The sequence below is a fragment of the Ylistrum balloti genome, unplaced genomic scaffold (assembly GCF_031769215.1).
Source record: "Ylistrum balloti isolate Yb309-2 unplaced genomic scaffold, AGI_CSIRO_Ybal_v1 Utg371418, whole genome shotgun sequence".
NCBI lineage: Eukaryota > Metazoa > Mollusca > Bivalvia > Pectinida > Pectinidae > Ylistrum > Ylistrum balloti.
The window spans coordinates 99,740-171,828 of record NW_026782745.1 but is presented as its reverse complement, the minus strand read 5'-3'; the positions used below and the strand labels follow the sequence as shown (position 1 = coordinate 171,828).

The 72,089-nt window shown below is 35.7% G+C and overlaps 1 protein-coding gene across 1 annotated transcript; it reads left to right on the top strand.

The window, feature by feature from the left end:
- The first annotated feature begins 12,063 nt into the window (after window positions 1-12,063).
- LOC132562448 (WASH complex subunit 3-like) lies at window positions 12,064-21,063 on the top strand. Its single transcript, XM_060227190.1, has 6 exons — window positions 12,064-12,172; window positions 14,734-14,898; window positions 16,184-16,324; window positions 16,921-17,022; window positions 17,146-17,210; window positions 18,018-21,063. Exons 1-6 carry the CDS (start codon window positions 12,122-12,124, stop codon window positions 18,115-18,117), a joined length of 624 nt encoding a protein of 207 aa, XP_060083173.1. The 5' UTR covers window positions 12,064-12,121; the 3' UTR covers window positions 18,118-21,063.
- Window positions 21,064-72,089: the final 51,026 nt, after the last annotated feature.

Sequence of the window (72,089 nt, the reverse complement as noted above, 5' to 3'; positions counted from 1 at the left end):
TATCATTGTACAAGGTACATCACAGTTAAATTAAACACTGTGAATTTGGTACTATCATTGTACAATACAACACAGTAAAATTAAACACTGTGAATTTGTTACTATCATTGTACTATACAACACAGTAAAATTAAACACTGTGAATTTGGTTCTATCATTGTACAATACAACACAGTAAAATTAAACACTGTGAATTTGGTTCTATCATTGTACAAGGTACATCACAGTAAAGACTGAATTTTATCCTACCTTTGTACAAGTTCTATTGTGGCATCTTTCCAGGTTGCCATTTGTAGCGCCAGGTCTGCTAAGGCAAGGCTAAGCTGAAGCAGATATACAAGTTATTTATAGTGTGCAAGTCGAAATTCTTCAACAGACTTGTTCCTAAATGGAGGACATTCTGGGATAATGAAATATAATGTTATGGATAAATGATAATGAACATGAAAGAAACTTTACCTGACAATGTATACACTCAAACTGTCAGTATTTCAGTCCTGAACACATACTTTCAGTATTCTCATGCACAAAAAAGGTCACCTGCTCATGTGACAGTGTGATTTGTCCAACTATGAATTAAATCTCAATGTGATTTATGCAGATCCAGAGAAATAGGAACAGAGACCGGATTAATTGGTAGTAATTAGGAAATCTATAAATATTCACCAAATTATTACGCCCCCATCCAACCCCTCAGCCCTATTTCTCTGAACTCCAGGCATCTACATATTTATCAAGGTAAGTAATTCACAGTTCAAGTTTTATTATAGCCAACTGCAATAAAGCATATAGGTACAAGTACATTGTATAATTATGTGTTATGTGATGAAATACTGTAAGTATGACGTTACTACAGGTATACAAGTATATTTGCCATCATGAAATAATGACAACAACATAGAAACAATACATAAAAAACACTGTGACATATCAATAAAGTATTATTTAACGAGTTATTGACAGATATTAAATAACTGTTATTATACATTTATACGTATAACTCAATTAATCCCTTCAAATGAAATTCCAATATAATGCTTACTCAGAGAGATTTTTTTAGCAGTAGCATACAACAAATATTTACCCAGTCTGTTTTAAGATTTAACACTTTTACAGGTAAATAATTCTATTATTAAAAACACTTGGACGTCTATCATAGTACTTTTTAGTGCACGTTTTTCTTAAATCAGAATATGCTGGACAAAGTAGTAGAAAATATACTTCGTCTTCAATGTCAATTTTATTACACAGTGTACATACTCTATGCCGTCTTGTATGTTATCACAGCGCCCAGATTCTATGGTAAGATTGTGTTCTTGCATGCGAAATTGACTCAATTTTTTTAATTAAAAATTAAGGGCTTTGTCAGATAGAACTGGGTACAAATGGTATCAACAATCACCATTTGAAAGACCATCAGTAAGACAATGGTTGTGTATATCACTCACTTTTGTGATAATAGTGCACCTATGTGACAATAATTGCTTGTGTACATAACTCACCTGTGTGACAATAATTGCCTGTGTGTCTCCAGATATTTTTCCGGCATGCTCCAGTAAAGAATCTTTTAAATACTATTAAAATAAAGAGAATATTGCTTATAAACAATGCTGATGGAAACTCCATCTTGAGCATCCTTGCTAAACATGGAAAATGACACCAACATAGGGGTACCTGATGATAAAGTGATATAGAAACATCTTCAATTGAAATTTCAAAATGCACTATCTGCAGAACATTAGCCTTTATATAAATATGAAAAGAAGTCTATATTTAGATATAACAAAAGCATCTAAAACAATACAAATAGGGTTGTCCCAGTTACTCACCCCGTGGGAATCCGCAGGCAGCTCATGGAAGGAATACTGAATCTGAAAGTAAAATAACGTAAAACAAATAATGCCCAGCCACTTTTTTTTCTGTCCTGGACTTGGCTTCCCCCTTTGGACTAACCATAATCTGAGAGTCTACTATATCTCTGAGAAATGGGACTCATTAAATCTTTGGAGATGATATCATGCACCATGCACAAGAAATCTCCCCCCACCCCCCCCAAAAAAAAGACTGAATAATTGATTACAAAACTATGTAACAGCATAAAAGGCCTCACCTTAGTTCTCATGGTCTGTGCAGCAAAATAACAAGATTCCAGTGTATGTTGTTGTCTTAGTAACTGGTCTGAAATCTGCCAAGCACATACCTGCAACAAACAATTTTTTTGCACTATTGTGAAAAGGAGCAGGTTGTGGTTTTGTACATGTATTTACTGTTAAATGTTGTCTCTGTTGCTCAGCTGGTGGAACATGCTTATTTAGCTCACCAGGTAGAGCTGTGAATTATTACAATGAGGACCCTGGTTTGATTCTTGGCAAGAAATCAACAAGAATGTGTTTTTCTCTGTTCTTTCACATTGATGCCAAACCAAATCCCACAGGTTGTGGTATCTGGAATCTCGGGTTACAGGGTGTAGCGTAAAAGAAGTCGGTCAGTATGACTTATAGACAATGATGAATATGTTTTTTTTTTCACTCAACTAACCGGATGTGCTTCTTTGACTCAATTGGTAGAGGCATGGGTTATTACATTATACTCTGAGATACTGGTTTGATTCCTGTTGGGGAACTAGAAAGAAATGTGCTCTTAGTCTTTAACACTAGATATAACTACTGTTACATATCATTACAGTACTAAAATTGTAGTAAATCTCTGTGTATTGAAGGAATCATTTATTGTACTTAATCTTTTGGTATAAGAGAGAATTTTGTAGTTTTCAAGTTGTGATATTTTGAAGACAAGATATCTGCTGTTGTGTTATTTGCAGGAACTCTGTGTAGAATTTTGTGACCAATGGTGTCCTTGTGTCTACACAGAGGACAGTGTCAGCCCAGTTTCTGTGACATATTATTACCACCACTGGATGAGTAGTTATACCTGACTGACCTATAATCAAAAGGGCATACAGCATCAAACTTTTTTTCTATTTAAATGTCACTTTTTATGTAGATGTGAAATCAAATAAGTATTTACTATATTTAACTTAATGTCACACAAACAATTTTTTATTCATATGTAGGGATTTGGGGTCAGTGCAATCATTCATAGATCTGTCAAACAACATCTGTGCCATGTGAAGTTTTAGAAACAACTGTAAGGCAACATAACTATAACAAAGTGTTCAACATTTTCAAATATAAAAGATCAATCGACAAAGTCAATTTCTGAAATCATCTCCTTGATCTCATCATTTTTAACAGACAGAAGTAAAAAAAGAAAAACAGTGAATGCAGAGGATTAAGAATATGTTAAATTGCAACTTCAGGCATCCCAGTCCTAAGACCAAAACTATTCAATACATTCATAGATTACCTGCAATACTTTGTTAAATCAGACATGTAACTCTTTGCAGATATGAAGAACTTCAAAACAGTACAAAACAGAAACCATTGTAGTATAAATTTCATGACTACCTAAACACAATGGACAACTAGATGATGCATGGCTACTCAGATAAATAAATGTAAGTATATCAGAACAGGAAGTGAATGTCATAACCCTGACATTTGTTGGTGAGACAATGCCTTCAGATAGGATGAATCACACAGATGGAAAATCTGTAACCGACCAACAAACTAATAAGGAAAGTATTAAAGGATACAGATCACTTTCCAAACAATCCTGTATATAATCTTATTCAGGAAAAGTCAGACAATGCTACATACAATCAGAGACGTATATATCACATATATGTGTTATATATGTCTCTGATACAATTTTATTATGGAAAAATATTCAAACAATGTCATCAACTAGTTTTTAAGGAACAACAGTCATCTGACTATAAAGGCCTATATATAAAAGAGGCAAAATAGGAATACAATAAATTGCTCGACTACACTACAGCTTACGAAGAAGACAATGTTGGTTCATCAAGACATTTTTTACAAACTTAATGATCACTGTCTCTGGACTTAGTAGGCATTGCAAAAGATGAAACAAAGGTATCAAATAATGTATCATATAATCAGGAGTCAGGTGGGAATCTGGAGGTATACATGTTCTGTGTCTCAAAAGTATATTTAATAATAGGATTTAATAGGATAATAGTGAACGCAGGCATTTCTGCCTCTGTATTCACATCAATACAATGTATTATTAATATAAACATAATATTAGACTAGATATAAGATGCTGTATGATTGTACCTCAGTTCAAGATCTTTCCAGAAATCGTCTAGGCGTTTTTCAAAATCATGAACGTTAAGTGATGAAATTACCCATTGAGGGAGACTATTCCAAGTATCAATTATTCTTTGAGTAAAATAATAATTTCTGACATTCAAATGACAATATTTTTTAAATAATCTTTTATTATGTCCACTAGTTTTTCCTTGCGCTGCAGGGTCGAACATTCCCTCCACCAGCTTTGGATCAAATATCCCATTCATGAACTTAAACACGTTTATCATATTTCCATGTAGACGCCTGTATATCAAGGTTGGGAGATTCAAACGGCGTAACCTCTCATTGTAGCTTAAAGTTTTAAATCCTGGTAGTAGTTTTGTCGATCTCCTCTGGATGTTTTCTATCCGTTCGATGGCCGTAATTCTGTGTGGGGACCAAACACTTGCCGCGTACTCTAGGTGCGGTCGTACTAGAGCTTTAAACAAATTCCTGAACATATTTTCGTCCAAATAAACAAATGATCTTCTTATGACACCTATCATTCTATTAGCTTTATTTATTGCTTGTTGGATATGTGTTGTAAAACTTAAATCTTGATCTACCACAACTCCCAGGTCTTTTCCCAATGCAATGGTTTCCAATGTTATGATTATACCTTCATTGTTTGTTATATGATATTGCAATTCTCTTTTTTTATGTTTTGTTGACACAGTCATAACTTGATAGCTTAACATTGATAAAGTAAAACTTAGTAAGTATAACTGGATTAAATAAATGAAAAGTAGTGTAACATATCTTTAAAAAAAAATATGCAAGACATGTTAGACATTGTTTCTAAGGTGACTCAGGGGCAGCAGACGTGCAAACATACACCAGTCAATGTTAGTGAGACAGATGAAGACAGGATGTGTTTGGTAATATATTGTATATAGGAGTCATGCCGTCAAAAACAAGAGCAGGGGAGGGGTGTTGTAGCTGTTTGATATGGAGGGTATAGCCAGCTTTGAAATCATTCATAGTTGTCTGCATTAGTCAGAGGGGAGGGTAAGTTATTCCAGTCCGTGATGGCCTTGGCATGTAAGAGAAATTGAAAAAGTCTTTGGATGTCTGAATTAGACTAAAGCGGTATTACCCATGAGATTGAGAAGTTCAAAATATGCATCTTCTTGCTAGGTTTTAGGCAGTAGATTTTTCCTATTATTGTATTTAATATATGCTTTCCATGTTATATATATATGCTTTGGAGACTGGATTAGAGGACTTTAACTTGTCCTGCACCACATATAAATTTTAAAATCCACATGTTCTACGACCAGAACTTTTCATAAACTTACCGATCGCTGGAGTTCTCCAAGCCAGACCGAAGCTTGCTCTTTACCAGCTTTGTCTGGATTATTATAGAGAGCCTGTAATGCTTGTAAGACGGTTTCAATAGGCGGTTCGCTTTCCATTTTGTATAAATTATCACTTTTGCAGATCTGAATCACTCAGCTTCGCCAGCCGGGTTGTACCGGAAGTGGTCTTATTTCTTTTTTAGAGTTGCGCAGTAAATAGCAAAGTTTTATCGTAAATAAAAAATAATATTAATAAACTTCTACAAATGTAAACTGCCTTACATTTACTTATATAAAGTTCAAATATAAAGAGTATTGTTTTCTTATTCTTTAAGCAACATTCAAGTTATAAAATATTTGGTCAAGGAGTTGATGATAAATTTTAGGCGCGTTCGTACGGAACATCTGTTTGTGTAACACATACGACACAAGCACCGGCTTGGGTAAGTTACTTACATCAGGCATAAATCCTTGCGCGCCTGCAAATATTGATCAATACCTCATGCGACTCATAACTCATCTGAAAGCTTAAATTAAAAAAAAAAAAACAGAAGAGGCGTGCAAAATGCATGGCCCACATGTTCCAATAACGTCATCTCAAAACTCGAAGCCAGAGTTAAACCGCTGTAGAACAATCTAACCGACAACTCAAACTAGGAACTCCAGTCATATCCCTCTCTCCCGACCAACAGTCCCAAACACGACAACATTCATCAAAATCATAGAAATGTACAGAGATCGTGGAGGCCGACTACAGACACTAGGATTTGGACAGCTTATATTATGCCTGATGAAACTCCAAACACTTCAAGCCTTTCCCGAGGCTATAATGCTACTTTCCCATCTTCTCTCGCAGTTTATACGGCTGTATCAATGACAAATCACAACAACACTGAAAGCAACAAGAAAATGCAAACATGTCAACAAAATTATAATACAAACCTAAGTTCAATAAAACTAAGTCAAAATATGAATAAAAAGAAAGATTTACACACAGATTCCTGAAAATGTACAAGGAGAAAAACACAAAGTGTTCCGAAAGAGAAAGCGTATTCTGCTTCATATCATCGACGACACCCGCCATGTTAACTTTAGTGAGTCCAAGTAAGCGATGTCACGTTCTAAACTGAGAAAAACGTATAAAAAATGGAACAACAGGCAAAATAACGAACATAAAACATGTCCAGCTTTATATCGTACAACGGAACCAACAGGCAAACTAACGAGCATCAAACACGTCCAGCTTGATATCGTACAACGGAACCAACAGGCAAACTAACGATTATCAAACACGTCTAGCTTCATATCGTGCAACGGAACCAACAGACAAACTAACGAGCATCAAACACGTCTAGCTTCATATCGTACAACGGAACCAACAGGCAAGCTAACGAGCATCAAACACGTCCAGCTTGATATCGTACAACGGAACCAACAGGCAAGCTAACGAGCATCAAACACGTCTAGCTTCATATCGTGCAACGGAACCAACAGGCAAAATAACGAGCATCAAACACGCCCAGCTTTTTATCGTACAACGGAACCAACAGGCATATGAGCATCAAACACGTCCAGCTTGATATCGTACAACGGAACCAACAGGCAAACTAACGAGCATCAGACACGTCCAGCTTCATATCGTACAACGGAATCAACAGGCAAACTAACGAACATCAAACACGTCCAGCTTCATATCGTACAACGGAACCAACAGGCAAACTAACGAGCATCAAATACGTCCAGCTTCATATCGTACAACGGAACCAACAGGCAAGCTAACGAGCATCAAACACGTCCAACTTCATATCATGAAAGAAATATGATATTTCTCAATGATATCACTTTGGCCACTATAAAACTTGATCTTCTGACCCGTGTCACGAGTTTGTCAGTTGACGACATCTTGCATGAAGTCACTGATCACGGACTTTTTGTTTGAAAATTAAGAACATGGATTGGCGTTTCAACAACCAGGCAAATGGATTACAAGATAGAATTATTGGCTGATATTTATTAATGTAACTCATAGATCTTAATCAGAAAGAACATGTATACGAGTTCAAGGAATTCGATATCTATATATATATATAACCCATATGTGTGTGTGTGTGTGTGTGCGTGCGTGCGTGCGTGCGTGTGTGTGTGTGTGTGTGTGCGTGCGTGCGTGCGTGTGTGCGTGTGTTTGTGTAAAAGCATTGCCACAGCAGAGAAAAAATCAATTTCTAATCACTGCCCTTCTTTTCATTAGTGTTATAGATACCGTGCGATGCGAATCCTAGATCAAGAGTTTTCAGTTGTTAATCTTTAAATAACAGATCATACGCATTCATATAAAAAGATGTGATGGTTTTATTTAACAGACATTGTTGCACTGAACTGTAACACTCTGATTTTTATAATAATCATTGAAGCTGGTTATTTTTTGTTTGCGATTTTGAACAAGGATATTTATGCTACTGCGGAATAAAATTCGAAACAAGTCCGATATGTTATGAGCCGAACAATTACGGACTTGTGACCACTAATCTAAGCTTAGTTGGTTGACGGGTTTTCCGCCTCTACGACTTCTTCCGTGTCCGGTATAATCGTCTCCACGACTCCTTCCGTGTCCGGTATAATCGTGTTCAGGACTCCTTCCGTGTCCTGTATAATTGTCTCCACGACCCTTCCGTGTCCTGTATAATCGTCTCCACGACTCCTTCCATGTCCGTTTTAATCTTCTCCATTGTCTCCACGACTCCTTCCGTGTCTGGTATAATCGTCTCCACGACTCCTTCCGTGTCCTGTATAATCGTCTCTACGGCTTCTTCCGTGTCCGGTATAATTGTCTCAACGACTCCTTCCGTGTCCGGTATAACCGCCTTTACGACTCCTTCCGTATCCGGTATAAACGTCTCCACGATTCCTTCCGTGTCCTTTATAATCGTCTCCACGACTCCTTCCGTGTCTGGTATAAACGTCTCCACGACTCCTTCCGTGTCCAGTATAACGTCTCCACGACTTCTTCGTGTCAGGTATACTCGTCTCCACGACTCCTTCCGTGTCCGGTATACTCGTCTCCACGACTCCTTCCGTGTCCGGTATACTCGTCTCCACGACTCCTTCCGTGTCCGGTATACTCGTCTCCACGACTCCTTCCGTGTCAGGTATACTCGTCTCCACGACTCTTTCCGTGTCCAGTATAATTGTCTCCACGACTCCTTCCGTATCCGGTATAAACGTCTCCACGACTCCTTCCGTGTCCTGTATAATCGTCTCCACGACTCCTTCCGTGTCAGGTATAATCGTCTCCACGACTTCTTCCGTGTTCGGTATAATCGTCTCCACGACTCCTTCCGTGTCTGGTATAAACGTCTCCACAACTCCTTCCGTGTCCGGTGTAATCGTCTCCACGACTCCTTCCGTGTCAGGTATACTCGTCTCCACGACTCTTTCCGTGTCCGGTATAATTGTCTCCACGACTCCTTCCGTGTCCGGTATACTCGTCTCCACGACTCCTTCCGTGTCCGGTATACTCGTCTCCACGACTCCTTCCGTGTCCGGTATACTCGTCTCCACGACTCCTTCCCTGTCCGGTGTAATCGTCTCGCCGATGAACGTCTGTGTCCTGGCGTCGTCAATGTTAATTTGTAGTAAAGACTTCAACAGATACCAAGGCTGCATTCGCCACGGCTGAAACGCATCAGTTGGTCGGGAATTATTCCACTGTGTAACGCCTGCATTAGATAAAGTCAGCTAGATGCGCTTCTATTCAAGATCACTTTTTCTATTTGAAAGGTAGTTTTTAAATCAATGTAGTAATTTATCATGAATTCCCACTGACGAAAGTTTACATACAAGACCACCTTGGCACACGCAATCTAACGCGTTACTCTTCACCATTGTGAATGGCTTTGCCGGTATCGTGGGTATACTTAGCAACCGAATGACGTCAGCAACAAAACCGGAGTGGTGATTGTAATAATATGGTTAGTATTCAGAAAATTGGGAATTTATTTAAAGACGCAGCTTTACATCTATTTGCCAGTTTTACGATCATTCTTGTAATGTTTTAATTATAGCTGTTGTGAACAGGAGTGACAATATCTCTTTCCCACTGCCGAGGAAAAGTGCCCGTAGACAGAGATTTGTTGCTTAGAGATCATGTTTCGAACCGTTTATGAACCAGAATGAACGTGTAAACATCGTGATGAACCAGCATGATAGTGTAAAAATCGTGATGAACCAGCATGAACGTGCAAAAAACGTGATGAACCAGCATGAACGTGTAAAAACGTGATGAACTAGCATAAACGTGTAAAACACGTGATGAACCAGCATGAACGTTTAGAAAACGTAAGGAACCAGCATGAACGTGTAAAAAACGTGATGAACCAGCATGAACGTTTAAAACACGTGAACCAGCATGAACGTGCAAAAAACGTGATGAACCAGCATGAACGTGTAAAAAAACGTGATAAACCAGCATAAACGTGTAAAACACGTGATGAACCAGCATGAACGTGTAAAAAAACGTGATGAACCAATATGAACGTTTAAAACACGTGATGAACCAGCATGAACGTGTAAAAAACGTGATGACACAGCATGAACGTGTAAAAGATTGTGATGAACCAGCATGAACGTGTAAAAAAAACGTGATGAACCAACATGAACGTGTAAAAACGTAATGACATAGCATGAACGTGTAAAAATCGTGATTAACCAGCATGAGCGTGTAAAAAAACGTGATGAACCAACATGAACGTGTAAAAATGTGATGACATAGCATGAACGTGTAAAAAATTGCGATGAACCAGCATAAACATGTAAAAAACGTAGCAATACAATAACAATTGACAACTCGAAAGCAAACAAAGATGGTGTAAAAAGAAAATAAATACGTGTCCTGCATGTAATAACATAAATCACTAAAACTACTGGGAGTTGTGACTAAATAAAGGGATTGGTAGGGATGAATACAGGGAGGGGGAGGGGTTAAGTGGGCTATATGTATATACAGAGTGGGGAGAGCGGTAAATTGGGTTAAATATATGTTGAAATAATCATCAAATTAACAAAGGCTTGTCTGAAAACACTCAAGCTGTTCGTCACGATGTTCCAACTCTTAACCAATCAGATAGAAAATAGATAAGTAGGCCGATACTATTTTCAGATAACTTTATTATCCAAAATGATGGAGGTCTGAAACATACAAAAAGTAACATTGTAAATAAAATCAACTATCTGTTGGTAAGACATAAGTAATAGACTAACAAGTAAATACATAATCCTCTATCCCTCCCCGAGTCATTTATAAGTATTTTAAATGACTGATTTAATGTTTTTGTCCTTGTGGGAAGTATGGATGGAATAAGTCTATTACTGTTCATTGTCACTGAAAATGTGATATGCCTCAACACTGTTATTACATTGTGAGATCAAATTATGTATCAATTAACAGTAAATGTAACATACAAAGAAAATGAAATTAAAATGATAAGGTACTATTTGTACATTAATTAAAAAGTAGAAAAGTAGAATTGTCATTGGGCAGACTACCCTCCAGTTCGGGGATTATTCTGCCCCATTTAATGCTCATAATCACTAAGCCATTTTGGCTCTTGTCGTTGTCGATTAGGACGTCTTGGGGGTAAGGTCAACGGATAGTTGCTCTGGTCTGTTTGTCACGATCCTCCTGGGTGTGACTGGTGTTGCAGGTGGTTAGGCGGGAAAAGGACAAATTGATTGACAGGTTGTCCGTCTCCGTGCACGAGACCACCCCGTGTGGGTATCTTCTCAACGACGAACACCTCCATCATAGATAAGTAGGCCGATACTATTTTCAGATAACTTTATTATCCAAAATGATGGAGGTCTGAAACATACAAAAAGTAACATTGTAAATAAAATCAACTATCTGTTGGTAAGACATAAGTAATAGACTAACAAGTAAATACATAATCCTCTAGAAAAGTCAGTTGAAGAGACATTGCTGTGAACATTATCACACCATCGCCAGCATTGAAAACAATTGAATATTGCTGAAGTTTGCAATAAAAGATAAGAATGAAATAAACACCTCCAATCGATACATTATCAGAGAAGATGACTTTTATTTCAGTTGGGATTTTTTCACCAATTTTACAACAGATCGGACAGCCTCATGAAATTCACGTATAACTGCGATTGAGTCGCCCATATTAATTTTTCGCGTCTCCGATACTATTTGGACACGTGGCTTCCGGACACTAATTTTGGAACGTGACATTACTTCCCGAGATTGGTCATAATTTACATTGCGAGTGTCGTGATAAAGCAGAAGACGCTTACTCTTTTGGAACATTTGGTCTTAGTTTCCGTGTACTTTTTTCAGAAATTTCTCTGTAAATCTTCCCAACCTTCATTTTAAGGCCTCTACCCAAACCGCAAACCATAATTTGGGGCCGTTTCAATTTTGAAATGTTCCTCGTTAAAAAAGTTGGAGCATTCTGAAGGGGAGGTAACTCGCGCAGTGTTTCTGTAGTGACTATAATCGAACGCACCAGAAAATCCTCCCATTACGAATCGAAACTCATGATGTGAGAGGTTCTGTCCTTAAAGAAGACCAGGGTTTTATAAAGCGACATGGATGCAGACGGCCTGCCTCTCGTAGGTCCCGGGGTGGACTACACTAAGGTAGTCATTAACCAGACATTTTAAATCTATACCTTACATCATATTGACAGATTCAGCAGTAAGATTAATTGATCATCCAACAGCAATCTGGGTGTACTAAATGGTATATAGCTTCAGGTTTTAGGTTGATCCTACAAAAAATAACAGGAATCGTATATGAAAAATGATGTGTCTTTGAAGTAGGGTACATTTATATACCCTGTACAACCCAATACTACCGAATACCAGCGTCGATTTACCTAATTAACACAACCCATATCCTTGACGTTATGCTATGTTGACAAACTGCCTCCAAACAAATACGTAAATTAATTCAAATGTGTTCATTCTATAAGATTTACTTTTTAAAATGCTGGTCGATGAAACACCAGAATTTTTCTCAAGAGATCCACAGGTCCGACCTCGAATTCATTTTTCTGTATCGGACAGGTGACTGCCCTTCTGATAACATCACTAAATCATTGAGACGCTTGAGTTGGCTTCCAATGACCCAGAAGTACACATGCAAGTGTTACATGAAATCATCATTTGAATTGGAAAGACATTTTGAAGTTATTGTTTTGATGAAAATAAAAATCCAAATAAATTCACTGTACCAAGTGGTGCATATTTGTGTTTAGGTGTGTGCACCTTTTCTAAAGGGTTAGATCCAAGTTTTTTTTGTTCCTTTTTTTCTTAAATGAGCAATATTTCTTGATTAACTTCTTTCTTGTCACACAAACTGTTTAAATAAAGTTCAACAGTTTCATAAATCAGAATTGAGTGTAGTATTGGGTTGTGTTGAGTAAATCAACATTTGTATAGGGTAGTATTGAGTTGTGTCAGATAAATTAACACTTGTATGGGGCAGTATTCGGTAAATTGATGCACCGCTAAAATATGCCATTAGTAATTTATGCCATTGATACAACGAAGGAGGTATTGCATGCCACAGATAAATGTTAGCGTTATATTCACAGAATAACTCAATTTATTCTTAGGATTATGCTTTTTACATCTTTGTTTGGAATCCAAACATTCTTGATACTAAACTGCATATTCTGGTTATTTGCAAAAAATTGTGAATTTTTAAGGTTGAGTTTGGTCCCACACTAAAAAATGGATATTGTCAATCTTTATTGTTGGTGGTGGGTGGGGGTTTGGTTAGGACTGGGACGGGTCGTATCAGTCTTACTCCTACTGTATGAAAGAAGTATTATATTTTGTTATAAGAATATCTCAAATGAACAATAATCTGTGTTTTGATCTTAATGTGAATAAAGACCTTTTATTTTTAAGACACTTATAGCCATATCTAGTTCACCTTTCTTGCTTGCTATGCAATTTAAAGCCTTGACCACATTTTACACTACAAAAAGACCGACCATGCACATATACCTCCACAGAAAGGATGAGTTTGGAAATCAGTTCATAAATTAGTTGATTCTGTTATTTTATGAAGACATGTATATAAGATAAATAGATAAAAAACAAAATGCAAAAATGTTACAAGATATTGTGTTTTATACGACAACTTGGAAATATTTCATGCAGATAAAACTGTTTCTTTTCTATTTGGAAGGTAAAACCATATCATCTACTTTGTTTGAGTTATCTCCCTTCATCCATACTTTCAAAGTTTCTTATACACTAGTAATATAACTAATACTATCATCATATTATCGATCACCAACAATGTTGTCTTTCTCCAGCCAGGAGAGACTATTTCATCATTATCATTTCTAAGAAAAGGTCCTACTGTATTCAGAATGTAATCATCAGGCATTGCTATGCTCATGAACTAGTGGTTGTTATATATTGGGAAAAGCACATGTGTACAGGACAGTTTAGAGTGTAACATGATGGTCTCCTATGTCCACTTTCGTTCAACACGTCAGTCTACACTGCAAATGGTGAGATTTTGATCTTTTGGCAGGCTTAGAGATAAAGCTTACTTTGAGTGAACTTATTATGAAGGACAATCAAATTTTCACTTCTTCAAAAAATTGATGTTTTTCTCACAAAAATATTTTTAAAAATCTATGATGTTTTGTGACAATCAGCATTCATAGTTTAGTAATTTACTAATGTAATTAGTCTTTTAGGCAAGAATGTCATTGATTAATTTGGATTAAATGTAAAGTTTCATAAAGAAACAAATCTTTAGACTGACCTCTATGGGATATAAGCATTGCTGAAAACCCCACCTTTTGTCAAAAATATCCCTTGGGAAAATAAAATGTCCCTTGGAAAAGAGGAACGACTTTTATATAAATAGAGGGTCTCGGTCCACAAGGATGGGAATTGAAGAGTGGGGCCCAATAGGGGAAATGGAGAAATTCTTTAAAATCTAACTCCTCCCGTAAGAATTATTGGATATTGCCCAAATTTGATCTGAAGCATTCGTAGGTGAACAGGAATCAATTTTGTATAAATGGTGAATCTCAGCCCTCTGGGGCAGGAGGGGTGAAGCCCAACAGGGGAAATAGAGCAATTTCTTTAAGATCCTACTCTTGTGTTCACAACAAATGTTTTCAGTAGTCCAAACAACTTCATTCATGTATATCTTTAACATGTTGCAGGTGGAAGCAATTCATCAGAAGCGAACATTAGCTTTCCTGAACCATTTTGTGAGCCACACTGCCAGCTTTCTCAACCGATTTTCCTGTGTATGTGAAGAGAAACTTGATCACATGTCCAGTCGCCTGCAGCAGCTGGAAATAACTATGAATATTTTAGAAGCGAAGGTAAACTCCTGAATTTAGATTGTTATTCTACATTTGCACCTTCATATCTCAATATCACCACTGTTTGCCTCCTGATTGCTCTCTTGATTTTTTCAATCTCGTACACTTAAAGAACAAAAGTTTTTTTTATTTCACCAGTAACCTAAATATCCCATAAGTAATTATAAAGCCAAGATATGTTTTATATATATTTTGTTTGCCAGTGATGCCAAGCCGTACTCAAAAACACAAAAGATGATCAACATCAAAAGATCATAAACAGTAGTTGAATAGAGTTAATAGATGTCATTATTTGAAATGGGGAGATAATATCATGCTTTGCGTTTTTGTCATTCAATAAAATAATCTGATTTATGTGACACTTACATTTTGCCATTTTAGTAAAATGAAGAATTTGTTGACATGTTGCATCAATCTCCTGCTAAATGAAAACTTATTCAAGATCCTCTATTGCTTTCTTAATGAACAAGATTGGTAATCTGTATGGAAAAGAACAGGGGATAACTGATTCGGAGAAAGAGAGTATTTAAAGAAAAATCCCAGTTGGTGAGGCACTTTAATGCATTTGTTCATATTGGGGAAATAGGTCAAGTTCAGTAAATACTGTGTGTTACCATGGTAGAGTAAATACTGTGTGTTACCATGGTGTAGTAAATACTGTGTGTAACCATGGTACAGTAAATACTGTGTGTTACCATGGTATAGTAAATACTGTGTGTTACCATGGTATAGTAAATACTGTGTGTTACCATGGTATAGTAAATACTTTGTGTTACCATGATGTAGTAAATAATGTGTGTTACCGTGGTAGAGTAAATACTGTGTGTTACCATGGTAAAGTAAATACTGTGTGTTACCATGGTAGAGTAAATACTGTGTGTTACCATGGTGTAGTAAATACTGTGTGTTACCATGGTACAGTAAATACTGTGTGTTACCATGGTACAGTAAATACTGTGTGTTACCATGGTATAGTAAATACTGTGTGTTACCGTGGTATAGTAAATACTGTGTGTTACCGTGGTATAGTAAATACTGTGTGTTACCATGGTATAGTAAATACTGTGTGTTACCATGATGTAGTAAATAATGTGTGTTACCGTGGTAGAGTAAATACTGTGTGTTACCATGGTAAAGTAAATACTGTGTGTTACCATGGTAGAGTAAATACTGTGTGTTACCATGGTGTAGTAAATACTGTGTGTTACCATGGTACAGTAAATAAGTGTTACCATGGTGAAGTAAATACTGTGTGTTACCATGGTAGTATTATCTTATGTTATAGTTGACATCAATACCTGGGCTAGAGAATGTTACAGCCCCATCTAGTGAAGCTACAAGAACAACAGATACTCCACAAACTACCCCGCAATCCAACATTCCTGCTGCCCCGCAAGCTACAGGTGACCAGCAAGGTGTTCCCCAAGTAAGTAAGGCAGTTCTGTAGATTTACAGAGATGATAGATGTCCCACAAACTGCCCCACATTCCCCCAGTCCTACCGCCCCTCAGGCTACAAGTGACCAGCAAGTGTACCCACATTTAATAGGTCAGACCTTCTATCTACAGAGATGATATTTCCTACATATTGTCCCTCTTCTATATATGGTAGTGTCAATGTCAACTCAATTTTATAGAATTGTAGTTACAGTCCTACTGCCCCTCAGGCTACAAGTGACCAGCAAGTGTACCTACATTTAATAGGTCAGACCTTCTATCTACAGAGATGACATTTCCTACATATTGTCCCTCTTCTATATATGGTAGTGTCAATCAACTCAATGTTAAAGAATTGTAGTTACAGTAGAATAAGTTATATTGAATGTTTTGTGGTTACAGCTGTCAGATGTTCTGATTACTACCCATGTAGAATTTGGTTAATATGAGATGTTTTGTGGTAACAGCTGCTGATGGTTGCTGCCCAAGTAGAATTTAGTTAATATGAGATGTTTTGTGGTAACAACTGTCTGATGGTTGCTGCCCAAGTAGAATTTGGTTAATATTAGATGTTTTGTGGTTATAGCAGCTAGATGTTCCTGATGCTGACCCAGTAGAAGAACAGGTAGCAGATAATCCTGTATCAAAGGATCCTCGCTATGCAAAGTATTTTAAGATGCTACAAGTGGTAAGTAGGAAATGTAATTTAAAACTGTGTATATCTACCTGACATTTTACACAATACCCTGTCCTGACAAATGAGGAATGTTGAGGAATAATGGTGGTGATATATATATTTTTCTTTTGACAGGGAGTACCAGAAGGAGCAATTAGGCCTAAAATGAAGATGGATGGACTTGACCCAGACTTTCTAAGGTGTGTTATCAAGCCTGATTCTAGACAGGAATGGGAGTTTATCTCTTTGACACCTTGATCACATGTTTCTATATATATTTCATAGCATTTTTATATTCCCTTCATCTTAAATATGATCTGTATTTTAAAAAAATCCCAATTTCATCAACTTCAAGCCTTAAGATGCTTTACAAAAATTGTAAATTTCATAACACCAGGGTCTCAGATTTGCCTGAGGGAGGGAGTTGATTTTACTGAAGTTTATATAGGAATATTACATTTTTGAGTATTTGTTAATTTATTGCTTGGAAATAGTTAAAACTTTGTTAAAATTATTAGTTTGATGATTTGTACATACTGATCCTAGCTGTCTTAATAGGGCTGACGAGTGGGGCCAAAAGGGATCAAATTGACTTAAATTTCTGATATGCTCAATATCTAGATATGATAGAATGTATTAAATACAGTAAGCCAAAAGAGATCAAATTGACTTAAATTTCAGATATGCTCAATATCTAGATATGATAGAATCTATTAAATACAGTAAAACATGGGATGGCAGATATTGTTATAGTTCAAGTGTTTTGTTACTTTGTTAACAAAATTATTTTCTATGATATAGCTCAGTTGACCACTAAGGCTTTTTCTTTTTTTTTATTGTTTTTTTTTTTGTTAATTTGAAAGTTCCATTCAAAACCATTCACAGCGATGTAATCATAAATTCTATATAAATTCAAGTTTTTTGGATTGCAATTTTATTCCTTTTGTGTCTTATTTTGGTTGTACAGAAAAATGCCTCACAAACTAAAAAAAAAATTTTTTATTTAGCACACCTGATGCCCCAGCGCCACCTATGTCTACCAAGAAAAAGGATGAAAGTGATGATGACTTCAGTGATGAAAGCGAAAGTGATAGTTTCAGTGATTGAAGTGATTGAATATTTACGCTGGATATTGTGATAATCCTGCAAACAATGCAAGCAGTCTTCATCATCCTTGAGTTCATGTCTGTGAAAATCACTGTGAAATCTAAATGATAGAGCATGGAAAAATTGTGAACCATATGTGATAGATTGGCTAATAATGTGCATCACCAGTAATACAGATTGGCTAATAATGTGAATCACCAGTGACACAGATTGGCTCATAATGTGCATCAGCAGTAATACAGATTGGCTAATAATTTGAATTACCAGTGATACAGATTGGCTAATAATGTGAATCACCAGTGATACAGATTGGCGAATAATGTGAATTACCAGTGATGATACAGATTGGGTAATCATGTGAATTACCAGTGATACAGATTGGCTAATAATGTGCGTCACCAGTGATACAGATTGGGTAATCATGTGAATTACCAGTGATACAGATTGGCTAATAATGTGCATCACCAGTGATACAGATTGGCTAATAATGTGAATTACCAGTAATACAGATTGGCTAATAATGTGCATCACCAGCTACACAGATTGGGTAATCATGTGAATCACCAGTGATACAGATTGGCTAATAATTTGAATTACCAATAATACAGATTGGCTAATAATGTGCATCACCAGTGATACAGATTGGCTAATAATGTGAATTACCAGTAATACAGATTGGCTAATAATGTGCATCACCAGCTACACAGATTGGGTAATCATGTGAATCACCAGTGATACAGATTGGCTAATAATTTGAATTACCAGTAATACAGATTTGCTAATAATGTGAATCACCAGTGACACAGATTGGCTAATAATGTGCATCAGCAGTAATACAGATTGGCGAATAATGTGAATTACCAGTAATACAGATTGGCTAATAATGTGCATCACCAGTGTTATATATTGGCGAATAATGTGAAATACCAGTAATACAGATTGGCTAATAATGTGAATCACCAGTGATACAGATTGGCGAATAATGTGAATTACCAGTGATACAGATTAGTCAGTCATGTGAATTATTAGTGATAAAGATTGGCTAATAATGTGAATCACCAGTTATACAGATTAGTCAGTCATGTGAATCACCAGTGATACAGATTAGTCAGTCATGTGAATCACCATTGATACAGATTTGTTAATCATGTAAATCACCAGTGATACAGATTAGTCAGTCATGTGAATCACCAGTGATACAGATTGGCTTATCATGTGAATCACCAGTGATACAGATTTGCTAATCGTGTGAATCACCAGTGACACAGATTAGGCAGTCATGTGAATCACCAGTGATACAGATTAGCTAATCATGTGAATCACCAGTGATACAGATTAGTCAGTCGTGTGAATCACCAGTGATACAGAATGGCTTATCATGTGAATCACCAGTGATACAGATTGGCTTATCATGTGAATCACCAGTGATACAGATTTACTAATCATGTGAATCACCAGTGACACAGATTAGTCAGTCATGTGAATCACCAGTGATACAGATTGGCTTATCATGTGAATCACCAGTGATACAGATTGGCTTATCATGTGAATCACCAGTGATACAGATAAGCTAATCATGTGAATCACCAGTGATACAGATTAGTCAGTCCTGTGAATCACCAGTGACACAGATTAGTCAGTCATGTGAATCACCAGTGATACAGATTGGCTAATAATGTGAATCACCAGTGATACAGATTGGCTTATCATGTGAATCACCAGTGATACAGATTGGCTTATCATGTGAATCACCAGTGACACAGATTAGTCAGTCATGTGAATCACCAGTGATACAGATAAGCTAATAATGTGAATCACCAGTGATACAGATTAGTCAGTCGTGTGAATCACCAGTGATACAGAATGGCTTATTATGTGAATCACCAGTGATACAGATTGGCTAATCATGTGAATCACCAGTGATACAGATTGGCTTATCATGTGAATCACCAGTGATACAGATTAGTCAGTCTTGTGAATCACCAGTGATACAGATAAGCTAATCATGTGAATCACCAGTGATGAAGATTAGTCAGTCATGTGAATCACCAGTGATACAGATAAGCTAATAATGTGAATCACCAGTGATACAGATTAGCTAATCATGTGAATCACCAGTGATACAGATTAGCTAATCATGTGAATCACCAGTGATACAGATTATTCAGTTGTGTCAGTGATATATGCTACAGTCATTTAGTGCAATATGTAAGTTGGTATCAAGACGTTTGATGGATGTGTATTAAATTCATCTAAACAAAGCTTAAGAAGCAGATCACAGGTTAAATTAATTTGTATATTTTGAAAAATATGTAAATGTACATTTTAAATAAAACCTGAAGTTGTTAAATATGGTTATACATATTATTTGGAAACATGACATTGCTTATATTGATTCACCAGGATCAAAAGGCTGATGTCATCAATAAAGCAGTTTATTTTCCTTTTCCACCCCTACCACCAATCGAAGTGGGGAGGGAGCGGCTTAGGTTTTGCTCTGTTTCTTATTAAGTCGCCCTAAGCAAGTCGGAAGGACTTAATGTTCTGCTTTGTTATTATCATTATATACAAATTTAATGGTTTATCTGAAATCTTCCCAATGATTGTTAAATATTGAGAAAAAAAATACTCCTTAACCGATTAACCGATTAACTGTTGTTTTAATCTTTTTGCGTTTGTGAAATACCAATACTTGTTTTGTAATTAATCAAATGGCATTGTGTACATATTTATGATATGTCTCCTACCCTTCCGGTTTCAAGGTTTATGTAAATCAGTCCCGAATACTGTTTTTTTTCAGGTCTGAGTTCACCAGTATATTTGTACAGAAGCATCTGTAACGCCATAAAATAAACTATTTAGATATTCATTTAGAGTATGTACAGGTCATATTGATTTTGATCAAACTCAACTCATCATCAGCAATAAAAGTTTATAAAACGTTTACTTAACGTTTGTTAGAGTGATGTTGACCAAACGAGAGACTGGAAATGTCACTAAGTGATGGCATCAGGTACTCCCCCTACTTTCTTCAGCTTTGATGCCGACGTCCACGCTTGGCTATTGATACATTCTGTGGAACTAGTCCTCACCACTCTGAGACAGCTGACCAAACCTCATACGTTGTCCAGTTAAAGGATGCAGTATGCCTACCAAATTGCTGTAATGAGGCGTCAAAAGGTCGCTTCCTGGACCAAGAAACGATATGACCGTTCTGTTCGTTATTCACGACTTGATATAGGTGACCGAGTCCTGGTAAGGAAGGTAAGCTCAAACTGGCTGATAAATGGGAAGAGGAATATTGTTCAGTCATAAATAGTCCTAACAATGATATCCCAGTGTATGAGCAGAGGTAGGAATCAGGAAAGAGGATGTTGCAAACCATTTACCTAAATATAATTCTTCTATTCAATACCCATAGAGGTTCCCATTGAAGGTGCTCACCGCAAAGTGAAATTGACTCTGCTTAAGTCTGTGCATATAGAATCGTGGAAGTCAACAGACTCAGACAGTGGCATTATCTCTGGATAGGATGGGTGAATGGGCATATGTACAGCGGTTTAAACGTGTTGTGTTAAGGAAATAGGCATTTAAAAAGTAGCCACCGTAATACCATTTTGACAGTTCCTAAATGTTAATACCTATGGTATGTGCCTTATGTAGTGTACTGATAAGGAGGGATCTTTCCAACCGCCCTTGGACACCTGATAAAATTCTTCATTACTTTTATATTCAGCGAGTGTGATACTGCTTGTTTTCCTCTTCTGCATTATCCAGCGTACTTCGCAGTTGTCCTTATTATCTTCAAATGATTGCTTCTGCTGCTGTTGTTGTGAAGTGGAAAAACTCTTCTGAATTCCTGTTAAAAAAGAGAATACTATAAGAAAAATATGAATTATAACTTTACGGTGTTAACTATTGTTATTGTTTCAATATAATTCATCCTTTATGTTTTGAAGTTGAAATGTCGTTTAAAAGATTTACTGGTAGAATGTTTTCTCACTCTTTACAAATTTTCATCGTATTTATGATATTGCTTAGACAGGAGGAATTCAAGTAAAATGCTTTTTATATCAAGTAAGTTGGATTTCAATTGGTGTGTTTTCGAATGCTGTAATACGCTTGATGCATTTTCAAGTGTTGTAATACGATTGGTGCTTTTTCAGCTCTTGTACGCCAAAAAGACAAATTTATAGCTTATCATTCTTCGGTATTACAAGCATTTAAGTTGCCGATTAATAATAAGGATACGGACATTCTCCTTTTATACTGTAACAAACTTCACAAGAACCATATAAACACCGTTTTTATAGCTGGCTCGTCTAACTGTTCAATCAAGCCTTTGTCTAAACTACTAACCTCCATTATAAGTGCTATCAAATCTAGATTATAGTCTTATTGTGATACTTTTTACTCAAGAAATGGAATTTATAGTATGTGGATTTTGAACTCCAAAGAGCTTCTGACCAATTTTTAACACCCTCTTTTTAAAGTATTTTTTTTCTATAAGAACATTTGATTTTTCCACTCTGTACACCACCGTACCCCATACTTCTTCGTTTTCTTGATACGAGAGTTTTCTTCACAAAGAAAATTGAACGGCGGTTTAAATATATGGTTGTGAACAATGCTGAAGCGTTTTTCGTACAATTTACGTCCAAATCAAAGAAGAAATATACGGAGGATGAAATCATAAAAATGATCGAGTTTTTGGTTGACAACATCTTCGTCGAATTGTGTGGTAAGATCTTCTAACAAACTATAGACAAACCTTTGGGAACAAACTGCGCCCCACTGTTGATTAAGCTTATCAAAAAATCATTTAAGTTCACTTTCAAATATATATTGATAACGTCTTATCTTTTAAAAACAAATTGACTAGGTCCATCGCATATATCCACCAGAACTGTAAATCAAAGATACGACATACTCTCCCATCAAGTTGTATGATGAACATGATGCTTTCAATTTCTGTATTGTGAATTTTTCATTTCAGGATAGCAATGTCCCTGCTTATCCAACCTGTGGAATTTACATATCACAGTTGATTCCCATTATCACAATTTTCGTGCAAGAAGTCGTCTACTGACTGAAAAATCTGAACACAAGGGTACAAAAGATGCAGGTTGATGAAAATTACGTTACACAGACTTAACAGAATTTTAAGAGTAGACATGTTCCTTTACATTGTTATTAAATTTTGAAAAAATTCCCAAAACATCATATATTATTGATTGCATAATTTAATCGTGCGTTTTTTGTTGTTGAGTATATGGATGCCGTCAATTAAAACACAATAATAATGGTTGGGTTTATTAAACAATGATAAATATGTTAATCCAATAACAATTATGGATGATAAATTGAGTAATATTTAAAGACGTGCTCAATTAAACAAGTATCATTATGGATGTGGTTGCTTCAGTGAGGGTGATTCCGGATGTGGTAAATAAAACATGATAGATATGGATGAGGTCAGCTTCAGAACGATAAGTATGGATGTTGTGAATTATATAATGGTTAGAATTAATGTTGTAACTGAACTAGACTTTCTAGAATAATGACTAAATATGTACACGAACCAAATAGAATAATAGCAAATTATTTCCCATAAGGCTATTATTTTGTCAAACAATTTTAAAATTGTCAAAAATCTCGTAGTGGATGTACCCTTTTGTAGTGATAAGTGTTAGAGCAGAAAAAAAACATATACATTTTTTAAACAAAATTCCCATAAAAACGTTTATTGCAATATATGAATACTGTCTTTCCGAAATCAAATGAATACTAATCATCTATAACTTGGGATGATAAATTATCACAATTAGATGTCGAAAATATGAATAGGTACTTGTAATGTAGAAATAGATCAACGTATTGATAAATTTGTACCCTCAAAGAATGTATCGGTAAGGCCCAATAAATCCTTGGTTTAATAATGTAACTGTACTCAAATTAGGAGAAGGAATACACTACATAAGAAAGGGGAAAAAATAGTTCGGGAAATCTAGACGTTCCAGGTTTGAGCTAGTTTCACTGATTAGGAAGGCAAAGGAACTCTACTTCACAAATGAACACCTCCGTCCCTAAAGCAATGGTTGAAAAATGTTAAATGTGTCATAACAATGCATAATACGAAAACTGAAAAGTTCCTTTTGGAAGTGAAAGGCAATATTGTAACAAAGACTGGCCAGAAGTATTAAATAATTACTTCTATCTCAACTGCAAATAGATACTTACTGATTTCCATAATTTGCGTTTTGTCATTTTCTTGTTACAGAACATGATATAAAAGATCATCTTCTGTTGATAGATACTAGCGAATCACCAGATTCTGACAATATATAAACGACTCTTTAGCTAAACCACAACTGCTATTATTCGTTTAATCTGTAGAAACGAGTTACCTCCCCTATACCTGGTACAGAACCAATGTTGTTCCCATATATAACGGAAAAGATCAAATGAATTATCCTTCTAATCACATACCTATTTATGTCATTGGTAATTCCCATTGTTTAATTGTTTAATTAACCGCATCCATAATTATCATTGCTTTAATTATCATGTTCACAATGATGTTTTATTTACCGTGATTTATCTAACGTCCACTTTTGATAGTGATGTAGTCTTCACGTATTACTGCTAGCTCTTGATTCACCCCTGTGTGTACAACATACAACAATCGCAACAACGTTTTATTACTGACTAGTTTTTCTACACTCAATAGTCTGTGCTCCGTCGTCCTTCTATTCTTTCCTTCGTTTAAAATGTTTCCAGTGAATCTGTATCAAACGTTTATATGAGAGTTCCTCCTTGCCTGTTGCCCTTAATCATTGGACTGATTGGATAAACTAGGCATCTCAATGATGGTTATCTTACCTTTCATACTTTGAAGCAGAAGAAGGCTATTTTACAATCATGCGAAAACCTTCATTGTCGATAGTTAGCCACCTTTCATTCTGACAGGTAATTGGTCTATTTCCGAAATATTATGTAGACACCCTTTCCCTCTGAAACGAACTTGTATCTTGTCCTGTAAATTATGCCTGCTAGAGGATCAGCAAGGACTTCCTTGTCTTCAGCACCACCACGTGGTGGAGCTCGGAGCAGGGTTAGTGACTTTGATGTTGAACCTAAGTCTATCGTCGAACGTCTGGACGAAATCAACGACGTACTCAGTACTCTCATTACTAGAGACTATATGGACAGAAAAGTTGCTGGTTTACGGAATGACATTAGGAACGAGAATAAGGAACTTATTGACCGATTGGAAAGAAGGATTTTCGTACTAGAGTCGGAGAATGAGAAGCTTCGGTCTACCGTCAGAAAACTTGAACAACAGTTGTCCGAGCAGAGTGACTACCAGAGACTTTCATGTAAAGCTCAACGACTTAGAGCAGCACGGAAGGAAAAATTCCCTGAGAATAGCTGGACTTGATGATACTGATGTGAAGGAAAGTGCTGAAGAGTGTGTTGGGAAGATAGTTTCGTTTGTGAACGACAAGTTGAAGATCCCATTACGTAGTGAGGACATTGACGTAGCTCACCGACTTGGGAAATTTTCTAAGGAAATTGATTGTGATTGTGAAGTTTGTGAGGAGACGGTAGAGACATCAGATAATTAAATCTAGACGGACACTTAAGGGTACCAAATTCTTAGTGTTTGAAGACTTAACCAGACTCAACCAACAGAAGCTTAAGGCGGTTACTCATTAGACTGTGTGAAAAACTCCTACAGCCTGGATGGAAAACTTTTTATAATTTTGAACAATGGGACTAAACGAAGGATTTTCCTTGACACAGATCTCTCGGAAGACAACTCGATTTGCGACAAAAACTTTGGCCATGTGAAAGACAAGTGATAATCTCGATCGGTTGTGAACTGAAGGCAGTGGACTGCCGCTAGAGACTAAGTCTCTAGTAACCGATATACATGTCTTTATACTCTCGTCTCCTTCCAATCTTTCTGCTTACATTTCCTATAACTAAAATACTTTTGTTATAGCCTTATTCTTCCATTTGTAGGATGTATCTTTTATCAGAAGTCTCTGATTTTTTTGTAGTTCGCCTTCCGACTCCTATATGTTGTTATTGTTAACTGCCGGTCAGTATTATCACTTCCGCCTCTATGCCGTGCGTGGCGTGGACAGTATCACGTCAAGACATTTTGACCTTTAGAGATGATTTTAACTTCGTATCTTCTTCCTTTCCTTTCAGCCTTCTTCAGAGGCACTTCAACACAGATTATACGATACAACGATACTGATATCACATGAATGACATAACTATACTATCTGCGAACTGTCAAGGTCTTGGCGATAAGGTAAAGAGGAAAGATGTGTTTTCGTATTTGAAAGATAAAAGACACAATATGTATTGTCTCCAGGACACCCATTTTACTGACAAACAGGAACAAATAATAAGAAACGAGTGGGGATATTATTGTTATTTCTGCTCTTACAATTCAAATTCAAGAGGTGTTGCTATTTTATTGAATAACAATTTTGAAGCTAAGGTGCACAGAGAGAAAAAAGATATAATGGGTAATTTGTAGCACTTGATATAGATATCGAGGGGACCAGACTAACTCTTATAACTCTTTATGGCCCAAACCAGGATACTCCCGCTTTTTTTTCTCAAATCTCTGACGTTGTTGAAAGTTTTGGAAATAATAATGTAATACTTTGCGGAGACTTCAATCTAGTTTTGAATCCAGCCTTAGACTATGATGATAATTATAGACATATTAATAATGCTGCCGCTAGAGATAAAATGTTGGAAATTATTGAATATAATGATCTTATTGATATTTATAGAGAACACCATCCAGACTCTAGACGCTATACCTGGCGAAGAGTTAACCCTGTTAAACAAGCAAGACTGGACTTTTTTCTAGTTTCAGAATCTCTGCTCCCCAATATAAACAGTTCTAGAATTGAACCAAGATATAGATCCGATCATTCCGCTCCACTTATAACTTTAACTTTTAATGAATTTAAGAGAGGGAAGGGCCTGTGGAAACTTAATAATTCTTTATTATATGACCCTGATTACCTTGATGTTGTTAAAAAATGTATTGAAGAAGTTAAAGCAAGCTACTGTCTACCTGTATATAATATCAACTCTATAAATGACATCTCTGATAGTGACATACAATTTCTTATAAATGATCATTTGTTCTTAGAAACTTTGCTGATGGAAATTAGAGGTAGGTATATTTCTTATGCTTCTTATAAGAAGAAACAAAGCAGTCTTAGAGAAGAAGAACTTAAGTTTACAATTTCACGTATAGAATCTGAGGAAAATCCAGATCAGGAAAAGCTATATAGGGAAAAGAAGGCATTAGAGTCCATTCGTTTGAAAAACAATCAGGGGAAACATGATTAGAGCTAAAGCAAAATGGATAGAGGAAGGAGAAAAACCTACATCATACTTTTTGAATTTAGAAAATAGAAATTTCACCTCCAAATAATCCCCAAAATTCAGAAAGAAAATATTTTTATTTCAAAGCAGGAAGATATTTTATCTCAGGTGAGATCATTTCATGAACATTTATACAAGTTCAGAAAGGTAACTAGTGTTGATTTAGATGTTCATCTGAAAGACTGTTGTATTAAAAAATTAAGTAGTTCTGAATCTGATAGTCTTGAAGGTCACATAACTTTTAATGAGGCAGGAAGAACTCTAAAGGACATGAAAAATAACAAGAGTCCAGGGTCGGATGGTTTTACTGCAGAATTCTTTAAAGTTTTTTGGAAATGTTTAGGGATCTTTGTTGTACGTTCTATTAATTATAGCTTTTTAATTGGTCAGTTTTCAGTTTCTCAAAGACATGCTGTAATTACTTGCATACCAAAGGGAGATAAACCTCGTCATTTTCTAAAAAACTGGAGACCTATTTCACTCTTAAATGTAACCTATAAAATAGCTTCTGGGGCAATTACACGTAGGATTAAAACAGTGTTAGGGAATATTATTAGTGAGGATCAAACAGGTTTTTTTATCGGGGAGATATATCGGTGAAAATATTCGTACAGTGTATGATATCATGCAGTATGCAGAGGAACATAATATTCCAGGTATGTTAATGTTCATTGATTTTGAAAAAGCTTTTGATTCGGTTTCTTGGAATTTCATAGATAAAGTTATGGGGTATTTCAATTTTGGTAACGATATAAGGAAATGGGTAAACACTTTTCATACTAATGTGAGTGCTTGTATTAACCAAGGTGGTAATATTTCTAAACAAATAAGCATCCAGCGCGGATGCCGTCAAGGGGACCCTATTGCCCCCTATATCTTTATTCTCTGTGCAGAAGTTTTAGCAGCAAGGATAAAAAGCAATTGGTATATAAGGGGAATGAATATTGAGAATACAGCAGTCTTAAATGTTCAGTATGCAGATGACACAGGGCTGATATTAGACGGGTCAGAGGGATCTTTGAGAGAGCCTATAAGTGAGTTAAATAACTATGCAGCTATATCTGGTCTCAATATTAATACGAGTAAATCACAAGTAGTTTGGATAGGGAGTAGGAGATTTAGTGATACAACATATTTATCAGAACTTAAAGTGTACCCTGAGAGTAATTTTATATTTAGATATAATGTTAAGAATGCCGTAAAAATAATAATAATGAAAACCCCGTCAAAATCCGTCGCCCCAGTGTCGAGTTATTAAAGCTCAAAGTTGTCGATTTTCACCTGTTCGCCCAGACCTAATCAGCCGAATCGTCATTTCCGCGGAATCGAGGCTCTTCTACTCGTGACGTCATAAGTTCAACAGAAATGGCAGTCAACATGACTGACAGTGACAACGACACCGCAACCGAGAGCGATTTGAGCATGAGTTTTGAGGAGTCTGATTATGGTGTGAATGATAAGTCTGAAGACGGAATCCAGCCCTACCGATTTGAACGGGAATTACAAGACGATGTATCCAGTGACGAGGAAAATGACCCTTCGAAAAGTGACGATCGCTTGGGCAACATAGATTGGCACGTACTTCACTGGGTCTCACCAGTAGTCGTGAAAGTAGTCGAACAGTGAATCGTCGTTTCAAAGAAACAAAATAAAATTGAGTGTGGTTTTGGACTAATTTTACTATCTTCAAGTCTCGATCAACAATTTCTGACGTCGGGAAATCGCGTTTGTGCAAGACTATGCATACATTCACGAGGTGTCGGGAATTTTCTTACCGAAGAAGTTTCGTCCGAGGGGAATTTTTCTTTCCCGGGAATTTTCGTAGCACTATGGATATATATAGATAGGGTGTCAACAACCAATTATAACACCCTCCGCTGTGTTGATAATAAAAATTTTATGTTTTAGAAGTTTAAACAATTATTTGACTGGTTTTTACCCTAGCACTGGTACGCGTCTGTTGTTAGCCGACAGGCGTGTCGCCTCACAGGTGTCACAATTGTTTTTTCCAGCCACAGAGGTGCTAATTACCTAACCTGGCACAGGTGTGATGATGAGTTTAGATGGCATCTCTACACTGTGAACTGTGTTTTCAAATCAAGATTGGTGATCTTATTGTTATTTTTACGATCGCAAAATTAATAACTAAACAACATCGTCTGCTGGAAGATCTAAAAACCAAATACACCTTATACAAACAACATACACACATAACCTATTCTATAAATTCTAATAATTCTATTCTATCCTATATAATAGTAGTATGAAAATTCTCGGAGTGAAAATTCCCGTGACCCATTCACGACTAGGCCTTCTCCGAGTATTAGGCGTTCACGATTACGAAGGAATAATATTCTTATGACCGCCCAAGTCATAGGCTAGCCTATCAATTTAAAATGTTTAGTTGTAGAATTAATAACAAAATATCAACCTAACAAATATACTTTTACTTAATCAACAATCACTTTTATTTATCGACGTCATGCATCGAAACCCCATCCGTGTTAGTGTTAGGACAACCATACACACCCCTTCCCTCCTCGATAGGAAGCCATTTTAGCGGATTTAAGCGCTAATTCACCGACCCCTCGTTCACTACCTTAGATATTGCGAAGATGTGAAGTACTTTCACGTAAATAAACAAAGAAATTACCACGGAAAATCCCAAAATAGATCACAATCACATGTAGTACAGTAAAGACAATATGGCTGCATCAACAAAAGCGTTGAACTTATGACGTCACAGGTTTGGGTGCCCGAAAACGAGGTCAACGCCTCTCAGCCAAAGGTGTGTTTTTCAGAAAAGTCGCAATTTCTCAGTAACGGAACATTCCACGGCATTCGCGTTTTCGGCATAGTGTATTTTATGTGCAGAACTATTTTTCAAGGTCAACATAGCTGACCTCTCAGGGTACACTTTAATCTGCAGTGGGGTAAACATAAGTTCTCATTTTTAGGTGTAGACTTTTCCGTAGATCTGAGTGAAATTCCAAAAATGAACTTCGATAAAAAAAAACTTGTTAAACTTAAAGCCCTAATTAAAACATGGAGTAGACGGTATCTGACACCAATTGGTAAGGTAAATATTATAAAAATCCTTGTTAATTTCACAATTGAATTACCTGTTTATCACTCTACCTAATCCACCAGTCAAATGTATCACTCAATTAAACTCATTGCTTTTTTTAATTTTTATGGAATGGTAAATGTCACAGGATTAACAAAGAAGTTGTCATACAAAATTATATTCATGGAGGACTTAGGATGGTTGATGTGCATGCATTTATCAATTCTCTCAAGTTAGGCTGGATAAGGAGAACTTTTTATTCCCGTGGGAAATGGGCTCAAATTTTGAAATCAATGATTGACATTCAAAAACTTTACAACTGTGGAAATGAGTATATTCTCTTCTGTGCATCCAACTGCCTTAACTTCTTCTGGCAAGATGTCTTCAAAGCTTGGGACACACTTAACAGTTCTAATTGTACAAGAGCATATTATAGACAAGAATCAGTCTTAAAAACACCATTATGGTATAATAAAGACATCATGATTAATAATAAGCATGTTTTTTACTCCAACTGGTTTAAGGCCGGTGTTTTTACAGTCAATGATTTATTAAAAAATGTAGATGACATGATTTTCCTCTCTCTCCAAGAGTTTTCTCGCATCTTTCAAATAAATACCAATTTTCTTCAATACCATGGTTTGATACGTGCAGTTAAACAATGTCTTAGAACTAAAGATGCTGTTTTCGAAACTACATCTTTGCCTGCCATTCCACTCCTCTTGGAAATTTTCTTTAAAAATAAAAAACGGTCAAAAGACTTCTATAACTGTATCATCCCAACAGCACCACAACCAACTGGAATTAGAAAATGGGATCAGGAATTCAACATTAATAGTGAAAAATGGAAAAGGATATGTGAACTACCTTTCTTAATCACAAACAATTCTAAACTGCAATGGTTTCAGGCTAGAATTTTACATCATATTTTGGCAACAAACACTTTTCTATATAAAATAAAGTTAGTTGTTAGTCCATTCTGTACATTATGTAACTTTGAACATGAGACTTGTACACTGTCTATGGGAATGTCAAGAGGTTCAGACTCTACTCCAGCGATTTGAAACTTTATTAGATGTCTTGCATATTCCATTTTCTTATAACAGAATCTTTCCTCTTTGGATTATTATCACAAAATTGTAACCATATTGATAATGAAATACTGCTCGTTATCAAGTATTATATTTATAAAACTCGATGTCTTAGCAATTCTCTATACCTTAATACACTAGTCAACACTATTAAGGATCATCACAAAAATACATTTATAATAACAAAAATGAACACACTAAACAACAGTTTGCGACTGGCTGGAGAAAATGGAAACCTATTCTAGAATTTTAATATCAGTTTGTTTTAATAAAAAAATTTCATATTTTCATTTATGTCTATATAACTATAGTTGTGCTGTTGTGATGTATTAATAAGATTTGGTATTTGTATATGCTTATATTTGTATAACTTTTTGCCAAGACCTTGACATTACTCTGCACTTGCTGTGCAAAACTAATGCTGTTTGCATCTCTGTGCAAAACTGAAATCTCTCTCTCTCTCTCTCTCTCTCTCTCTCTCTCTCTCTCTCTCTCTCTCTCTCTCTCTCTCTCTCTCTGTCATATTCATTTCTGTCTTTCTTCTTTGGTGCGAGTGTGTGTGGTAGATATATGTGGATGATGATATATATTTCTATATGTACAGTATGAGTAATACTATGTGTATGTGCATGTATGATGATAATGTATACAGGTACATTTTGTATATTAGAAGCAATGATGATAACATGATGATGATGATGATGATGATGCGTTTGAGGATGATATACATGTATAATGATGCATTACACAAAGATGATGGTGATGATATACATGTATAATGAAGCACTATATGTATGATGATGTATGTGCATATATGTATGTATGATGATATGTATGTATGATGATGTAATACATGTTTAACGAAGAACTTCATGTATGTGTATCTATGTATGATGATGATGGTGATGATGATACATGTATGTATGATGATAATGATATACATGTATGTATATATATGAATGATGAAGTAGGTGCATCTATATAATGTATGAATGATGATGATGTAAGTCATGTATGGATGATGATAATGATGTATGTGCATGTATGGATGATGACGACGACGACGATGACGGTGATGATGTATGTGCATGTATGGATGATGATGATGATGTATGTGCATGTATGGATGATGACGACGACGACGATGACGGTGATGATGTATGTGCATGTATGGATGATGATGATGTATGTGCATGTATGGATGATGATGATGATGATGTATGTGCATGTATGGATGATGATGATGATGATGATGATGATGATGATGATGATGATGATGATGATGATGATGATTATGATGATGATGATGTATGTACATGTATGAATGATGATGTATGTGCATGTATATGGATGATGATGATGATGATGATGATGATGATGATGATGATGATGATGATTCCACATGTGTGAATGTGTGTATGGTGGTTGATTTGTATATGTATAAAATTTTTTTTGAAAAATAAAAAATTACAAAAAAAAAAAAAAAAAAACAGACGCGGCCCTTTTACGAACTGTAGGCTGTCGTTACTACTGCGTCTCAGAGAACAAAGTATGTACATTATTCCAATTCCATTTATATGTTTCAATCTGTGCCTATATGTTGAGACATACTGGATTAGAGGGTCAATCACTTTCGGCCGTCTTAATATTTTTGAGAAGTTCTAAGTGAAAAGTTCACACTGGTACAGTAGTTGCGATTTTTGATAATGAGACATATTCAAAACAAAAATTGAACAACAGACAACCATGATTTTAGTTGACAGTAGAAGTAAGTTTTCCTTTATTTTTTCTAAAGAATTATCGGAACAATCTGTCTAAGCATTTTTATCTATGCTGTATCAAGACTAATTCATACAATGTGTCTGGCCGACAGTGATCATGGATTTTGACAGTCAAATATTATAGTGTCGCTGTCTATCTCTCCGAAAGTTCAAGATAAACGTTTATGTTTAGTTGTGCCTTTTCAAGTTTGAGAGTTGATAGAAAGGGAAAATGTCCCTTAAAAAAGAAAAATAATTTTCTGTTATTTGACGTTTAGATCAACCTCGGGACTGAGTAAAAGTGCTATGAGATACATTTTGTGGCAGTCTATAATTTTAAAAGAAACATTGTTACTCAGTATTTGTCGGCAAATTCCTATCAGAAAATTATCAATGACCAAATTAATATCTTTCGGTTTTGAATACAAAATACTTATATGAAACATGCTGTTCTGATACTTTATACTCCAGAAGTGAATTTAATTTGTCTAAATTTTGAAGACATCTAAGGAGCTTTTGATCGATAACAACAAACCAAATATCAACATGTTACCAGAATAAATCCAAACCAATATTTTGATAAAACTTTTTGAAAAATATGAACAAGATAAAGGTATACACAGAGACTCCTAACAAAATGGTGTAAGAAGACCTTGTGTTCCGGAAGAGTAAGCGTCTTTTGCTTCATCGCCATGTAACTATTGGTCAAAGAAAGAAATGTCATGTTCCCAAATGAGAACGGAACCAACAGGTGGTTAATCCGCATTTGAAAAAAGTTATTTTGGTAATAAAGCGATATCACGGTAAAACGATTTTATTTAACTGATTTATAATTGAGGGGGGTTCTATTCCATGAACGAGTACTGGTGATAAGATTAAATGGTAGTGAACTTTATGAGTGTAACGATCGCATACTGAAACAGGACAGTAATATGATACGCCTTTAGTGACTATGTATACTTTGTTTGGGTCTATCATTTACCGTTGCGTTTATCGATTTTTGAATATTTTCGCGTCAATGGAAAGTATGCGAATGTGAGAGCGTGCGAGAAAGAAAATGGGACTAGACGAGAACGATCCAGTCGAAGATCGTCGTGTACGTCATTTGACTCACCTCACCATCAAATTCCACCCGGAAACAGACGCATATATACCCGAGAAACCATCATTGTAGTTATTTGACTGGTAACTATATATTGTTATATATGGTAATATGTGTGCCTGTATACATAGCAACCAAATATACATGTTTAGTTCATGTATGCATACATCCACAAGACAGTATTCGAATGTGAATGTAATGCTTCCTAAGAAAACACAATTGTTTTTACGCATTCGTAGACATTCGGAGGCGTTTCGTTTGCATCCAGGCACACCAGTGCTAGCCCTTCTGTGGATAGGATGTTGATCCATCTATTCACAGTTATCAAGTTACCTGCGGAGCCAGATGTCTTGCATCCAGGCACACCAGTGCTAGCCCTTCTGTGGAGAGGATGTTGATCCATCTATTCACAGTTATCAAGTTACCTGCGGAGCCAGATGTCTTGCATCCAGGCACACCAGTGCTAGCCCTTCTGTGGAGAGGATGTTGATCCATCTATTCACAGTTATCAGGTTACCTGCGGAGCCAGATGTCTTGCATCCAGGCACACCAGTGCTAGCCCTTCTGTGGATAGGATGTTGATCCATCTATTCACAGTTATCAGGTTACCTGCGGAGCCAGATGTCTTGCATCCAGGCACACCAGTGCTAGCCCTTCTGTGGATAGGATGTTGATCCATCTATTCACAGTTATCAAGTTACCTGCGGAGCCAGATGTCTTGCATCCCGGCACACCAGTGCTAGCCCTTCTGTGGAGAGGATGTTGATCCATCTATTCACAGTTATCAGGTTACCTGCGGAGCCAGATGTCTTGCATCCCGGCACACCAGTGCTAGCTCTTCTGTGGAGAGGATGTTGATCCATCTATTCACAGTTATCAAGTTACCTGCGGAGCCAGATGTCTTGCATCCAGGCACACCAGTGCTAGCCCTTCTGTGGATAGGATGTTGATCCATCTATTCACAGTTGTCAGGTTACCTGCGGAGCCAGATGTCTTGCATCCAGGCACACCAGTGCTAGCCCTTCTGTGGATAGGATGTTGATCCATCTATTCACAGTTATCAGGTTACCTGCGGAGCCAGATGTCTTGCATCCAGGCACACCAGTGCTAGCCCTTCTGTGGAGAGGATGTTGATCCATCTATTTACAGTTATCAGGTTACCTGCGGAGCCAGATGTCTTGCATCCCGGCACACCAGTGCTAGCCCTTCTGTGGAGAGGATGTTGATCCATCTATTCACAGTTATCAAGTTACCTGCGGAGCCAGATGTCTTGCATCCAGGCACACCAGTGCTAGCCCTTCTGTGGAGAGGATGTTGATCCATCTATTCACAGTTATCAGGTTACCTGCGGAGCCAGATGTCTTGCATCCCGGCACACCAGTGCTAGCCCTTCTGTGGATAGGATGTTGATCCATCTATTCACAGTTATCAGGTTACCTGCGGAGCCAGATGTCTTGCATCCCGGCACACCAGTGCTAGCCCTTCTGTGGAGAGGATGTTGATCCATCTATTCACAGTTATCAGGTTACCTGCGGAGCCAGATGTCTTGCATCCCGGCACACCAGTGCTAGCCCTTCTGTGGAGAGGATGTTGATCCATCTATTCACAGTTATCAGGTTACCTGCGGAGCCAGATGTCTTGCATCCAGGCACACCAGTGCTAGCCCTTCTGTGGAGAGGATGTTGATCCATCTATTCACAGTTATCAAGTTACCTGCGGAGTCAGATGTCTTGCATCCCGGCACACCAGTGCTAGCCCTTCTGTGGAGAGGATGTTGATCCATCTATTCACAGTTATCAGGTTACCTGCGGAGCCAGATGTCTTGCATCCCGGCACACCAGTGCTAGCCCTTCTGTGGATAGGATGTTGATCTATGTATTCACAGTTATCAGCAATGGTACCTTGACATTGAATACTGAAGATTCACGTGATATTTCTCATTTGTGTACAAAGAATTGTACTTTGGCTGTGATAACAAACTACTTGAATTATGGAGATGACATTCAGTTTTCAATGTATGATTGTATGGTTGCGAGTTCGTGTACATATGCATTTGGGTTTCTTTTTAACTATATCTGTATGAATATATAGTTAATAAACTTGTAGATATTGTCTAACAAATCGTCCTGTGCTGTCTCAGCTGCAGACCAGTCGTCTAAAATTATAATGAGTCTCTTTGTAGGACATCCTTTCATGAAACTACTGACACACTCATAGGTTCTAACTGTTCAGATTTTTGGGCGACTTTGTTACGTGGTTGATTTTATAACCAACAAATGCTAACAAATAACAACGACATTTACATGTGCTGCGAGTTTATGTTTAGATTTATTCTTCATATGTTTACCGTGTCCTTAAGATATAACCGAGCAATTTGAAAAGGCTACAACACTGCAACAGACATGTATGTCTTCATCAGTCTCTTTACTTACAAGGTACCACTACCAATGGATTTGAAATAAATGCTGGGTGGCTGCATTAAGATCTGCTGGACATTTGATAAGTCTTTGATTTGTACCTGGCACATATCATGTATCTGTGCAGATTGCTCTGTTGAAGCGCTACCATATTCAACTTAAAGAAAAGTTGCGTATCTCCACTTACATGCGGCAAATCTCCGATACCAACAAAAAGAGCAACACCGCGCTATATATTAAGCTTAAGTCAGGCGTGATTTCTCTGGAGACTTGATGTATTACGTCGGAGAGATAAGTCATGTCTCTACGACAGACGCGAAGGTGCTGACCGCTAAGTAAGACTGTGATTTATCGACAAACCCATTTACATCGAAGTAATTTCATTACTAGTCTGTGTGTATCCTACCAAGTGCGTGCGGTGTACAGAGGTCGACTGAAACAACGACATCACTTGCATTGACAGATTTGTTTTTCTGCAAACAAATTCTTTCTAATCGAGTAACGATGTTTCATCAAGTTCTATTAGTGTTCAGTCTTCTCTATCAACGAATCTGTACTACACACATAGCCTGATAATCATGTTTTACACATCGGAAAATATAATATACTACCACAGGTCCTGAATATTGGTTGATTTATTGTACTATGTACAGGACCTGATCATCAGGAGATATACTGTACTATATACAGGACCTGATCATCAGGAGATATACTGTACTATATAGAGGACCTGATCATCAGGAGATATACTGTACTATATACAGGATCATCAGGAGATATACTGTACTATATACAGGACCTGATCATCAGGAGATATACTGTACTATATACAGGATCATCAGGAGATATACTGTACTATATACAGGACCTGATCATCAGGAGATATACTGTACTATATACAGGACCTGATCATCAGGAGATATACTGTACTATATACAGGATCATCAGGAGATATACTGTACTATATACAGGACCTGATCATCAGGAGATATACTGTACTATATACAGGACCTGATCATCAGGAGATATACTGTACTATATACAGGACCTGATCATCAGGAGATATACTGTACTATATACAGGATCATCAGGAGATATACTGTACTATATACAGGACCTGATTGTTAAGAGTGAAATAATAACACCAAGTGAGTGGCGAGTTTAATTAGTGTTCCGGCTCATCGTACAATTTTAGGTTGTCTGATGTTAGCCAGTACCATGTCATATAAATTTCATACTGTCAGGACACTAGGCGTAGTGACCAGCCGATGACCAGTTAATGTTGTAGTGTGCCAGATAAGGTCAATTAATGACCCCTGCTGGAGTTTCAAGAGTTTAAACAGACTTTAGAATTCCTTCACTCTTATCTTCATCTCTGATAGTTATTACTTTCATCTGTTTGATTGTATCTGCAAATTGTCTGTATCATACATGTTTTAATCAGTCCAATGTAAACCTCCGAGCTAGGCACACGTCTACTCGTACCTTCCAGTCTTAATACAGTTTAGAACCGAAGACAAGAGTTAATTGTTATTTTCTCTATTGTATCCGGAGGCTGAGGGTAACAACATCAGGAGATATACTGTACTATATACAGGACCTGATCATCAGGAGATATACTGTACTATATACAGGATCATCAGGAGATATGCTGTACTATATACAGGACCTGATCATCAGGAGATATACTGTACTATATACAGGACCTGATCATCAGGAGATATACTGTACTATATACAGGACCTGATCATCAGGAGATATACTGTACTATATACAGGATCATCAGGAGATATACTGTACTATATACAGGACCTGATCATCAGGAGATATACTGTACTATATACAGGATCATCAGGAGATATGCTGTACTATATACAGGATCATCAGGAGATATACTGTACTATATACAGGACCTGATCATCAGGAGATATACTGTACTATATACAGGATCATCAGGAGATATATCAGGAGATATACTGTACTATATACAGGACCTGATCATCAGGAGATATACTGTACTATATACAGGACCTGGTCATCAGGAGATATACTGTACTATATACAGGATCATCAGGAGATATACTGTACTATATACAGGACCTGATCATTAGGAGATATACTGTACTATATACAGGATCATCAGGAGATATACTGTACTATATACAGGACCTGATCATCAGGAGATATACTGTACTATATACAGGACCTGATCATCAGGAGATATACTGTACTATATACAGGATCATCAGGAGATATACTGTACTATATACAGGACCTGATCATCAGGAGATATACTGTACTATATACAGGACCTGATCATCAGGAGATATACTGTACTATATACAGGATCATCAGGAGATATACTGTACTATATACAGGACCTGATCATCAGGAGATATACTGTACTATATACAGGATCATCAGGAGATATACTGTACTATATACAGGATCATCAGGAGATATGCTGTACTATATACAGGACCTGATCATCAGGAGATATACTGTAGTATATACAGGATCATCAGGAGATATACTGTACTATATACAGGACCTGATCATCAGGAGATATACTGTACTATATACAGGATCATCAGGAGATATACTGTACTATATACAGGACCTGATCATCAGGAGATATACTGTACTATATACAGGACCTGATCATCAGGAGATATACTGTACTATATACAGGATCATCAGGAGATATACTGTACTATATACAGGACCTGATCATCAGGAGATATACTGTACTATATACAGGATCATCAGGAGATATACTGTACTATATACAGGACCTGATTGTTAAGAGTGAAATAATAACACCAAGTGAGTGGCGAGTTTAATTAGTGTTCCGGCTCATCGTACAATTTTAGGTTGTCTGATGTTAGCCAGTACCATGTCTTATAAATTTCATACTGTCAGGACACTAGGCGTAGTGACCAGCTGATGACCAGTTAATGTTGTAGTGTGCCAGATAAGGTCAATTAATGACCCCTGCTGGAGTTTCAAGAGTTTAAACAGACTTTAGAATTCCTTCACTCTTATCTTCATCTCTGATAGTTATTACTTTCATCTGTTTGATTGTATCTGCAAATTGTCTGTATCATACATGTTTTAATCAGTCCAATGTAAACCTCCTAGCTAGGCACACGTCTACTCGTACCTTCCAGTCTTAATACAGTTTAGAACCGAAGACAAGAGTTAATTGTTATTTTCTCTATTGTATCCGGAGGCTGAGGGTAACAACATCAGGAGATATACTGTACTATATACAGGACCTGATCATCAGGAGATATACTGTACTATATACAGGATCATCAGGAGATATACTGTACTATATACAGGATCATCAGGAGATATGCTGTACTATATACAGGACCTGATCATCAGGAGATATACTGTACTATATACAGGACCTGATCATCAGGAGATATACTGTACTATATACAGGACCTGATCATCAGGAGATATACTGTACTATATACAGGATCATCAGGAGATATACTGTACTATATACAGGATCATCAGGAGATATGCTGTACTATATACAGGACCTGATCATCAGGAGATATACTGTACTATATACAGGACCTGATCATCAGGAGATATACTGTACTATATACAGGACCTGATCATCAGGAGATATACTGTACTATATACAGGATCATCAGGAGATATACTGTACTATATACAGGACCTGATCATCAGGATATATACTGTACTATATACAGGATCATCAGGAGATATACTGTACTATATACAGGACCTGATCATCAGGAGATATACTGTACTATATACAGGACCTGATCATCAGGAGATATACTGTACTATATACAGGACCTGATCATCAGGAGATATACTGTACTATATACAGGACCTGATCATCAGGAGATATACTGTACTATATACAGGATCATCAGGAGATATACTGTACTAAATACAGGACCTGATCATCAAGAGATATGCTGTACTATATACAGGACCTGATCATCAGGAGATATACTGTACTAAATACAGGACCTGACCATCAGGAGATATACTGTACTATATACAGGATCATCAGGAGATATACTGTACTATATACAGGACATGATCATCAGGAGATATACTGTACTATATACTTGATCATCAGGAGATATACTGTACTATATACAGGACCTGATCATCAGGCGATATACTGTACTATATACAGGAACTGGTCATCGAAAGATATAGTGTACTGTATACAGGACCTGATCATCAGGAGATATACTGTACTATATACAGGACCTGATCATCAGGAGATATACTGTACTATATACAGGACCTGATCATCAGGAGATATACTATACTATATACAGGATCATCAGGAGATATGCTGTACTATATACAGGACCTGATCATCAGGAGATATACTGTACTATATACAGGATCATCAGGAGATATGCTGTACTATATACAGGACCTGATCATCAGGAGATATACTGTACTATATACAGGACCTGATCATCAGGAGATATGCTGTACTCTCACAAATTGTAGTATTAAGTTAATGTCATATCAAAGGACAGCATTTGCAAACTAAATATACTGAGAGGAAAAAGAAACGCAACTAGGAATTTCCAGGTCATCTACGGGCAATAGAAAAGGGTTTTAGAATGTCATTATGGTGTAACTGGAAGATAGTTGACCACTCTGTCATCTACGAGAATTTCATTCGAGTACGTTAAGTAAACCTTTCAAATTCGACGTTGATTCAAGAGCACCCCACTCAAAATGAAGTGCATTCTGGACCCATCAATTTCGTGTGTGCCCCCCGCGAGCTGCAGTAACTGCACGAACTCTTTTGTGCATTGAATTGATCGGGGTATTAACCCTCCTCATTGGTATACGACTCCATTCCTCATCCAGCGTCAACGCCAATTGAGCGACGTTGATTGGAGGATTCGGCCTATGTCTTATCCTTCTGTCCAACATGTTCCATAGATATTCTATTGGGGAGAGGTCAGGGCAGTATGGGGGCCAGTCTAGGGTGGGGACATTGTTTGCTGCGAGATACCCACGGCAAACCCTCGCGTCATGCGGCCGGGAGTTGTCCTGCTGAAACGTCAGTTGACGCTGCTGTACGAGAGGAACAACATGCGGCGCTAGGACTTGATCTCTATAGTGGACGGCCGTGATATTTCCCTGAATAACGACCAGAGGAGTATTGATACCATGCGCAATCCCTCCCCATACCATGACCGATCCTCCTCCAAAGCGGTCATTCTCTATCACGCAAGTATCTGCATTGCGCTCGTGGGTACATATCGTGCTTTTGTCTCTTATTCTTTTGTACAAGCGGCGTGCGCAGTTTAGTTATGCATGAGTGATTTTAATATGGTACCATTGGGACCTAACTCAAATGCACACATTTGTCAAGTTTCAAGGGTGTACGTCAAGGATTTAATTTACAATATTAACTTTCTGCTAATTGCGTTTCTTTTTCCTTTCAGCATATATATTCTGGATTGTGTTTTATTCATTTTACAGAATTTTTCTTTATCTGTGGTTAGATATTCCCAGGCCGAAAGGTTCTTGGCTATGTACAAAATGTTTTGTGAAGGAAAACACACATGGCTATGGTCGATACTGGAAACCCATATATCGTTGGGGACAATATCGTAAGAGTAAATTTTCATGTTTAGCTGTCTGCGAGGCGTGTACTGCAGAAGGCAATATTTCTGCGGTTCACTTTGACCTCCATGGGCCTCTATACAGTATTATATATATATGCTCATATGTAGTTTCATCTTTATTTGAGACTCGTTTTCCTTAATCTAAAACTTATTTAGAAACAAGAAGCATCTTCGCTAAATTGAATTAAGCGCTAACGGCCTACTGGAGTCTGCGTAAAAAGGCCAATTAGGCAGTTAGAGCTGATTTATGTGTGAAGTTCAAGGGAATCTATCGATTTAGAACACCGCCAGAATACAACGCTGTTCTTGTACAAGCTATATTTAGATTTCGTCAAATTCAAATCCCAATTTTGCAATGTAGAAGTGATTTTCTTCCTTTTTACAATTGTCAGGTTTCAGTTTTAGCGCGTGCATAACTAGGTTTCGCCTTTAATGTGCAACCACTTGATCAGTAAAGTAAACCTGTATTATACCAGTCTGCCCTCAAAGGAATGAAAAAGAAATGATGTTACAAAAAGAATGTAAAATATTATCGCGCAGTAGAATCCAGTGAACAGACATAGTGTTACGATCAATAAAGGAAACAATATCAGCCCCAAGCCATCAATGATTAGTTGGAGGTTGACGTGCACATAGCTGCCAGAGACACGTCTGTAGACCGGGCATGATATCATACATGCAGCAGAAGCGTGCATAACTGATTGATGAGCACTGAACTATTCAGTCAACAAGTTAAACATTAAGATTATGTTTTAATGATACTACATAAAGGCATTGAATACTCTCAAATATTTCACTATTCCAGCATACATATATATTACCATTGATAAAAATTGGTAACATTTAATATTCCGACACATAGTGGATTTAGTAGAAGGTACTATTCTATAACATCTCGTGAACAACTCCCTCACACATTGATGAGTTTAACGGAGGATAAATTCTTACAGACCACCGCGTGAACCACTCTCACACATTGATGAGTTTAACGGAGGATAAATTATTACAGACCACATCGTTAACTACTCTCACACGGACGGGTGAGTTTAAAAGAGGATACATTCTTACAGAAAGCATCGTGAATTACTCTCACACATTGGTGAGTTTATTGGAGGATAAATTCTTACAGACCGAATCGTGAACCACTCTCACACGGATTGGTGAGTTTAAAGGAGGATAACTTCTTACAGACCACGTCGTGAAATATTCTCACACGGATGGGTGAGTTTAAAGGAGGATACATTCTTACAGACCACGTCGTGAACTACTCTCACACATTGGTGAGTTTAATGGAGGATGAATTTATACAGACCACACTACTCTCAAACAGATGATTGTGTTTACTCGTAGATACCATTCTGCAGAGTCCCTCGTGAACTACTCTCACACAGACGATCGTGTTTACTGATAGTAACCATCCTACAGTGTCCCTCGTGAACAACTCTCACACAGAAGGTCGTGTTTACTGATAGTAAACATCCTACAGAGTCTCTCGTGAACTACTCTCACACAGACGGTCGTGTTTAGTGATAGTAACCATCTTACAGAATCCCTCGTGAACTACTCTCACACAGACGGTCGTGTTTACTGATAATAAACATTCTGCAGAGTCCCTCATGTACTACTCTCACACCGACGGTCGTGTTTACTGATAGTAACCATCCTATATAGTCCCTCGTGAACAACTCTCACACAGAAGGTCGTGTTTACTGATAGTAACCATCTTACAGAATCCCTCGTGAACTACTTTCACACAGACGGTCGTGTTTACTCACAGTTACCATCCTACACGATCCGTCGTGAACTACTCTCACATAGAAGGTCATGTTTACTGATAGGAACCATTCTACAGAGTCCCTCGTGAACTACTCTCACACACAAGGCTGTGTTTACTGATAGTTACAATCCTACATAATCCCTCGTGAACTACTCTCACACAGACGGTCGTGTTTATTGATAGTAACCATCCTACAGAGTCCCTCGTGAAATACTCTCACACAGACGGTCGTGTTTACTGATAGTAAACATCCTACAGAGTCCCTCGTGAACTACTCTCACACAGACGGTCGTGTTTACTGATAGTAAACATCCTACAGAGTCCCTCGTGAACTACTCTCACACAGAAGGTCGTGCTTACTGATAGTAACCATCTTACAGAATCCCTCGTGAACTACTCTCACACAGACGGTCGTGTTTACTCACAGTTACCATCCTACACGATCCGTCGTGAACTACTCTCACATAGAAGGTCATGTTTACTGATAGGAACCATTCTACAGAGTCCCTCGTGAACTACTCTCACACGCAAGGCTGTGTTTACTGATAGTTACAATCCTACATAATCCCTCGTGAAATACTCTCACACAGACGGTCGTGTTTACTGATAGTAAACATCCTACAGAGTCCCTCGTGAACTACTCTCACACAGAAGGCCGTGTTTACTGATAGTAACCATCTTACAGAATCCCTCGTGAACTACTCTCACACACAAGGTCGTGTTCACTGATAGTAACTATCCTACAGAGTCCCTCGTGAACTACTCTCACACAGAAGGCCGTGTTTACTGATAGTAACCATCTTACAGAATCCCTCGTGAACTACTCTCACACACAAGGTCATGCTTACTGATAGGAACCATTCTACAGAGTCCCTCGTGAACTACTCTCACACACAAGGTTGTGTTTACTGATAGTTACAATCCTTACATAATCCCTCGTGAACTACTCTCACACAGACGGTTGTGTTCACTGATAGTTACCATCCTACAGAGTCCCTCATGAACTACTCTCACACAGACGGTCGTGTTTACTGATAGTAAACATCCTAAAGAGTCCCTCGTGAACTACTCTCACACAGACGGTCATGTTTACTGATAGTAAATATCCTACAGAGTTCCTCGTGAACTACTCTCACACAGAAGGCCGTGTTTACTGATAGTATCCATCCTACAGAGTCCCTCGTGAACTACTCTCACACAGACGGTCATGTTTACTGATAGTAAACATCCTACATAGTCCTTACGATCCGTCGTGAACTACTCTCACACAGAAGGTCATGTTTACTGATAGTAACCATTCTTCATAGTCCCTCCTGAACTACTCTCACACAGACGGTCGTGTTTACTGTTAGTAACCATCTTACAGAATCCCTCGTGAACTACTCTCACACAGACGGTCGTGTTTACTCACAGTAACCATCCTACACGATCCGTCGTGAACTACTCTCACACAGAAGGTCATGTTTACTGATAGTAACCATTCTTCATAGTCCCCCCTGAACTACTCTCACACAGAAGGTCGTGATAGAAACTATTCTTCAGAAGAACGAATGAACTACTCTCACACAGAAAGTCGTGATAGAAACTATTCTGCAGAAAAACGAATGAACTACTCTCAACAGATTTTTTTGTTTATTTGAACTTACACTAGAACTACCATTTGGTAATGAAATTCTATTAGGTACCACCAAAGAAAATGGAAACCAAGGTCTCATATGCAAAACTTTTACTTACATCAACTAGGAAACGATTTGAATCTTTCAAAATTCCAGGTTCGACCGTATTTAGAAAAGGCAGTAACGTTATGGTCCCCTACACTTAAAATATATGAGCATCTATAGAGACCATATAGAGAAGGAAAAGTACATTACTGTCAATCCAAAGGAATCTACCACATCCTGTTTGGTTAAGGAGCACTACTGTCCTTAGAGTAACGAAAATTATGGTTTCACATGCTAAACGTCTACAAAATCTTGAATGTATAAATCAAGCCCTAAAACACTGGAGATGAGCCAACTCTTAGTTACTGGAGGCAACATTAAAACATTCGCCAAAAACGATACAACACCAGTATCAGGGACCATGCATTTTGCAATCAGGTTGTTGATATCTAATATTCTCCCCATCCAGTTTGCGAACTCGCCAACAATCAATACTTTTCAGTCAAGACTTAACAAACATTGGCATGAAGTAGACCATAAATTCAAACTTAAGTTTTACAGCTAATCAACATATTCGTAGTAACATTAATCTGTGCAGCCTGATGTAATGCGTAAACAGCACAATAAGACGCTTACAACAACGTTAGCCGACATTTTACAGCATCTCAAGATGAAGGTTTTCCGCGATGTGGGTTTGGTGCATACTGTATAAACCGAACACGTGGCTCCTTCAGGTTCATTTTAAAAACAGTAACAGGTGATTTTTGCATTATCTTCATTATTTAATTGATCGGCAATTTGTACATGCAGGCGGCAATCTTGTTACAGCATCATTTATACTGTTGCAGCTCTTGTTACCAGTAACGCTAATCATATTAGATTTAAAGATTAAATCGAACTATTTACAGCATTGTGAAGAAAAAGAAAAGCTTATTGGTGCGGGTTTTGCGGTTGCTGTGAAAAAAAAATTCTCACTAGTAGATATTGGAGAAAATGATATCAGTACTGCGTATCTCATCGCTAAACATGCGAGAACTATTATATTGATACCGAATATCTCCATAGTAAATATTTCAGAACTATTATATTGATACCGAATATCTCCATAGTAAATATTTCAGAACTGTTATATATATATTGACACCGAATATCTCCATAGTAAATATTTCAGAACTATTATATTGATATCGAATACCTCCATAGTAAATATTTCAGAACTATTATATTGATACCGAATACCTCCATAGTAAATATTTCAGAACTATTATATTTGTCACGATCGCGTATATTCCTATACGTTATTTCCGTATTTTATGTTGTTATGTGTCGTGTTTTGTGTCGTACTTTGACGCGTATGGAGTTCCGTAGCGAGGACAGGTGAGTTAACACTGGGGACGCACGAGCAGGAGCCATGACAGTGCTCTACCTGGCCGTGTCGCTGAGTAAATAATTTATGGCGATGCGCATTATACAGGCACAGATTTAATACAGACTGTGGTAAGTGTTGGTTTATAGTACTTGTTGTCTTATTTTCTTTCTAATTTGGATTATTATTTTACTTTGGAATGTTAGTCAAGCATTATCAATCGTGCGGTCCAATCATGCGTATCAAATAGTGTTTATGATTTTGTATTTGTTTGTAATAGTTTTGTATAAGTTACTTCAATCGTACTTCCAAATACACACATACATCAAAGGTTATAATAGGTGTTTGGAAGGTATTTAGGTTATTTTATCTGTTATACTAACTTTATATATTTGTGCTAATGGAAATTTATTGTACGGAAGCCCATAGGGAGCATTATTTACAACTTGTAAGATATAGCTATTGCGCGGACCGGCACTTTTCAGAGCTACAAGCTTGTGAACTGTAGCTTTATATACTTGACTTCATTTACTAGTATCATATTTATGTTATTACAAACTGGTTTTCATATATTTTGACAATGTTTACTTCGAGATAGGGTAATTACATAATTCTACGTTATGTTCTATACTTCTGTGTGAATGTTGATGACTATCTATTGAGCGTGTTTGTGTTTTCAACAGCACTTATTGCGGGCCTGAGGATGCAGAGCTCAGAACTGAGTCATTATACTGGACAAGTTATCGTGCACAACTTATGAAGATGTGACATACCAAGAGGGCAGCTGCGGTGCCAGTGGATGCACTATGTCATTGATGGACCACTACATTGTGGTATGATACTCACTTGCAACACGCAAGTTTGGTCTTTGAGCCTGAGGTTTTGGCTATGCAGACAGACCTGGAAAGGTCCTCATACTTGTGTTAAGAACTTTGTTGTGTGTTTTCATCGGACAATTGTTGTCGACGCTCTTGGACCGGTGCACGTTGGATGGGACCCGTGTAGAAAGACTTTATCTAGTGAGAAAGTTGGGTGAAAGCTGTGTGTGTGTGTGTGTAGTATTCCCGTTTTTTTTGTTTTTTTTTGTAATTATATATCTTGTCTTTGCATAATTTTGGTGTATATAAACGTAAGCTTTGTTGAACTTAATGCCGTTGTGTCTTCTGTTCCCAGTAAGAGACTTCTCAGCTACTCCCACGTTACAATATTGACACCGAATATCTCCATAGTAAATATTTCAGAACTATTATATTGATACCGAATACCTCCATAGGAAATATTTCAGAACTGTTATATTGACACCGAATACCTCCATAGTAAATATTTCAGAACTATTATATTGATACCGAATACCTCCATAGTAAATATTTCAGAACTATTATATTGACACCTAGTTTAACACAAGTAAATATTGGATAACTATTTTAATATCTGTACCGATTTTATCAGTAGATAGATTCTAGATAACTTTGGTGTATTTTAATAATGGTAAACTCCCGTGGACATCTTTCGTTAATACATCGGACAAATATTTTAATGCAATGCACCCCGGATTATTGTTCCTGAATAAAACGTCAAGTCTGTAAGTGATGTCTATACATTCAGAAGTAGATAGGATTACATGAACGCATCGACCGTGGGCGCGTCTTTTAATGAGAAGGCGGTGGTATGTCACCAGTCAAAGTTGCTGAGTCACTTGGAACAAGTTTGGCTTGATGAAATATTGACAAATCCTGTATGAATGACAGACCATCTACGTGTGGTTCCTGTTTGATATGATTAATCAAAGTGCGAACAGAGACCTCTTTTCATTACACTTCAGTCATTGAGCAACCAGCAAAGAATACTAGATTGGACGAAATGTCAAGATCACAATGTAAACATGGTCTGTAAAAATATAACAAATATCAATATATTACATTATTATACACATACAGTAATTGATCTGGCTGGGCTAAAACTGTTCAGTATTACACTACAGACCCATTGTATCATGGAAAAATGAAGCGGGAATCAGAACAATAATAAAAACACAAACAAACCGGTGAGGTAAACCAGACATAAATACAATGGTGAAATGGACCAGTGATAAAACACCACAATGGTGAAATGGACCAGTGATAAAACACAACAATGGTGAAATGTACCAGGGATAAAACAAAACAATGGTGAAATGGACCAGGGATAAACCAATAAAATGGTGAAATGGACCAAGGATAAAACACAACAATGGTGAAATGGTCTAGTGATCAAACACAAAAATGGTGAATTGGACCAAGGATAAAACAACAAAATGGTGAAATGGACCAAGGATAAAACAACAAAAATGGTGAATTGGACCAAGGATAAAACACAACAATGGTGAAATGGACCAAGGATAAAACAACAAAATGGTGAAATGGACCAGGGATAAAACACTACAATGGTGAAATGGACCAGGAATAAAACACTACAATGGTGAAATGGACCAGGAATAAGACACTACAATGGTGAAATGGACCAGGGATTAAATATTACAATAGTGAAATGGACCAGGGATAAAACACTACAATGATGAAATAGACCATGAATAAAACACTACAATGGTGAAATGGACCAGGGATAAAACACTCATAAACCAGTGAGATATATGCCTTTTATAAACCAGTGAGATATATGACCCTATTATCAACCAGTGATATATATGACTATATTATTAACCAGTGTGATATATGACTGTATTAAAAACCAGTGAGATATATGACTATATTATTAACCAGTGAGATATATGACTGTATTATAAACCAGTGAGATATATGACTGTATTATAAACCACTGAGATATATGACTATATTATAAACCAGTGAGATATATGACTATATTATTAACCAGTGAGATATATGACTGTATTATAAACCAGTGAGATATATGACTGTATTATAATCCAGTGGGAAATATAACTGTATTATTGTATTAATAACTAGTGAGATATATCACGGTATTATAAACCAGTTAGATATATGACTGTATTATAAACCAGTGAGGTATATGACTGTATTAATAACTATTGAGGTATTTTAATGTATTTTAAACCAGTGAGATATATGACTGTAGTATAAACCAGTGAGATATATGACTGTATTATAAACCAGTGGGAAATAAGACTGTATTATAAAGCAATGGAATATATGACTGCATTATAAACTAGTGGGAAATATAAATGTATTAATGTTTTATTATCCAGTGATATATATGACTGTATTATGAACCAGTGAGATACATGACTGTATAATAAACCATTGAGGTATATGGCTGTATTATAAATCAGTGAGGTATATGGCTGTATTATTGTATCATCAACCAGTGAGATATATGACTGTATTATAAACCAGTGAGATATATGACTGTATCGTAAACCAGTGGGGCATATAACTATATTATAAACCAGTGGGGCATATAACTGTATTATAAACCAGTAAGATATATGACTGTATTATTGTAATAAAAACCAGTGAGATATATGTCTGTTTTATAAACCAGTGAGATATATGATCATATTATAAACAAATCAGTGATATATATGACTATATTATTAATTAGTGATATATATGACTGTATAAAACACCAGTGAGATATATGACTGTCTTATAAACCAGTGAGATATATGTCTTTATTATAAACCAGTGAGATATATAAACCAGTAAGATATATGACTGTATTATAAACCAGTAGGATATATGACTGTATTATAAACTAGTGGGAAATATAACTGTATTATGGTATTAATAACTAGTGAGATATATCACGGTATTATAAACCAGTGAGATATATGACCCTATTATCAACCAGTGATATATATGACTATATTATTAACCAGTGTGATATATGACTGTATTAAAAACCAGTGAGATATATGACTATATTATTAACCAGTGAGATATATGACTGTATTATAAACTAGTGAGATATATGACTGTATTATAAACCAGTGAGATATATGACTATATTATTAACCAGTGAGATATATGACTGTATTATAAACCAGTGAGGTATATGACTGTATTATAATCCAGTGGGAAATATAACTGTATTATTGTATAAATAACTAGTGAGATATATCACGGTATTATAAACCAGTTCGATATATGACTGTATTATAAACCAGTGAGGTATATGACTGTATTAATAACTATTGAGGTATTTTACTGTATTTTAAACCGGTGAGATATATGACTGTAGTATAAACCAGTGAGATATATGACTGTATTATAAACCAGTGGGATATAAGACTGTATTATAAACCAGTGAGGTATATGGCTGTATTCTTGTATTATCAACCAGTGCGATATATGACTGTATTATTGTATCATCAACCAGTGAGATATATGACTGTATTATAAACCAGTGAGATATATGACTGTATCGTAAACCAGTGAGCTATATGACTGTATTATAAACCAGTGAGATATATGAATGTATTATAAACCAGTGAGATATATGACTATATTATAAACCAGTGAGATATATGACTGTATTATCAACCAGTGCGATATTTGACGGTATTATTGTATCATCAACCAGTGAGATATATGATAATATTATTGCATTACAAACCAGTGAGATACATGACTGTATTATAAACCAGTGAGATATATGACTGTATTATAAACCAGTGAGATATATGACCATATTATCAACCAGTGATATATATGACTATATTATTAACTAGTGAGATATATGACTGTATTATTGCATTATAAAACAGTGAGAGACATAACTGTATTATAAACCAGTGAGATATGACTCTATTATTGTATCATAAACCAGTGAGATACATGACTGTATTATAAACCAGTGAGATATATGACAGTATTATAAACCAGTGAGATATATGACTATATTATTGTATTATGAATACCAGTGAGATATATGACGGTATTATAAACCAGTTCGGTATATGACTGTATTATTGCATTATAAACTAGAGTGATATATTTCTGTTAAATTAACCAGTGAGATATATGACTGTATCATCAACCAGTGAGATATATATCTGTATTATAAACCAGTCAGATATATGACTGTATTATATACCAGTGGGATATATGACTGTATTATTGTATCATAAACCAGTGAGATATATGACTTTTATAAACCAGTGAGATATATGACTGAATTAAAAACCAGTGAGATATATAACTATATTATTAACCATTGAGATATATGACTGTATTATACATCAGTGAGATATATGACTGTATTATAAACCAGTGAGATATATGAGTATGTTATAAACCAGTGAGATATATGACTGTCTTATAAACCAGTGAGATATATGACAGTATTATTGTATCATAAACCAGTGAGATATATGACTGTATTATCAACCAGTGGGATATAAGACTGTATTATAAAGCAGTGGAATATGTGACTGTATAATAAACTTGTGGGAAATATTATTGTATTATTATCCAGTGAGATATAGCACTGTAATATAAACCAGTGAGATATATGGCTGTATTATAAACCAGTGAGGTATATGATTGTATTATAAACCAGTGAGGTATATGACTGTATTATAAATCAGTGACGTATATTACTGTATTATTGTATTATAAACCAGTGAGATATATGGCTGTATTCTTGTATTATCAACCAGTGAGATATATGACTGTATTATTGTATCATCAACCAGTGGGATATATAACTGTTTTATTATATTATGAATCTGTGAGATATATGACTATATTATAAACCAGTGAGATATATGACTGTATTAGTGTATTATAAATCAGTGAGATATATGACTGTATTATTGTATTATAAACCTATGAGGTATATGACTGTATTATTGTATGACAAGCTAGTGAGATATATGACTGTATTATAAACCAGTGGGATATATGACTATATTATAAACCAGTGGAATATATGACTATATTATCAACCAGTGAGATATATGACGGTATTATCAACCAGTGAGATATATAACTGTATTATTGTATTATCAACCAGTGAGATATATGACTGTATTATAATCCAGTGGGAAATATAACTATATTATTGTATTATTAACTAGAGAGATATATGACGGTGTTATAAACCAGTTAGATATATGACAGTATTATAAACCAGTGAGGTATATGACTGTATTTTTGTATCATAAACCAGTGAGATATATGACTATATTATTGACCAGTGAGATATATGACTGTATTATAAACCAGTGAGATATACGACTGTATTATAAACCAGTGGGGTATATGACTGTATTATAAACCAGTGAGATATACGACTGTATTATAAACCAGTGGGGTATATGACTGTTTTATAACCCAGTGAGATATATGACCATATTATCAAGCAGTGATATATATGACTATATTATTAACCAGTGAGATATATGACTGTATTAAAAACCAGTGAGATGTATGACTATATTATTATCCAGTGAGATATATGACTGTATTATAAACCAATGACATATATGACTATATTATAAACCAGTGAGATATATGACAGTATTATAAACCAGTGAGATATATGATGGTATTATTGTATTATAATCCAGTGAGATATATGACTGTATTATAAACCAGCAGGATATATGACTGTATTATAATCCATTCGGAAATATAACTGTATTATTGTATTAATAACTAGTGAGATATATCACGGTATTATAAACCAGTTAGATATATGACTGTATTATAAACCAGTGAGGTATATGACTGTATTAATAACCAGTGAGGTATTTTACTGTATTATTAACCAGTGAGATATATGACAATATTATAAAGCTGTGAGATATATAACTGTATAATTGTATAATAAACCAGTGGGATATATGACTGTATTATAAACCAATGAGATGTATGACTGTATTATTGTATTATAAACCAGTGAGGTATATGACTATATTATAAACCAATCAGGTATAGACAGACAGACAGACAGCCAGAACTTGAAATTGCTCGAAGTGAATATGAACGCAAGGAGTTAATGGAACTGGCGGAAACAGCTGAAGTTAATGTTGGAACTTTTTATAAAGTTGCCCGTTCGCGACAGGTCAAAGGTTATGAAACATCAGAACTACGGGTCAATGGTAAGATATCGCGCGACGTAGATGTCAACCGTAAAGCATGGACCAATCACTACAGTGAACTTGCTAGTGTCACAGAAAAACAACACTTTGACCCTGTGCATAGGCATCAGATAGATTCCGCTGTACACGAGCTTCGTGCTATTAGTTATCGAAATGCGAATAGTGTATGTCAAGGCCGTATTACCGAACAGGAAGTTTTGAATGCTTTAAAAGACATGAAGGAGGTAAAGCGGGGGGCCACGACTACATTTTGTTAGAACATATTCGATTTGGCGGTGCCCAACTTTTCAAATTGATAACTCAGATGTTTAATGTCATATTGGAAATTGAAGATTATCCACCATGCTTTAAACATGGAATCGTCATATCATTATTCAAGGGTGGAAAAAAGGACAGATTGGATGTCAATAACTACCGTGACATAACGCTAACACCTGTGCTTCAAAGAATATTTGAAAAAGTGTTATACCAGAGGATATCAAAAGTGTGCACAACATCGTCTTCAGCAAGGTTTCAGATCAAAATGTGGAAGTATTACTGCTGCCTTTACTGTTAGGGAAGCCATGTGCCACCACCTTGAGCTCAATACGAAGGTCTACGCGGCATTCTTAGATAATGCAAAAGCTTTTAATAGTGTTTGGATTAATGGTCTACTGTTTAAGCTCTACAATCTTGGGTTTAACGGTAAAATATGGCGTATTCTTGCGAATTCTTTTGAGGGAGTGACGTCATGTGTGCTATACGAGGGAAAAAAGGGAACCCCCTATCCAGTCGAACAGGGCGTCGGTCAAGGTCGAACTTTGTCGGCATGGCTTTTTCTGGTTATGATTAATGACCTTATTTCCGAGCTTGACTCATCTAGCTATGGCCTGAATATTCATAGTCTGCACATACCAGCAATATTTCTAGCCGACGATACCCTGCTTACGGACTGTTCAGTTGGTAACCTCAAATGCCTCCTCGATATGGTTTATGAATTTTCAAGAAAATGGCATCTGAACTACAATCCAGTAAAGAGCTCATTGATGCAGTTTCACAATGGAACGTCAAAACACATTCCGAGAACAGAGTGCAAACTTGGTGAGCATGCTATAGCCTGGGTCACTGTGAAAGAGTATGCAGGAATCACTCTTACTTCAAACCTTCGGTGCGACGAGAATTCACAGTGTAGGTATCCACAGCGGAGGAATGAACCCGCTTACAAGCGTCACACTAATAAAGGCTATAGTACAGTCACGCATTCTCTACGGTTGCGAATTGTGGGCCAATCCTACACAAACATCCGTGCGAGAGCTCGAAATTGTACAAAGATATATAGCAAGGAGATGTCAAGGATTTGAGAAGACATCTCCAAAGCTAGTGACAACACGCGCCATTGGTCTGTTAGACATATCCGGCGAAGTCGACATGAGAAAATTATTATTTTGGAACAAGCTGTGCTCTGCGAGCAACAAATACGTCTGGAAAATTCTGTTTTTAATTCGACTGTGTGCATTTGCTTTTGGTGGCATGACTCTTAAAGCCGAAAGTTTTATTCACGACATATTTGCTACTGCGGCTAAATTCGATATATCAAAAATTCTGTTTGACTTCTTGTTCGAGGGTTTCTGTCCAACACGCGTATCGTGGAAAACTTATTCTTGTAGGATAGTGGAGGAATTTTATTTCAAAAAGTGGCGGGAAGCAATGAACTATTCAGTTCTATCAGGAACGTATGGTGCGATTCACTCCAATCCAGGCCCTAATCCACTCTGGATATTAAGTCTTGAACTTCCAGATTGCACATGGGCGCTAGGAGAACTAATAAAGCTGTCGTTTCGGTATGAAAGGAATACAGTGGTGTGTAGGCTATGTAAAAAAGAAACAAACGATATCACTATTCATTTCCTTATTCAATGTCCGTCATTGTTCAACAGTCGTGAAAAAATCCTAGAATTTCTTGTCAATTTCCTAGATCACCTATCGGATAAAAGACAATGTCAATTTTTACTCGGTGGTACACACGATATACAATTGGAGCGAGACAAGTGGGCTGCAATGATGGTTACAATGGCTAACCTGATACCTTTACTGTTAACAGAAATGAAGACTCTACTTTAATGTTGTGATTTCATTTATTTGATGTAAAAAAAGACAAGATTATGTAAATCTCTGAAAAGAGGAAATAAAGAAAGTCTGTCTGTCTGTCTGACTGTATTATTTTATTATAAACCAGTGAGATATATGACTATATCATAACCCAGTGAAATATATGACTATATTATCAACCAGTGAGATATATGACTGTATTATAAACTAGTGATATATATGACTTTATTATCAACAAGTGAGATATATGACTGTATTATAAACCAGTGAGATATATGACTGTATTATAAACCTGTGGGATATATGACTGTATTATAATCCAGTGGGAAATATAACTATATTATTGTATTATCAACTAATGAGATATATGACTGTATTATAAACCAGTTTAGTATATGACTGTATTAATAACCAGTGAGGTATTTTACTGTATTATTAACCAGTGATATATATGACAATATTATAAACCTGTAAGGTATATGACTGTATTGTAGTATTATAAACCAGTGAGATATATAACTGCATTATTGTATTATAAACCAGTGGGATATATGACTATATTATAAACCAGTGAGATATATGACTGTATTATAATATTATAAACCAGTGAAATATATGACTATATTATCAACCTGTGATATATATGACTGTATTATTGTATTATCAACCTGTGAGTTATATGACTGTATTATTGTAATATAAACCAGTGAGGTATATGACTGTATTAAAAACCAGTGAGATATATGACTGTATTATTGTATTATTACCCTGTGAGGTATATGACTGTATTATTGTATTATAAACTAGTGAGATATATGACTGTGTTATAAACCAGTGGGATATATGACTATATTATAAACCAGTGGAATATATGACTATATTATAAACCTGTGAGATATATGAATGTATTATCAAGCAGTGAGATATATGACTGTATTATAAACCAGTGAGATAGATGACTATATTATAAACCATTGGGATATATGACTGTATTATAAACCAATGATATATATAACGGTATTATCAACCAGTGAGATATATGACTGTATTATAAAACAGTTAGACATATGACTATATTATTAACCAGTAAGATATATGACTGTATTATAAACCAGTGAGGTACATGACTGTATTATTGCATTATAAACCAGTGAGATATATGGCTGTATTATTGCATTATAATACAGTGAGAGACATGACTGTATTATAAACCAGTGAGAAATATGACTCTTTTATTGTATCATAAACCAGTGAGATATATGACTGTATTATAAACCAATGGGAAATATAACTGTATTATTGTTTTATTATCCAGTGAGATATATGACTGTATTATAAACCAGTGAGATACATAAACCAGTGAGATATATGACTGTATTATAATCCAGTGGGAAATAAAACTGTATTATTGTATTAATAATTAGTGAGATATATATGACTGTATTATAATATAAACCAGTGAGATATATGACTGTATTATAAACCAGTGAGATATATGTATTATTATATTTCACAATTATCCAGTGGACAATATATATATGACTATATATTAACCAGTGATATATATGATTGTATATAAACACCAGTGGATATATGACTATATATTAACCAGTGAGATATATGACTGTATTATAAATATTATAAACCAGTGAGATATATGACTATATTATAAACCAGTGAAATATATGACTATATTATAAACTAGGGATATATGACTGTATTATATCCAGTGGGAAATATAACTATATTATTGTATTATTAACTAATGAGATATATGATGGTATTATAAATCAGTTAGATATATGACTGTATTATAAACCAGTTTAGTATACGACTGTATTAGTAACCAGTGAGGTATTTTACTGTATTATTAACCAGTGAGATATATGACAATATTATAAACCTGTGAGGTATATGACTGTATTGTAGTATTATAAACCAGTGAGATATATAACTGCATTATTGTATTATAAACCAGTGGGATATATGACTATATCATAAACCAGTGAGATATATGACTGTATTATAATATTATAAACCAGTGAGGTATATGACTATATTATACACCAGTGAGATACATGGCTGTATTCTTGTATTATCAACCAGTGAGATATATGACTGTATTATTGTATCATCAACCAGTGAGATATATGACTGTATTATAAACCAGTGAGATATACGACTGTATTATAAACCAGTGGGAAATATAACTGTATTATTGTTTTATTATCCAGTGAGATATATGACTGTATTATAAACCAGTGAGGTATATGACTGTATTATAAACCAGTGAGGTATATGAATGTATTATAAATCATTGACATATATGACTGTATTATTTTATTATAAACCAGTGAGATATATGGCTGTATTCTTGTATTATCAACCAGTGAGATTTATGACGGTATTATTGTATCATCAACCAGTGAAATATATGAATGTATTATAAACCAGTGGGAAATATAACTGTATTATTGTTTTATTATCCAGTGAGATATATGACTATATTATAAACCAGTGGGGTATATGAGTGCATTTTAAACCTGAGAGTTATATGACTGTATTATTGTAATATAAACCAGTGAGATATATGTCTGTTTTATAAACCAGTGAGATATATGATCATATTATAACAAAATCAGTGGTATATATGACTATATTAACCAGTTATATATAACCAGTGATATATATGACTGTATTATAAACCAGTATAGATATATATAACCAGTGAGATATATGACTGTATTATAATCCAGTGGGAAATAAAACTGTATTATTGTATTAATAATTAGTGAGATATATCGCGGTGTTATAAACCAGTTAGATATATGACTGTATTATAAACCAGTGAGGTATATGACTGTATTAATAAACAGTGAGGTATTTTACTGTGTTATTAACCAGTGAGATATATGACAATATTATAAAGCTGTGTGATATATAACTGTATTATTGTATAATAAACCAGTGGGATATATGACTGTATTATAAACCAATGAGATATATGTTTGTGTTATTTTATTATGAATCAGTGAAATATATGACTGTATTATTGTATTATAAACCTGTGAGATATATGACTATATTATAAACTAGTGAGATATATGACTGTATTATAAACCAGTGAGATATATGACTGTATTATTTTATCATAAACCAGTGAGGTATATGGCTATATTATAAACCAGTGAAATATATGACTATATTATAAACCAGTGAGATATATGACTGTACTATTTTATTATAATCCTGTGAGATATAAGACTATATTATAAACCAGTGAAATATATGACTATATTATAAACCAGTGAGATATATGACTGTATTATTGTATTATCAACCTGTGAGTTATATGACTGTATTATTGTATTATAAACCAGTGAGGTATATGACTGTATTAAAAACCAGTGAGATATATGACTGTATTATTGTATTATTAACCTGTGAGGTATATGACTGTGTTATTGTATTATAAACTAGTGAGATATATGACTGAATTATAAACCAGTGGAATATATGACTATATTATAAACCAGTGAGATATATGACTGTATTATAAACCAGCGAGATATATAACGGTATTATCAACCAGTGAGATATATGACTGTATTATAAAACAGTGAGGTTTATGACTGAATTATAAAACAGTTAGACATATGACTATATTATTAACCAGTGATATATATGACTGTATTATAAACCAGTAAGGTACATGACTGTATTATTATATCATAAACCAGTGAGATATATGACTGTATTATTGCATTATAAAACAGTGAGAGACCATTATAAACCAGTGAGATATACATGACTAAACCAGTATTATAATAAACCAGTGAGATATGTGACTGTATTATAAACCAGTGAGATATATGACTATATCTAAACTAGTGCGATATATGACTGTATTATGAACCAGTGAGATATATGACTGTATTATTGTATTATAAACCTGTGAGATATATGACTGTTATTGTATTATAAACTAGTGAGATATATGAATGTATTATAAACCAGTGAGATATATGACTGTATTATAAAGCAGTGAGATATATGACTGGCTCATCAATTTATTACAATATCAATTACTGCCATTTATCATGATTTAAATGTTAGTAAATATATGTCAATTACGTTGTATGGATTCGATTGTGATGCTAACCTTAGGTTTTGTCATAGTGTTCTCCTGAAAACAGTGTGTGTCGGTAATTCGATGGTCGAGTTTACAACATAATATAAAGTGCCTCCGTCATTAGCGTTTCTTCTATGGAATACCATTGGGGGACATACTTGCCCTTCAAAACATCAAAAATAAGAATCAATACTAGCTGACAACACTGCTCAGGCTGAGACCGAAAACCTCCTTCGCGTGTGATCAAACTGTACAACAGACGAATTCCTATAAAGATGTACTTGTTCTACATGGTATAACTACCAGAGACTGGTCATAGCTCGTGGTTCAGTATTTAAACATCCACACAATATAAAATGGTACAGTATAACTACCAGAGACTGGCCATAGCTCGTGGTTCAGTATTAAAACATCCACACAAAATATAAAAATTGTACAGTATAACAACCACAGAGTGGCCATAGCTCGTGGTTCAGTATTAAAACATCCACACAAAATATAAAAATTGTACAGTATAACAACCACAGACTGGCCATAGCTCGTGGTTCAGTATTAAAACATCCACACAAAATATAAAAATTGTACAGTATAACAACCACAGACTGGCCATAGCTCGTGGTTCGGTATTGTAACATCTACACAAAATATAAAAATTGTACAGTATAACTACCACAGATTGGCAACAGCTCGTGGTTCGGTATTAAAACATCCACACAAAATATAAACATGGTGCAGTAGTACGTGGTACGATATAACATAAAGGATATACGTGGTACGGTTGTAAAAAAATATAACCATCGTGTATAACGACCACTCTGTTAGTACTGTGTTGTTAACATTGACTCATGGATATAACCACCGTGTATAACGACCACTCTGTTAGTACTGCGTTAACATTGACTTATGGATATAACCACCGTGTATAACGACCACTCTGTTAATACTGTGTTGTTAACATTGACTTATGGTTGTAACCACCGTGCATAACGACAACTCTGTTAGTACTGCGTTGATAACATTGACTTATGGATATAACCACCGTGTATAACGACCACTCTGTTAATACTGTGTTGTTAACATTGACTCATGGATATAACCACCGTGTATAACGACCACTCTGTTAATACTGTGTTGTTAACATTGACTTATGAATATAACCACCGTGCATAACGACAACTCTGTTAGTACTATGTTGTTAACATTGACTCATGGATATAACGACCGTGTATAACGACCACTCTGTTAGTACTGCGTTGTTAACATTGACTTATGGATATAACCACCGTGTATAACGACCACTCTGTTAGTACTGCGTTGATAACATTGACTTATTGATATAACAACCGTGTATAACGACCACTCTGTTGGTACCGTGTTGTTAACATTGACTTATGGATATAACCACCGTGTATAACAACCACTCTGTAGGTACTATGTTATTAAAATGACTTATTGATATAACAACCGTGTATAACGATGTTGATGACACGACTAATTGATAGAATCACCATGAATGGGGGATGTATCCGTTTATCTTACACCGTCGCATTCAAAATCTATTTTTCCAGTGATTAGGGTTTTAGTTATCCTAAAGTAAATCACTGGCAAAGGACTTTATCAATCCTTCATAAATAACTTACATTCAATCTTTCAATTGACGTCTTCATTGCAGTGCCATCCTGAACGATCGCGTGTTAAGATTTTCTTTGACCTTTTGTTATGAACGGGTCTAGTTAATTGAGGTGGCCATTGATCCTTTATAAGCAAAGACAAGTCAGGGTGGTAACTGGCCTCTTGCTATGAACGGGTGTGGTAAGTTAAGCTGGCCATTGATCCTTTATAATCAAAGACAAGTTAGTGTGGCCACTGGCCTCTTGCTATGAACGGGTGTGGTAAGTTAAGCTGGCCATTGATCCTTTATAATCAAAGACAAGTTAGGGTGGTAACTGGCCTCTTGCTTTGAACGGGTGTGGTAAGTTAAGCTGGCCATTGGTCCTTTATAATCAAATACAAGTTAGGGTGGCCACTGGCCTCTTGCTATAAACGGGTGTGGTAAGTTAAGCTGGCCACTGACCTATTCTTACCAATTGTTGTGTAAGCTTAGGATGTCATCGGCCTTTTTTGTGAAGCAATGTGGTAGTATCTATGGCTAGTTTGTACTGTGTATATATGTTTTGCGTATTAATGGGTTTGTACTATCTGGGGTATGTGAATTGTCCTTTTCTGGATAGCAACAACTCTTAATCTCCAACCGTATTGTTGCAGTTGATTAATCACTTAAGGACTTGTTTACAATATCACGATTTTCTTGCAAGATTTCACATCTACCAAATTCACAACACAGGGTTTCAAAAGACGCAGGTAAATGGTAGTGATTACATGAAATATATACAATTCCTGTTTCTTTGTGCGATATGAAGCTGTATGTACTTGATGCTCGTTGATTTGCCTGTTGGTTCAGTTGTTGTATACTTTGCTATATTACTTGTCTGGATTGAGAGGGATTGTAATGGCAGATATCGTCGATGAAGAAGAAGTTGCTTGCGTTTTCGAAACACCTGGTATTTCTTTATGCAGAGTTTCCGTATAATGTTTTCTTTTGATTCATATTTTTTCCTAGTTTATCAAATTTGGTTTAAGATTATGTTCACATATTTGTATTTCTTAATCTTTTTGTTCATATTAACTGGAAGGATATTGATGTCCGCTTCCGTTCACCAGATAGGATAAGGTTAGAGCGGATTATTCATAAAGTCTTGTTTATTGTACAGACCACGCGACGATCGATACGACCTAGAACCACTGGTCAAGCAAGGTATTTTTTAGGGGAGTTTGACGTCTCATGTCATGCCTGATGTGCCCCTATCACATTGAGGTCAGTTGCCTATTAGGCTCGGGATCAGCCACTAAGGACACACGCAGAGCCGTGATCATTCCGTAAGAATATCATTATGGTTTGGAATACCAAAGGGGACACTCCGAATATGAAGATTAATGAAGGAGCTGGATGTTATATTACAAACCGTGTTGCTTAGACAATCAGCTTTTATTTTGTTAACGAAAATGCTGAAAGTAGCATAGTTATTCCCTCATGATAGGTAAATCGCAAATTTGCCTCAACTATGGGAATGTTATGACTACGAAATTCACGTTTTTCTTTCTTTCTTCTTTTTTTTTTCTTTACAATTTTCTTTTTTTTTACAGAATAATCAACGAAATGTTTATAAAATATTATCCTACAAAAGAATTAATTCAGTAGGACAAGCCGCTATTTTCTGCCAATTGTGTAGACAGCTATAGTCACTGAGTGCTACAAATGGAGCTGTGTTGATGTAAACACACATTTTATAGGTGTTCTAAAGTAGTAATTATCTCAACGACCTGCTGCCAGGTAACATGTATATCCTGTAATTCGTCACATAACCACTTTTGCAATACTCCAACGTCATCTTGTCAACACAATAAATAAAATTGTCTCTCGATGGAAACACCTCTTCTTTATCAGATTTAAAGAAATAATCTGCTCACGCTGAGAACAGGGGTATGAATTAAATGCAGCAATAATCGATAATACAACTGTTCAAAGACGGTTGTTTATCACAAAATCTTCTACAACTGTTCTCCTAACCACATATAAAAGAGAGAGTAAAATGACGGCTGTTTATCACCAAATCTTCTACAAAATGTTCTCCAAACCACAGATAAAATATATAGTACAAAAACGGCTGTTTATCACCAAATCGTCTACAAATTGTTCTCCAAACCACAAATAAAATACATTGTACAAAGACGGCTGTTTATCACCAAATATTCTAGAAACTATTCTCTACTACAGATATAAAAAATAGTACAAAGACGGCTGTTTATCATCTTCTACAAACTGTTCTCCAAACCACAGATAGAAGACATAGTACAAAGACGGCTGTTAACACCAAATCTTCTACAAGCTGTTATCCTATCCACAGATAAAATATATAGTACAAAAATGGCTGTTTATCACCAAATCTTCTACAAACTGTTCTCCAAACCACAGATAAAAGAGATAGTACAAAGACGGCTGTGTATCATCAAATCTAATACAAACTATTATTCACCACAGATAAAAGAGAATGTACAAAGATGGCTCTTCATCACAATATCTTCTACAAACTGTTCTCCAAACCGCATATAAAAGAGATAGTAAAATGACGGCTGTTTATCACAAAATCTTCTACAAACTGTTCTTTACAACAGATAAAATACATAGTACAAAGACGGCTGTTTATCACCAAATCGTCTACAACTTTCTCCAAACCACAAATAAAAGAAAGGGTTCAAAGTCGGCTGAATATCACCAAGTTGTCTACAATTTGTTCTCCAAACCACAAATAAAATACATATTACAAAGACGGCTGTTTATCACCAAATATTCTAGAAACTATTTTCTACCACAGATACAAGAAAAAGTACAAAGACGGCTGTTTATCATCTTCTACAAATTGTTCTCCAAACCACAGATAAAAGACATAGTACAAAAACGGCTGTTTATCACCAAATCTTCTATAACTGTTCTCCAAACCACAGATAAAATACACAGTAAAAAGACGGCTGTTTATCACCAAATCTTCTACAAATTGTTCTCCAAACCACAAATAAAATACATTGTACAAAGACGGCTGTTTATCACCAAATCTTCTACAAATTGTTCTCCAAACCACAGATAAAATACATTGTAAAAAGACGGCTGTTTATCACCAAATATTCTAGAAACTATTCTCTACTACAGATATAAGAAATAGTACAAAGACGGCTGTTCATCACCAACTCTTCTACAAACTGTTCTCCAAACCACAGATAAAAGACATAGTACAAAGACGGCTGTTAACACCAAATCTTCTACAAGCTGTTATCCTATCCACAGATAAAATATATAGTACAAAAGTGGCTGTTTATCACCAAATCTTCTACAAACTGTTCTCCAAACCACAGATAAAAGAGATAGTACAAAGACGGCTGTGTATCATCAAATCTAATACAAACTATTATTCACCACAGATAAAAGAGAATTATAAAGATGGCTGTTCATCACAATATCTTCTACAAACTGTTCTCCAAACCACATATAAAAGAGATAGTAAAATGACGGCTGTTTATCACAGTCTTCTACAAACTGTTCTTTATAACAGATAAAATACATAGTACAAAGACGGCTGTTTATCACCAAGTATTCTACAAATTGTTCTCCAAACCACAAATAAAATACATATTACAAAGACGGCTGTTTATCACCAAATATTCTAGAAACTATTCTCTACCACAGATATAAGAAATAGTACAAAGACGGCTGATTATCACCAAATCTTCTACAAACTGTTCTCTACCACAGATACAAGAAATAGTACAAAGACGGCTGTTAATAATCTTCTACAAACTCTTCTCCAAACCACAGATAAAAGACATAGAAGAAAAAAGGCTGTTTATCATCAAATCTTCTACAACCTGTTCGTTCTCCAAACCACAGAAAAAAGAAATAGTACAAAGACGGTTGTTTATCACCAAATCTTCTACAAACTATTCTCTACCACAGATACAAAGAAATAGTACAAAGACGGCTGTTAATAATCTTCTACAAACTCTTCTCCAAACCACAGATCATTCATACTTCTAAACTGTTCGTTCTCCAAACCACATATAAAAGAAAAAAGAAATTCTCCACCAAATATTCTAATACCAAATAGTAAAAAGACGGCTGTTAATAATCTTCTACAAACTCTTCTCCAAACCACAGATAAAAGACATAGAAGAAAAAAGGCTGTTTATCATCAAATCTTCTACAACCTGTTCGTTCTCCAAACCACAGAAAAAAGAAATAGTACAAAGACGGTTGTTTATCACCAAATCTTCTACAAACTATTCTCTACCACAGATACAAAGAAATAGTACAAAGACGGCTGTTAATAACCTTCTACAAACTCTTCCCCAAACCACAGATAAAAGACATAGAAGAAAAAAGGCTGTTTATCAACAAATCTTCTACAAACAATTTTCCAAACCGCAGATAAAAGAAATAGTACAAAGACGGTTGTTTATCACCAAATATTCTACAAACTGTTATCTACCACAGTTAATAGTGATAGTACAAAGACGGTTGTTTATCACCAAATCTTCTATAAACTGTTCTCCAAATTATAGATAAAAGAAATAGTACAAAGACGGCTGTTTATCAACAAATCTTCTACAAACAATTTTCCAAACCGCAGATAAAAGAAATAGTACAAAGACGGTTGTTCATCAAAAAATCTTCTACAACCTGTTCATTCTCCAAACCACAGAAAAAAGAAATAGTACAAAGACGGTTGTTTATCACCAAATATTCTACAAACTGTTATCTACCACAGTTAATAGTGATAGTACAAAGACGGTTGTTTATCACCAAATCTTCTATAAACTGTTCTCCAAATTATAGATAAAAGAAATAGTACAAAGACGGCTGTTTATCAACAAATCTTCTACAACCTGATCGTTCTCCAAACCACAGAAAAAAGAAATAGTACAAAGACGGCTGTTCATCACCAACTCTTCTACAAACTGTTCTCCAAACCACAGATAAAAGCGAGAGTACAAAGACAGCTGTTTATCAACAAATCTACTACAAAAAGGTTTCCAAACCGCAGATAAAAGATATAGTACAAAGACGGCTGTTTATCACCAAATATTCTACAAACTGTTATCTACCACAGATAAAAGAGATAGTACAAAGGCGGTTGTTCATCAACAAATCATCTACAACCTGTTCATTCTCCAAACCACAGAAAAAAGAAATAGTACAAAGACGGCTGTTCATCACCAAATCTTCTACAAACTGTTCTCCAAACCAGAGATAAAAGACATAGTTCACAAACGGCTGTTTATCACCAAATCTTCTACAAACTGTTCTCCAAATCACATTTAAAAGAAATGGTACAAAGTTTTCTCTACAAGAGATAAAAGAAATAGTACAAAAACGGTTATTTATCATCAAATCGGCTACAAAGTGTTATCTACCACAGATAAAAGAGAAAGTATAAAGTCGGCTGTTTATCGCCAAATCGCCTACAAACTGTTCTCCAAACAACAGATAAGAGATAGAACAAAGACGGCTGTTTATCACCAAATCTTCTACAATCTAAAACATGTTCTCTACCACAGCTAAAAGAGAAAGTACAAAGACGGTGTTTATCAAATTTTCTACAAACATACAGAGAAAAGCCATAAATGAGAGAGAGAGAGAGAGAGAGAGAGAGAGAGAGAGAGAGAGAGAGAGAGAGAGAGAGAGAGAGAGAGAGAGAGAGAGAGAGAGAGAGAGAGAGAGAGAGAGAGAGAGACAATTTAAGTAAACTTGAGGATATTAAACGGAGATACAAGTACATATTATTTTTTAGCATATTTACAATAGTGATAATAAGGGTAAATTCAGTGGTCTTTGATATAGGGGCTGAAAGAATGATATATATTTATTACAGGCGTAAATGCTTGAAAAATAATCAGTGATAAATTTCTGGTTTGAACACACACATGAACAAAATTAGAATCAGTCACTGCTTATACCTCTGAGAAGATAGAAGTAACCTTAGGACAGATTCCGTTTGTCCTTTGTATCATTATGATATAGGCCTTACGACTTGTCTTCTTGGCGTCCATACTCTCAAACATCTGCTCTAAGTGACTACTGTAACAAATTGTTACTTGACATCCATACTCCAAAACGTCTACTCTAAGTGATTGCTGTAACAAATTGTTACTTGACATCCATACTTCCAAACGTCTGCTCTAAGTGACTACTTTAACAAATTGTTACTTGACATCCATACTCCCAAACGTCTGCTCTAAGTGACTACAGTAACAAATTGTTACTTGACATCCATACTCCCAAACGTCTACTCTAAGTGACTGCTGTAACAAATTGTTACTCGACATCCATACTCCCAAACGTCTGCTCTAAGTGACTACAGTAACAAATTGTTACTTGACATCCATACTCCCAAACGTCTACTCTAAATGAATGCTGTAACAAATTGTTACTTGACATCCATACTTCTTAACGTCTACTCTGATCGGCTACTGTAACAAATCGTTACTTAATGCCCATTCTCCCAAACCTCTTTTCTGAGCGGACACTAAAACAAACTTTTACTTGACTGTTTTTTTTAAACAAATTGCTGCAAGATATCTAATTTGTTAAACGTTATTACAGATCGGTCACTGTTACAAATTGTTGCTAGATCTCAATTACCCAAACCTTTAAGCTGAGGACTACTGTTAAAAGATGTAACTTAATGTTAATTTTGCAAAATGTTTAATCTGATCGGCTACTGTAACAATTTTACATATATTTTTGCTGGTGTGTTGACATGAGGAACCAGTCATCATTATTCTGCCATTATTGCGTCCAAGTATTTCAACTTGGTCTCGTCTAAAATATGTTCATTATTAAGTCATCGATAAAATTGATTACTAGTTTTCACCATCCGTAGTAGTGATTCCTTAAATCAAGGGGGTGCTCCTATAACACTTTGATTCTAACAATAGTTACACGGACAGCTGTCTGACGGGAATGATTTGAATTCCGTCATATCAAAAAATAAATACGGCTGTTTTTTAAGTAATCTTTTCTAACAATAACACACATTTCCCTTAAATGGATACCTAGATTTAGACGTTATTGTATCATAATTATTCATACAAAAGCATGCCCAATTAAAGTAAACAATTGTTTTTGTTAAATCTGGGTCTGATGCAAGTACATTGTACCAGGTGTAAAACTAGAATATAAAGACACCATTGTATTTAGTTCTTGATCCCAGTGTGTTCCTTTGATATTAACCATCAGGATTATTTGAATTGTATTTTTTGAGACAAACAAACCAAATATCAATATTGATAGTCCCGTGTTTCTCGATTCCCTATTTTAGTATCTATATTACATGAATCTAGACTATTTTACTTATTTCAACCCATCCACAGAGACATGGCCGTTCTGGATATAGACTTTGGTGTCCACCGATTGATAGATAGGTGTGTAATGGATTTAGCTAAAATATCAAATAAAAAGACTAAACTATTCGTAAAAAAACAAAACCCAAAGACATGAAGTCTGAAATGACTAGCGTCGATACCTTGTCGACATCTTATGTAAGAATCAACAAACAAAATAATGATAGCTGCATAAAAATGATCACCTCTTCATCAAAAATTGTCAACAAGATTTTTGAACAAAGTATTCATTTTACATACATTATCAATTAGCATATCTTGTCAGCAAGTACTTACATACCTTGTCAGCAAGTACTTACTTACCTTGTTAGTAATTACAAACCTTTTCAGCAAGTACTTACACACCTTGTCAACAAGGACTTACATACCTTGTCAGCATGTACTTACACACCTTGTCAGTTAGTACTTACATACCTTGTCAGCAAGCACTTATAAATATTGTCAGCAAGTAATTATATACCTTGTCGGCAAGGACTTACATACCTTGTCAGCAAGGACTTGCATACCTTCTCAGCAAGTAATTATACACCTTGTTAACAAGGACTATCATACCTTGTCAGCAAGTACATAATGCCTTGTCAGCAAGTACATAATACCTTGTCAGCAAGTACTTACATACCTTGTCAGCGAGTACCTATGCAATGTCAACAGGGATTATCATCCACCTGAAGCAAGGGTTCACAAACAATATTAACAATATTTTGCATTCTTTTAAAACGAGTCTTTACATACAATGTCTACAAGGTTTAACATCCACCTGAAGCAATTGATCACAAACAACATTGACAATATTTTGCATTCGTTGTTATCTTTTACTTACAGTGTCTACAAAGATTTACTGTACAAGAATTTGTAGCAATATTTACATACATTGTAATCTTGGATTAACATAAGTAGGGATTGCTGATTTATATCAAGTATTAACACGTATTATCAATATGAGTTCAATACATTATATGCAATTATTAACATACCTTGTTACCAAGGATGTTCATACATCGTCTGTGAGGATTTAGGGTTAGGGTTAGTTAGTTAGAAAGGATTTACCTACTTTGTCTGCAGATATGTACATACATTTGCAGCAATGATTTACATACATTGCCAACAAGAATTTGCATACAATGTCAGTCAGCAAGTACTTACATATATTCTTAGTAAGGGTTTACATACGTTAAATACATATACTCTACCAACAAGAAATTACACTCATTAGTAGTAAGAATTTACATATATTATCCACAAGGATTCATACACACGCAATGCTTTCTTTATGCCTTCTATAAGAATTCCATTGAAACATTATTTAATACACTGCAAACATTTTACATACGTTATCAGCAAACATTTGCATAATATGTCAACAAGGAAGTGAAAATGGGATTCTTATGGAAAAAGACATACACCGATTGTGGAGCATTACGATCATGTGAGTTGATATCAAGTAAATACTGGTTTGAATCCTTCTCAATACATCTATTTTTTGTATATTACCCACTGCCTGCATTATTAGGAAACAAACGTTGTTAGTATTATTGTTCCAAATAGGTCGTCAAACGTACCATGTACTTTAAGGATCATTCAATAAATCAGAAAAGAAAACCATTATCGTTGATTAACCAAAAGTAATGCTTAAAAAATGAATGCAATAAACGACTGACACAACTTGCTGGTCAACGACAAAGCAGAAACGATTTTATGAACGAATATTGTAACATCTGTTGACTCACTATTCAATGGCTTGATCAAACTATCCCGATTTCAGCTACAGCTGACAGGTAAATCGCACTGCAAATTTCAAATAATATAAATGGTTGAGGATCTATAATTATGACATCTATTTGTGCGGTATAAAGATAAATGTGTGCGATTGTCGTTTGCATGATTGCTGTTTTCTATTTATTACATTTTTGCACCAAAACAAAACGGTCCACGGTATTATATATATTTTTCATCTACATTAGGCAATTTCATCAAAGCAAACATTACAACAACACTCGATACTAGAAAACAGAATACTGTGGGCCTTTTACCTGACTTAAATCATCAGAAAATTATCCAAAGATAATATATAACTATCGGCTATATGTCATATGCTTTTAACACAAACTGCATTTTAATAGCAAACATGCCCCCAAAAACAACTTTTTATCAACAAATTTAAACAGAACTAGCACAAATGTTTAGTCACCATTTGAGTACACTCAACATTTCATGCTTCATATTGTTTTTAGATAACTATCTATTCATCATATACATTTTGTGTTTGTGAATTACTTGATATGCCAAGATTTTGGAACTTCTGTTTGTATCAAATTGTTCAACAAAAATAACC

Bases quoted from the DNA above. Each gene is read 5' to 3' on its own strand.
- LOC132562448 (XM_060227190.1), top strand. From the start codon at position 12,122: ATGGATGCAGACGGCCTGCCTCTCGTAGGTCCCGGGGTGGACTACACT. The intron at 14,899-16,183 runs GTAAACTCCTGA...CTTATGTTATAG, and splicing joins TGAATATTTTAGAAGCGAAG to TTGACATCAATACCTGGGCT. The intron at 17,211-18,017 runs GTGTGTTATCAA...TTTTTTATTTAG, and splicing joins CTTGACCCAGACTTTCTAAG to CACACCTGATGCCCCAGCGC.